Raw genomic sequence first — 72,089 nt, 5'->3', positions numbered from 1 at the left:
ACGCAGAAGTTTAATAACATATGTACCCCCTGTATACATGGAAGATACGCAGGAAAACTGAGTAACTCTCTCAAATGGTCCAAACCACCACCTTAAATACTTTCTCCAGCTAATGACAAAATAAATTGGGCAGGGGGAACCAATTATGAGATTATCAGGAAAAGCACAGTAAATAAGGGTATGGTTGTTATGCAGATTTAAGTCCATTTGTTCTCCAATGACAAATTTCTAGAGATCTAGTTACTCTTCCTGGTACAGAGGAAGACCACCTTACAAACGGAGAATTCCCTTACAAATGTCATGTTCTCTTAAAAAAAAGATAACTTCAGGCTTTTCAGAGCTTTTGCTATATCTGCTATTTCTTAAAATTAATCAACCTAAAATAATTTACATGCCAAAAAGGCTTATTTTTGGGTGACAAATTCTGCTTGCCACCAGTGGAATAAAAGCCTGTTTACAAAAATCAACTGATTTTGTAAATCTTATAAATATATGTCCCCACCTGTTCTGTTTTGGTCGGCAAAATTATGTTCAAGGACTAAGATTGTTTTGCCAATATTTTATTTAACACAAGTTCACTGTGGGAATTACAATGATTTCACAAGCCAATAGCATATAGTATAATGTCTCTTAATAAGCCAATAAAAATAGCATACTTCAAAGAATGAAGTGTAAATCACACTATTGTTCTAGGTAAGGGGAGATAAAAGGAATAAAACACAGATTGAATCGCGGTGTACCTTCATAGCAGTTGGTACTCAAGAGACACACCTTAGCCAACCAAGAGCTGATGTCCAGCTGCCAGAGCAGAAAGTAAAAGGCTGTTGTTGCTGTAAAGCTTCTTGCTAGGGGATAACGACACCAGTATTGATGGACATGCTGATCTTCTTTGCAGGGCCACTGCAAGGTGTTGACATAAGAAACTTCCAAACCTGTAGAGAATCTTTATGTTTCTTTTAGCCAAACTGACAATATTGCCATGAAGCAGAGTATGAGTGAATTAGGAAAATGCTCCAGGGAGTGGCAGTTTTGCAGTTTACTTTATACATTAGAATCAAAGGAGGAGATGTAAGAAGGGTTACATGAAACACATTTGTGGTAGATTAAGGTGTTGGGAGAAAGCAAAATGAGGAAAGCTCTGAGAGTAGATAAAAAGTAAAACAGGGGACACATACTTATGTTATATTGGTGAGTACAGGATAATTAATAATTAACAATTAGTTCACATATGTTACCGTGCTAAGGTCTGGATGCCTGCCACTTGAAAATGTTTAAAATTGAGAAACAAGGTTGGTTTAAAAAAAGCAAGTTTATTCAGAATGCTGGCATTCTGGGAGGGTGGCAGAGTCCTGTCCAAAGCCCATCTCCCAGTGCCTATAAGGCACAGAAGGATGTATAGGTACACTGGAACAAGTAGAACAAAGAAAAGGAGGAGTCGGTCAGGCAGGTCCTAGGGCTGATGTGGCTTCCTAGAGTCTGGTCTGTTTTAAGATAACGTTATCTCTGGACTCAGCCACAGTGACGTGAGGCTTTATGTGTTACTAGGAAAAACAGTAAGGGAGCAAAATGCAATCCTGTGCCCAGGTACTTGAGCATTAAGAAAATAGTCTTTTCTGGTTAGGATTCTGCTGATTAGATGTATTAACGAGGTACTGTCTTTCCCCCAAAATAAGATCTAGCTGGACAATCATCTCTAATGTGTATTTTGGAGAAAAACGTGATATTAGACCCAGTCTTATTTTACTATAAGACCGGGTCTTATATAATATAATATAAGACATGGTCTTCGTTATAATATAATATAATATAATATAATATAATATAATATAATATAATATAATATAATATAATATAATATAATATCGGGTCTTATTTTACTATAAGACTGAGTTTTGTATTAATTTTTGCTCCAAAAGACACATTAGAGCTTATTGTCCGGCTAGGTCTTATTTTTGGGGAAACACGGTATGTGTAGCTTTAAGAAAGGGAACAAAACAGAGTTCTTAAGTCAATCAGTGAAGGGAGAAACAAAGAAAACAGCTGAATATCAGGGTGGATCAAACTGCAAACTAGCTACCTTATTAGTTCCCTGAGTTTCACCCTTACACATGGAGATGATATTTGGGAAACCAGATAACAGTGAGGTGTTCTGTGGTCTCTGGTCTCCTGCTCTGGTGAGGTGGGTGGGTCCTTAGGGGTCCAGAAAAAGGGATTACTCTTACATTCCAAGGGTACGTTATCTTAGATACAAAAGACCACAGACAGACTCACTTAAAGATTGACCTTTGTCAAGGAAGCTACAGGCCTAGGATGTGAATACCTGCTATGACCCTCTTCTAGTTAGGAATTTTTATGTTCAGACCATCCTATGTGGTTACTTTTGTCTCTGAGTTTATTGGGCCCACCATACAGGCCTCCCCTGAGCTTGTCAGGTTTAGCATATGGCCCCTTTTCCATCCACAAAGGCTTTCACCACTGTAGGTAAAATAGTGACCTTACCATGGGCAGAAGCTAATTCCCCAAAAGTCTTCAGAGAGTTATTTATGTCAGCAAAGAGTCAACTTGCTCAAGCTGAAACTCTCCAATAGTTCCAACAAACTCTCAGTGTTTATAGTCTAAATGTCCTCTTGCTATCCTTGCTTCTTCAGTTGTTTTTTTAATTGATAAGTACCCAGCTATGCCCCTCAGCAGCTGAGCTGCTGAGGGCTTGTTAAGGATAACTGATAAAAGGATGACATCCTGACACATCTTACTTCACTTGTATATCAAAACAACTTTACTCTAAAAAACAACTTCATTTTTGTCTTAGTCAAATGGATTTGAACCATACCAAACCAATATACAAGACCACCTCTGTTTTTTTCTTTAGTAGAATTCGGATGCAATAAAACAAAAACAAAATCTATTTTTAAAAGTTAATTGTATAATTTGTATCTATATTTGATAAGGTAATACAAACTTCACTGTTTAGAATCCCAACTGGATGCCTTATTATTAATGATCATTGAGTGTTACTGTTGAATGCAATGAGAATCTAAAACTATTACCAGACATATGCCATTCTTAAAATAATGAAGTTTGGTGATAGATATGGGAAAGTGGATTGATTTCCATTTGAGAACCTTCTAACCTCACTTATATGCAAAGCAATTAATTGTCAAACAACAAGTGTGCCTTGCATAAATACTTTCTTTTTCAATCACGAATGAAGCCTTCCTTTTGAAAACACTTTAATAGGATAGCAGAACGGCAAGTGAATTTAAAATCATTGTCCATCTGTTTTACATGTATATCAAAGATAGCACCTTTGTTCTTTAACAGTTCGTGTGATTTCTTAAAGTTTACATTACAACTTTATATGCATTCATTTATTTTTAAGAATCTTTTGAGCGTACTATAATGTGAGAGTTCTTCATTAGGTAACCGTTTATAAAATGTGTGTATTATAAAACTGAACATGAACTCTCCCTTTAGTGACCTATTGAAACCCCAACGAGCATTACCTTATACCTCAATCCCTCTTTCTGTCTCTAAACCTCGCCTACATGTGGGGTCTCTGACTCTGTCATGCATGGGGGTGGGGTGTTCCACACATATGTATGTATTAAATTTGGTTATTTTCTCTGTCTCATATCAATTTGATTATTAAGCCAGCCAGAAGAACCTTGAGGAAAGTTTGTTCCTCCCTCACTGGCTATGCTGAATTGTAAGGATGTAACTGTGAAAATACACTAAAATCTTGATTTAAGACTTTGGTAGTGTTACCAGAGAGCAGGCCCTTCTTGGCGTGGTGTCCAAGTTCTTGGAATCTCTAGCAAAGAATTGAATGAGACACAGAAATACAGTGGTGAAAAAGCAGTTTATGAGAAGCGATAGTATACTCCAAAGATGTGGGATTGGGCCCGAGCAGAAGGTTGTGGCTCAAGGGCCCCAACTAATGAAGCCCTGGTGGTTTTTCTCCCTTTATTTTCTACAATCGGTTACTCCTCTCTAATTGTGGGGTATTTGATTGATACCTGTGATTGACCTCATCTTTTTAGATTGCACGGATGTGACTGACCGGTGTAATCTATGTAGTTAGGTATTTTGTATTCTTTAGCTTCCTTGTAATGGCTAATGGTTATGGTAAACAAGGGAAAGTTTGGAGAGGGGAGGTCTTTTGGGTGGTTATTTCTTGTAGGTAATGTTGGATGTGCAGGAATGTAACCTGATATATTGAGGCATCTCGGAGACCCAATGCCTGTCTCTAAATGCCTGTCTTATGTCCCCCTTGGGAGACATGATCCCCATAAAACTCTATGGGAAGTAGAGGTACAGGAGATCTCTTCTTCTTATCTGCTTCCTGCTAAATGTGCCCATTGTCCCTGCCTATTGGGGATTCACTAGACTGTCACCCTATCTGATCTTAGATGAGGGATAGGGGTCTTGAGATCCACTTGGAGGACCATGTAGATCTCTGTGGTCAGGATGTACTGAAAGTTTTGGTGGGGCATCACTTGTATCCTAATGGTCCCTAGATGAGGAGAGATAGATTTTAGTTAGTAGAATTAAAAGTGTTGGTCCAAGAAGCAGGACTCAAAGCCATTGACACAGGGTGACAGTATGATGAAAAATTTGTTCAGCTTCATGGAGCCTCTGACCTTTCTTTTGATTTAACAGGCCATTCAGTTATTGTTTACCTGGAAAGTAGGCCTGGAAAGAATGCTGTTCTACAATGACTATAATCAACAAGCATAAATTCCAAGCTTTAGGGTAATTATATAAAGCAAGGGGTAGGAGATTTCTATAATTCAGGTTAAAAACAATTTATTGTTTATGATTAAGAAATTGATTTGAAAAATGATTATAACTAAGTGCTAGGGAGCTAAGACACTATTGTGAGCAGCCCCTTTGTTTGGCCTGTATCAAGAGTGGGGATTGTGAGGGACGAAGAAACTTTCCTCTACCCTCCTAGGTTCTTTCAGCTGATCTAATAACTATATCTACATGAGACATTTTAATAAGAGGTAGTGCCCACATTTAATTCCATGTGTATATATGGGAATCTCACATATGTGAGAGTGTCAGAGACCCCACATTCATGAGAAGTTCAGAGACAAAAAGGGAAAATGAGATATATATGACATTCTGAGCTAAGGACGAGGTAAGGCACCTTGGGGCTTCAGAGGGAATAGGTTCATTTGCAGAATAAGTAGAGCAAATATTCAGTAAGTAGAACTTGGCTCTGTCCTATAGATAGGTCATAAAAAGTTACTTCTGGTAATAATTCTTATTATGGGCAAGGCCCCTAATTTAAATTCTTTAAGGACAGATAACTTTCTCATGAAGCTGCAAGGTCTCAATTGCCTTTAGCCCCAAATAATCCACATACCACTTATTAGGGTGACTTTTTCTGAACTCCTACAGGATAAATAATTGGATAGAATTTAAGAAACATATAGTTGGGTCATTTATCAATACTTGGTCATTGACTGATTGAGAGTAGAAAATAAAAGTAACATGAAGAAAAAGTCCAGATCTGTTGATATGATACATATCAATCAATCTCTTTCTGTCATCTAACTTTCTTATTTACTTTCATGGATTTTCAACTAGATAATGTTAGTTAAGAAGGAAACTATATATTTTTGATGATGTGTTCATTAAATACATTTTATGGAACATAAGCAAATACTCTATCAGCATTATATATTTACTATTTTGTAAAAAAAAAAAAGAAAAACAACCGAAAGAACCAAAAAAATCCGATTTTAAGAAAAAAGGCATCAGAATCATTATATACACATTTATTTATCACTTTCCTTGATTTTTACATATACTTATTTATATGAAAGTGGTTAATTTTAAAATTATAATCAGTCTAATTTATTCTCATCAACATATATTATAAACTTATATAGGTAAAAGAGTATTTTTAGCCAAAACTGTGTCACTATTTAATAGTTATGTATTCTTAAATAACATAGATTAAGACCACTTTTCCCTTACCATATTGAATAATGTAATTAAATAAGTCATGGCTGAATAAATTTGAGGTAATCAATATAGTAGTTATTAAATGCTCACATCTATAATATGTGGAGTGAAATTTTCTACAAAAGATAGTACTAGAGCTGAAAACAAATATTTCAGAGAAAAATATTTGTAAATAAACCAAATCTGATTTACAATTGAAAATGTAGGCAAGACAATGCCAGTTATTTCCAATTACTTAAAAAGGAGTTAAGAGGAAATTCTCCTAAGCCTTTGAAATGTGAGAAACAAATCATCATCTTGGTGAAATTTGCTGTTTCAGTAATTCAAGAAATATGAATAAACCACCTCTATAGGACAGGTAATACAATAAAAATATAGTGATATTACTCCCTTTGACATATAATATACATATGAGGAATTAAAATATAAAAATTTGTTTTTTCCTTAAAATGTCATGCAAAAGAACAGTAGGCTTTTAATCAGAGAACACAGCACTAAAAAATATTAGAGATGGAAGTTAGGGAGTCCCTTCCATCAAAATTTTAATAGCCTACTTCATGCAGAACATGATTGACTCCAAATTATAAATTAAAAGAACAAGTCAGTGTTATTATTAATGCTCAAAGAACTCATTTGTTTTAGAAACAAAAACAACGCTATGCAATCCAGCAGTAGTTTGGATGAGGGGCTTTTGAGATTCTCACAGAATGGAAAGATGCTTTTGATTACTCAGTCCCTAGGAGTGGAGGTGAGGACTCATCTGGCCAGTCTTTCTTGATGACATTTATTCATAGCCCATCCCTGCCTCATTCTCTCCTCAGGTCCCTTCACTTCTAACTAACAATTCTCTGCATTGTAGAGTAAGAAAGTCATTCAGTATTTATATAACAAACCTAGTGAATAACTGGTTAACATTGAGACTTTTATACACTGCTTGAACCAATTACTTTGTCCAGAGATTTAATATTCACATTTGTAGACAGGTCATTACCTTATTTCTATAATGGAAAGGTTGGTGGCAGGGAATGTGGCCACTGATTGAGAGGGAAATAGGACACAGTTGGGGGAGAAGCATCCCCCAAAACTTGAAGTATAAAGTGAGGATGAGAAGATAAAACAGTCAGGCTCTATATGATGCACTAAAAATATTTTATGTGAATAAATACCAGAAAACAACAGTAAAAATAACCACGATGAGTGCAGTAGTCAGGGTTAAGTTGCAAGGCACATGATACATGATATCATAGCTCAGTGAAACAGAGAGTGAATGTGTACTGGGTATTAAAATCACTCGCAGAATCAGTCAAAGGGGTGAGCAGATACATTCATAGTGAATTTACAGCAATCACTCCCTAAACCATATTTGCTTCTCCCTTCAGCCAATACAACTACAATTTCCAAAACCACCTTCCCTGCAGTAGTCCACACCCACAAGATGACCACACCCACAAGTCTGGCCTAATTACTACCAAGTGAATTCAAGTTTCACACTAACAGCAGAACTGAATTCACATCCAACACCCCAACTACAAAAGCTTTTGAAATGCAGTTTATATTTCCAAACTTGGCAGCATCATTGTCTTCTCTTAGCATACTTCTTTTTAGCAGGCATCTTTTGGAAGACATATAAACAGAGCTCGGACTGCATGCTAAAGGAGCCCATCCCTCAGATCTCCCATATTGGGCAACCTGATTCTCCCTTAACAAAACAGCTTAGCAACATAATTTATAGAACAACTTATATTTTCTTTAGAGAAGGCTGGTTGCCCTGATCTGGTTTTTTGTGGTTGTTGTTTTGGTATTTTTATTTGGACTTCAGAGATATTTATATGGCTTTCAGATTTTCTTTTGTACCATCTGTGTTTATGGCTAACATAATTTTTTCTGGCTTAAGCAGAATACCTATCATCATCAATCATTTCCATTCACAGTTAATACCATACAGAATAAAATGCTTATGAATATTGTTAATATTAATGATCTGTTGAAAGGATCACTTCAGAATAATTTATAGGATACAGCATAATAATCATTAGGGGGATTTTTGAAAACCAATTTAAGATACTATAAAACATACAGAGGATGTCAAAAAATGTACAAACACTTTAAGAAACAAACAAAATAAAACTATATTAAAATTGTAATACTCAATATATACCGATGACAAAAGATGAATACAAGTCATGTTTGACTTCTGCACTTACAAGAGGTGCTCAAGGTGGTTACCATCAGCATCCAGACACTTGTGATTATGGCAAATTACTGCTTGAGCAATGTTGACCAAAGTGTCCACTTGTATACATTTTTTGGCATTCTCTGTATTTATGAGTATATTCTTTATCCAAGGATAGGGTTCAGAATTTTCATGAGATTGTTTAAGAGTGTCTAAAACTACCACGGATATTTAAAAATCACTGATAAACAATGTATTTCCTATAGAAAATTATTCTATATTTATATACATCCTGAAGATTTATTAGGATGAAATGTAAAAGGAATTTTTCTTACTCACTTTCAGAAAGAAAATATGTAAAAAGGCCATGAACGTTTTAATTTGAAAAATAAATTTGAAAGCACATTTAGAATTATATAATTTTCATAGGAATTACACACAAGTTATAGTTGACCAAAGGTGGGAGGAGGAATCCTTACCATAAAGCTGATAATTTCATTTAACACATATTTTTGGAATACAAATTTCTAAATTTGAAATTCAAAAGGAAAAATATCATTGTATCATTATCAAGATAGTCATTATCTTTTTAATTAATAAACTGGTCATCCATATTGCTACTATTTTGCCAAGAAATTATGTAGATATTTGGTTGAGTTCTTGTTTCTTTTCACAAAGCATTGATGTATACACAGTCAATGTATACATTGAAAAAAAAGAAAAAGGATATTGTAATTACTGTTACTGATTGTAGCTATCCCTTTCTATATTAACATTTATATGACAATGACATATCAGACAAAATATACATGTGCATAAATAATACACGTCTAAAGAAACATGAAAAAATGTACATAAAAAACAAATATAACCTACTTTGAAATTACCAAATTAAATTTTTTTACCCCAAATTCTGAAATCTAACGGGAGCAAAACAGGTAAACTATTTTTTTTTCCTCCACAAATATATATGCCTTTTAACAATAACGTAATTTTCATTTTAACAGGTACAAAATTTTTCTCCTCTTTTAAAATATCACATGTAGTATTTCAAAATGCTGACATATCTAAGCAATACTTTATATGGTGTCAAATGGTGGTTCCATTTTGCTAGTCTAATTGACATCTCTTTTTCTTATTAGACTATCTTTAGTTCTAGGAATATCAGACAATGATGCTTTGATTTTACTTGGTATACGTGATAAAAATTGAAAAATCTGTCATTTAGTGGGGGCTGTAAGTTCAGAACTAACTCTGTAGTGACCAAGTGAAATGAAAAAAGCAACAGTTTTGGAAACTGAAATTGAAAAGTTAATAGGCACTTTGAACTTTAAATGTTTCTATATTTCTAGTTGATATATCTTATAACCTTGGTTTATCTGTGTTGCATTTCAAATAAACAGAAAAGAATGTAGTAGGACATGATAAATATTGCTAGTAAAATGCTTCTTATTTTTAGCTATTATAAAATCTATAATAATTTTACGTGGTATCAAGGCACTCAAGTACTTTGCCTTTTCTCTATATTTTTTAAATATCAAGATGATAATTTATTTTAAAAGTCTGAATTTAGGTATTATATGTTAATACCTTTAGATAATGCAGATTTTGTTGAATTCAAAGCTTTTGACATATGTAATGCTTAATAAAATTTAAAAGGTGAACATCTATCTTTGTGCTATGTGTTAACTCTGTATTATGGCACTGTGTTACTTACAAATATTTGAGAACGTTATTAATACATGCAAAGTGTATTGTATAGATTCTAGTTTATTAGAAATTCATGTTATTATCATTATATAAATGACAAAAATAATAATAGGACTGATAGATACATCAATATAATATGTAGTCTAATATTCAGACTGTTACATTCTTCAAAAAACAGTGACATATCAAAATTTTATAAGTAAAGCACATTTCTTTAGACCTAAATCACAACCTTTTCATATTTCTTACAAAATTATAAGAAAGACCATTACATTTTTTATTTTGAATATTACAACTAACTGAATATTTATGAAGCCCAAAGTATAATTTACAATTAATTTGTTTTCATCTTTATTGAAGTATTCTTTTTTTTTTCTTTCCATAAATGCACTGAGTACTAAAGGATCCTGATCTCTGAGTTGGAATAGGTACAACCCTTAGAAAAGTAAATCAGAAAATGGAAATGTAGAAGCTGAAGAATGTTTAGGGTGATTCTAAAGGTTAAATCAGAGAATATAACAAAGATTTAATGTCTATCATATTGCAAGCATCTTCATGTAGTTTATCTCATTCAGTCTTTAGTACATCCATTTGAAAGCTACGATGTACTATCTGTATCTCAGGAAACACAAAGTGAGAATAAGGAGATATTTACAGTTATTTAAATCTGTATAAAGATTATCTGAAGAAACTGACCAAACCTACCAAGCTAATTGTACAAGTCAATTACAGAGATTTGAAAAACTCTTTATGTAAACTTTTAGAATGGGAACCGTCCCAATCTGGTATCGTATGGAAAGAAAATAGAATACTAAGTGTAAGACAGAATAGTATTTAGATTTCTGTATTCCACGAGATTTTAGAATCTACTTAAATCTAAAATTGAAACACAAGACTTTATTGGTACATAGTCTATTTAACAGGATTTATCACTATCACAGCTGTCCCACATGGGTTAGTTTATATTTCTTTCAGTGACCATTAATGTAACCCATTATTACAATAATAATAATTATACATATTGTCACATTCTGTGGGTCAGGTGGCATGTAGAATGTTGTCATTCATTGTGTTTATTATTTTCAATGACTCTTCAGAAAGATTATTATCAATATTTCACCTGTGCATGCTGATGGTCAGAGAGGTTGCTTAAAATCTCATATCTATTTTTCTCCATTTACAGAGAAACTGGAGTTTAACTCTAGTATGTCTGGTCATAACATCTGTGTATCTTTTCCTATCCATTTCTAGAAGGGGTCTCTAAAAATTGTTTGAAAAAAAAATAGGATAAGAAGTGACAAAATGCATTTTACTGTACTGCTTTATTTAAGTTAAACCAGGGCAAAAAATTAAGTGCCAGAGAAATAAATCACAACCATTTTTTAAAAAATGTCATATGGTAAAATATTCATGAAAATATTGCATCTTGTATTTAAAGAGTGTTAACTCTATGTATTTTATTCCCTTAACATCCCATTTTTCTCTATAGGGAAAGATGAATATTAATAATGTTTCAATTTAAGATATTTAAACTCCCGGTAGGTGTAATTTTATAGGAAAAAGAGAATTTGCATGTAGACATGAGCAAAGTATTTAGCTTGTGTTAGATACCATTTCATAAGTAGTCATACTGTTCAATATATCTAATGGAATATTTATTTTAAAATAAAGTGATAATAATGTCACATTGTATTAGAAGGAAAACAAGAAAATAGAAACTGTATAAATTATTTTGATGCATTAAAATTTTCATGTGGATCAGAAACTACCTAAGTCCCTAGAAGGTAGCAACAGTTACTTCAGATTCTAAAATACAAACCACTTAATACAGGTGTATAAAATTATAATATCATGTCATTCATAATATTGATTGCAAAAATAAGAACACATTTAAAAATAGCTACTTTATGTACTGTTTTAATAATCATGGGCTCATTTATCTATACATTTAATTATTGTTAACAGATTAAGATATACAAAATATGCAGTGTTAGTCGTATATTTAATGTTTCCAATAAACATTTTTTTTTACTATGCTAACATAGCTGTTGTGCAACCATCACCATAATCAATTTTAGAATATTTTCTTCACCTACAAAAGAAATCCTGTATTCGTTAGCAGTAACTAGCCATCCCTTATCCCTCCATCCTTAGGCAATTATAAACCTGGTTGTGGCTCTATACATTTGCCTCTTCTGGAAATTTCCTATAAATGGAAACACACAAAAAGTGGTCTTTAGTGACTGGTGTTTCCTTTGGCATAATTTTTTCAAAGTTCATGTTTTAGCATATCAATACTTCATTTATTTTTATTATTGATTAATATTCCATTGTATGCCTTAACTACGTTTTATATCAATTCATCATTTATTGAGTATTTTGCATTGTTTTCATTCTTTGGTGAATAAGAATAATGGTGTTAACATTCATGTTCAAGTTTTTTGCGTGAACATATGGTTTTATTGCTTTGTGGTGTATACCTAAGAGTGGAAGTACTGGGTCATATGATAATTGTGCATTTAACATTATAACAAACTTCCAAGTCATTTTCCAAAACAGTAGTATCATTTAATATTTAAAGTATGAGAGTTCTACGTCCTTGTCAATACTTGTTATTACCTGTCTTTCGGGTATAATCATTGTATAAAGTAATATCACATTGTGGTTTTGATCTGCATTTCCATAATAGCAGATGACACTGAGTATCTTTTCACGTGCTTATTGGCCATTTGTATGTCTTTGTTTTAGAGACACGTCTTTTTAATCCCTTTCCTCATGCTTCAACTAGATCATTTGTCTTTTTGTTGAGTTAAAAGTATTTTTTTAAACATATATTCTGGATTCAAGTCATTTATTGTTATATCATTTGCAAATATCTTTCCCATTCTGTGAGTCTTCTTCACCCTTGTTTTTGATTACAATATTTTGATGACAATATTTGAGGAATGCAACTCGTAAATTTTGATAAAAATGTGTTGACTTTTATTTTTTTATATTCATCTGTTGTAAGTTGTGCTTTTGGTACAGTATCTAAGAAGACTTTGCTATGCCTGATCCAAGGTCCTGTATATATGTACGTCTCATTTTTCTAAGATCTTTATAGTACTAGCTTTTACATTTAGGTCTATCGTCCATTATGAGTTAATTTTTGTGTGTGATGTAAGAAAGTAGTTCAATTTTATTCTTTTGGATATGTATCCCATCATCAGTTATCCCATTATTATTTGTTCAAAACATTACTCTTTGCCCACTGAATTGCCTTTTTAACCTTGTTCAAAATAATTTATTATGTTACAAATACATATTAGAAAGTCCCCTGCAAAGATATGAAAACAATTTTTAGAATTTTATGATATTTTTACAAAACAGTAACTTTAAGCAGAAAAACATATAATTTGGTAACTTTAAACTGGAGAAAAAGAAACGTAGTATTGCATACCAAAAATAAAAATAAAAATAATAATAATAATAATAATAATAATAATAATAATAATAATGACAAATTCTAAAAACAGCTATGACAAAAAATACCACAAGCAAAAATAATAATGTGGGACAGAATGTATCATGTTCAAAAAGAAGAAAGTGCTATATGTTGCTGGAAGATAGATCTGTATTTCAGGAGGGTAAATTCTAAGAAAATGATAAATTAAACGGGAGGATTTTATATACTATTCTAATGTATTCAGTTTCATTCTGTAGAAAATAGGAAAGGAATATAAACACTAGCAGAAATGTGACATGATCTGCATGTCATAGAAATACCACTCTAAGGTTGGATTAGAAGATTGTGAGATTGAAGTAGAGGAAATATCAAGGTAGATTTTGTAACAACAGCTGCAAGACATGAAGAGTGCCAGTTAAAAGACAGCAGCAGATATGACAAAAATAAAGTGCAGTTAATAACGATATTAAAAATACAAAGCAAATTGAATTCAGTAATGGATTGAATATAGTATAGTCTTCCAATCACAGGAGAAATGAAATTATATGTTTGTGAAATTTTCTATTTTATGTGAACTGGTACATCATCTCAATGTAGAATATGATAAAACATTTTAATTTGAAAAATTAATTTGAAATTAATTTTTGAATTAAATTTGAAAATTTAATTTGAAAAATCTATCATACACATAACAAACACACATAGACACATACAAATAAAGGGTTAGAATGGAATATTAGAAACACTATCGGAAAAAAAAACCACCCTGTTTTATTTATTTTTTTTTAGTTTTTTCAGTCTCATTGATATCTCAGTATCTACCTTTGGTTATTACACTCTCCTCAGACTTCTTTCATACTAAATGCTAAAGGTTGTTGGATTTCCCCCTTTGTCTGACTAAACTCACCATCATGGTTGTCATCCAGTCTCATTGCTTTAAATACCATGTCATTCCTGATGACTCTCAAATGGCTGCCCCCCAACAAGATTTGCCTCTTGAAATCCTGTCTTCCATATTTAACTAGCCTCTCCACGTAGATGTCTAAAGACAACTCACATCTTCAAAAAATGTATATCCAATATGTGATCTTATTAACATGACTATTACAACCTTTTCCAATTCACATCATAATTACCCTGGAACATTGCCATAGCTTCCTGTTTAAAAACCTATATTCAAGTTTTTAATGCTATATAGCAAATCACCCAAAAATGTTGTGGTGCAAAGCAATAATTCCATTATGCTTGTGGATTCTGTGGGCCAGGAATTAAGGAATATCTCAATTGGGCATTTTGAATCCCTCCTCTCCTATTTACATGGTTCTTTTCTATACCTTATAGCACTGGCTGTGTATTTTAAATGTAATGTTGAACAAAAGTGGTGAGTTTGAATATCTTTGCTTTGTCTCATATTAAAGGAGAATCAGTATTTGACCATTAAATATGGTGTAAATTGTAAGTTTTTGTTACATTTCTTTATTCAGGTTAAGGAACTTCCAATATATTTTTAGTTTGCTGCGATAGTCTTATCATGAATAGATGCTGAAGTATCATATTTTTAGTAAGTTGATAAACTATGTTCACTGATATCTCAATGTTATATCAACCTTACATTCTTTCAGTAGAACAGAAAATGTTCCAAATGACAGACTGGATAACTAGTTCCAATTTCAGACAAAACTCACACAGGAAAACAGTGCAGAGGGGAACTCTACTTTTTTCCTAGTTCATCATTTCTATCATATGCAGATATAAATAAGATTATTTAGAGGATCAAAGAAACAAAATTATATAATTACATGATTTATTACAGAAGATAACTCATCTTAAGTCAATGACAGAAGCATCAAGTATAGAATATCATGGAAGATCTCAAACAATATGGCCTATATTTATATATTTATACACATCCTATACACGTCCTTTCTCTTACTTTAGCCAGAATTTCTCCTTTTATGCTAAGAAGGCAATGTGCTACTTACATTTGGACCCTATTAGCCTTGTATACCCACATCTTTTTACTAATGTATTATTAAAATATGGGAAATCAAAATACTTTGGTCTTCTTTATAACTGTAGTTTGCATCTGCTCAGTCCTTATAAATGACCACTCTACTCTGTAGTTTAATTCCACTTTGGTTTTTGTGATTAAACATATTTGCAGAACTAGACTTTCTAAGATTACATTTAACCAGTTGATCTGGTTTCCTCCCACACTTTATAAATTATTTAGTGCAAGATGTTTTTCGTTTTTTTGTTTTTGTTTTTTCAGAGTTTTACTTCTTTTTTTAAAAAGTATATTTGGACACGGAGACATATATGTTTGTTTTGTTTTTTTTTTAAATCAACCCCCTTCATTTTATTCCCTACTATTCCTTGATAATGTCCTGTATTTTGTATTTTTTTGTTCTCTCACTGAATATTATAATAGACCGATACTGCATTTCCTGGTTATCTAATTCTTTCTTTATCTGTCTTTTAGTTAGTGTTTTATTTCACATTGTGGTATATCTTTCACTTGATATTTCAACTCTTTAATTGATTTATGGCCGTTGATTTTTTATTTGTTTTTCCTATTAGAATTTCTGAATCATGACTTTAGTAAGGTCTTGGGAATTGATAAACACAAGTGGCAATAGCCCTATGTAATTAAAAGTCTACTGGAAAAAACAGAGTCCATAATTCTGATAGGCAAAAGGTGGATATTTATTATATATCGAACTGGAAAATGGCAACAGGAATTAACAGTCTTGAGATAATAGGCATATACATTACTGTATTTGAGTCTACAACAGATCATGTGAAGGACAATGATACGATATCTAAAATAATAACTCTTTTTAAAAAATTACATTTGTTTTGCCTCTCATGGAACTGGTTAGCAAATACAAAATATTGAAATACTTGGTACTTAGTGAGTGAATTAATTAACTTTTTTCATTATATTTATTTACTACTTCAAAAGCACCATTACATTGACTTGTTTTGGCATCTAGTTCATGAAAGTATGTCACATTGATCATATCAAGGTGTATAATAATATTTTAATAATGTATAATACTTTACACCACTTAAATATTTGACATGTTTATAAATAAAAGATACATAAAGTAAAACTAATAATTAATAATATTTTGTTGAGTCACCTTTATATAATGATGCATGTACCCAGCTTTGCTTGTATTTAAGTTATGAACATTTCCCAAAGTCAGTAAATTTGTTTGAACATATTATTTTTAATACCTGTAAACACTTCTGTCATCTATATCAACCTGACTTTTCCAATACGATTTTCACCTTTTAAATCACTTTTGTCATCTCTAAACTTTGCTATTATAAATAGAAATTAGAATCACACAAATTATAATAAAACATATTCTATTATATTCACAAATATCTTATGTAAAACTTTTCCATACATATTGATATATTTGCCACAGTGTGTATAGAACAAAAGAAACAAGTTATCTTGTGTTAAATTTCTTGGTTTATGCTCAAAGTGCTTGCTTATACAAATCTCATCAGAATTAAATTTAATTACATGTAATTGTATTTTTATAGGAAAATTACACATCATTTGAATTCACTTCATTGCATTTTATATGCATATTGATCTAAAATATACTTTAATAAAATCAGCTATTTTAAAATATAACTTTCAATTTTCACTTATTAATTTTTGAAAACAATTTCAGAGAAATATACAAAATATCCAACACATACTATTCAAAGAGAATTCTCATTAATTTCCTTACTTAAGTGATCATGCATTTACTTAGGAGTTCAATAAAGCTTATCATGATATGCTTCTGTATATGAGGCTTTTTGGAGTACCTCAGCATGAAGTTTCATGGTTTGTTTGCAAACATTTGTTTTAGAGATAGAAATTGTCATCATGAAAATAGAGTTCTACCAGACAGATAATGAAAAACAACATAACTCTTCCATCTCTGACCTCTCTAATTCCCATTTTCCATTTTACTAGCTAAGAACTAGTGACCCTCATTTTTTGCAATCAAATGACCAACCCTAAATTCATTTTTTGCCTCCTACATTTTCTCATTCCCTGGTGTTTTTATATTAATAAATAAAAACACAATATGTAATTAAGAAAATTCAGTAACATGGGAAAAAGAAGTCAATGTTTGAACACTATTGAGTACATGCATATTAGGTACGTGCAGGAAATATTATTTCGCCTTATTTGTGCATTAATGGAAGACCTAGCTATTTTCTAATGACCCACTTTTGTTAACTGATCAGCTCTACTGAGAATATTAAAATTCTGTGGTTTTAGTTTGAATGCTAATATTCTATTCAGACATTTGAAACACTGTTTAAATTATAATTTATATTTGTTTAGAATTATGACAAATAATCACCTCATTCTTGAGCATAAAAGAGCATTGATTTTTTTCCCTCTTAAGTAGGAAAAATTTCCACATTAAAAACAAAAACATCCTGAAATATCACTTTAAAATATGAAAAACTGAAATACAATGTGAGATTTTGTTATTGTTTACAACAATAAAGTGGGCAAAAATTGTGTGTCACCCAATAAGGAATGCAGATAGATAAAAACATAAAAATCTGTAACATCAAATTCTCCAAAGTTGATTTTATCCTAACCAGCCACGCCTTGCCTCAAAATCCCAGAGGACATTTATGAACAGGCAGTGAAGTATGACTACATCATATTTTAATTCTATTTTGATATTGAACTCCAAAAATAAATATAAAATGTGACTGGGCTATGATTTTGCATAGCAAAATCTCGTGTTATCCAGGAGATATTAACCTCAGTAGGAAGGGTTGCCTTCGTCTATCCCGGGCTCACAAGCTTAAAATGGGGATCAAATGACATCATTGAAAAGAAAACAAATCCTAAATACATTTTAAGATTTCCCAAAAAGGCTTAGGAAAATGTGAGTGCACACGACATGTATCCAAAAGTCAACCTCAATAAAAAATTTGCCACAGAAAGAATTACCTAGTCAAGGCAGAGGGAAATACACAGATCCTGATCCATTGTTGATGCTTAGGGATAAAACAGGAGAAAAATAAAATAGGAACCTTTGTAATGTAAGCCAAAACTTATCCTGCCTGACTGACAGATTGACTGACTAAATAGTGTAGGGTTTTTTTTTGTTTGTTTGTTTGTTTGTTTTCTCTTCTTCTTCTGTAACTCTAGGGGAATTAACAGCTGAGTCGTTGTATTTTAGGAGTGTGGCTAATTTCCAGGATCTGGATTAGAGTAATAAAAATCATGGACTGTCAGAGAAATCAAACACTTTTTGGAGTCACTTCCTTGTCAGAGTCACTGTTTCTATTTGACTCAGGACTTTTAAGCATTTGATGTTGTTCCTAAAAGCCTATGAGATGAATTAGAGCAAAGTTATGAATAAATTAATGTTAAAGTCAATTTTAGCCAAGACAAGCAGCTATGCTAAAGAATTATGTAGGGTAGGTAAGATAATAGCAGAGTCAAATTCATGTCTCCCCACAGAAACAAAAGTCCTGTAAAATGTGTCTTCTTTTCCTTGTATTGATACTTATACCCTAAAAGTCTCCATCCCTCAGTCTATTTTAATATTCTGCTTCAATAATAAATCTACTTGCCTCATCTCCAAAGTTGTATTACTTTAAAACTCTCTCCTTGTAGCTTAGTTTTTCAAAGTGCCTAGAATTAATGATACACAATTTCCTAGCCTGAACTCAAACTTTTTTAAAGAGCTGTTTTAATTATTTTCCTTTTTTTCCTACTCTCATTCTTTTCTCAAGTCACTGCACTTTGACTTTCATTTTCCCCTTGTCACCAACATTATTATGTTTTGATTACCGATAACTTCCATGTTAAGAAACGCCAGTGTCTTCCTTTGTGTTACAATATTGAACAACTTTCTACCATTATTTGATGCAGAAGATAGTTCATATGTTCTTGAAATATTTTAATATTTATTTTCAAGATACCAATATTGTGCTTTTCTTTGCTCTCCTTCTTAACGTTTTTTAAAAATTATTTATAAGCCTTTTGTTTAAGAAAATTTGATATATTTATATCAATATAGAAAAAAATATATATACAAATACTCATATTTATAAGCACATTAAATACTACTGTGTCATAACAGCAGATCATACTTTACAACCCTTAACACAACTTTATATGGAACACAAAATAAGCTCATCTGAATTACCATGTATTGAAAACACATTTAAGGATTTGAGAATACAAGGATTGTAAATAAGTAGGAAAGAAATTAAGATGGAAGTATCAACAATCAGCTTGGCGTTGCAGATGTTGTCTACATTTATTTTCTTTGTCCAACTAGAACCTGCTAATAATCTTTGTGTTTTAAATTTACTGGGGTGACAATTGTTAGTAAAGTTACATAGGTTTCAGATATACAATTCTGCAATACATCTATATATCACATTGTGTGTTCACCACCCAGAGTCAGTTCTCCTTCTATCACCATATATTTGATCCCTTATACCCTCATCTACCACCCCCTACCCCACACCCGCTGGTAACCATTAAACTATTGTCTATCTATGAGTTTTGTTTCTTCATTTGTTTGTCTTGTTCTTTTGTAGTTTTTAGTTTTATGTGCTACATATCAGTGAAATCATATGGTTCTCGACTTTTCTGTCTGAGTTATTTCACTTAGCATTGTAATCTCAAGATCCATCCACGTTGTTGCAAATGGTCCTATTTCATCTTTTCTTATGGCAGAATAGTATTCCATTGTGTATACCACAACTTCTTTATTCATCTATCGAAGGACACTTTGGTTGTTTTCATGTCTTGGCCACCATAAATAAAGCTGCAATGAACATCAGAGCACATATATCTTTACGGATAAATGTTTTTAGATTCTTTGGGTAGATACACAAGAGAGGGATTCCTGGGTCACATGGCAATTATTTTTAATTTTTGAGGAATCTCCATACTGCCTTCCATAGTGGCTGCATCAAACTGCATTCCCATCAACAGTGTCTGAGAGAATTGGAAAGCCACATGCAAAAGAATGAAACTAGACTATTATCAGTCACTGATAATATTAACTCAAAATTAACTCAAAATGGATCTAAGACCTAAACATAAGACCTGAAACAATAAACTGCACAGAAGAAAGCATAGGTACTAAACTTACGGACCTTAGGTTCAAAGAGGATTTTATGAATTTGACTTCAAAGGCAAGGGAAGTAAAAGCTGAAATAAGTGAGTGGAACTATATCAAACTCAAAAGCTTCTGCACAGCCAAAGAAACCATTGGCAAAATAAAGAGGCAACCAATCAAATGGGAGAAGATTTTTGCAAACAATGCCTCTGATCAGGGACTAATATCCAAAATATATAAGGAACTCATACAATGCAACAATAAAACAATCCAATTTCTCCAAAGAGAACATGCAAGTCGCCAACAGACATATTCAAAAATGCTCAACATCACTTATCATCAGAGAAATGATAATCTTAATTAAATTGTCAAAGTGATACAGTTTTTCTCTGATGCCAGTAGTAAAAATGCCATGAGATATGTAGTTGCTACTGTTAGCCTCACTTTGCCATTTGCAAGGAAACGCAGACATTAACTCCATTTTTCTACTTAGTTCATACGTTGTAGAGATCTAGAATTCTTATTCAAATTATTTGATATTTTTTGGAAAAGTACTTTGAGTTGTCTTTATATATGAATATGAAGATAATCCTAAAATAGTAAAAACAGACAACTTCCTTTTAAAACCTTAATCCTACTGCTTAGCGCATGTAATAAAAGTAAACGTTAACAGTTACTGTTCACAAACAACCTTTGAATGTTTTGTTATATTCCTTTCTTTTAACTTCCAAAATAAACTTTAAAGCCAAAATTATAAGTATCTTTAATTTCCTTGCTAGAAGCCTTTTTTCCCCCTCAAAAATGTCTTTTATGTTTATTTTAGCATTCAGGTCTCCAGCTGTAAATCTAATCGCTCATTTCCACATGCCTTTATGGAAATCATCCTTCTGATGATTTCACCAATAGTGGCGTTTGAATAAATTGGCCCAGAGTCCTAAGTTGTAGCCTACAGTTAATAAGCTCCTCATGAACGGCCTCCTTATCCAGTCCTTTATCCATCGGCAGACAGATAATACTTACAGCAGTTGTCTCATGTCTATACAGTCCTGCAGAAAAAAGCCCATTATGTGAGGATTTGAGTAGCGTGGTCAAATCATGTAGAGAATGAGGCATGATAGTGTTAAGGTCCGGAATTGTCCCCCTCAGACAGACAGAGAACCCGCACAATAATGCAAGTCACACAGCGAGGTTTATTACCAACGGGCTGGGGTCCCAGTCTCTGCCCGACGCAGCGGGTTTTTAACAAGGACCCCAAACACTTAAAGCCAAGGGGTTATATAGCATTTTCAAGGCCTTCCATAGCTTCTGAGAGTACAAGATAAACTTACAGGACTTACATAGTTTCAAAGAGTATAAGATTTACTACAGGACAAGGAGACCAGGAGTATAAGATAAGCTACAGGACTTGCATAGCTTCAAAGAGTATAAGATTTACTGCAGGACAAGGAGACCAGGAGTATAAGATAAGCTACAGGACTTCTAGTCGCCATGCTGCAACTGCCCACATCCTGGAATTTTATAATTATGTTGTTTCAGGCTAGGGGCTGTTAACCCTGACCTGAAGATAGCAGTTCACATGCTAACAGTCTCTTACAATAGGACCTGTAATTTCCAAACTAAATTGATTATCCAGGAAAAGCTTGTGTTTTAACATTTACACTTCATGTCTGATGCATCTGCATCATGGCACCTCATAAAACTAGCTGTAAGGGACATGGCGTTGGTGGAAGTCCTGCCTGTGTATCCAAGGTATCAATTAAATTCTTACAATCAATTTTTTTAAATAAGAGCAATGTAAAGGTTTTGATTCTTTTCACTAATACAACAGACTTAGGTCTGTGATCCACTTGTATTTCATGTTTCTCGTTACATAGATTGATAGAGAGTGTGTCTTTTTTTTGTTTGTTTGTTTGTTTGTTTTTAATTTTGCACACCCATTTATTTCTTTCATCCAGGAAAAAAAAACTGTCTTCTTTTTCTTCATCAATGATTACCCGCTCTTCCTCCTGTCCCAAGGTTGTTCCAGATGCTTTCTTTTCATAGCCATTTTCTTTTATTAAAGGCAGAGAAAATTTAATGCCTTCTTTTTTTCATAGGTTCTCTCAGACCTCTAGTTGCAAAAGATATGAGAGCTGTGATTATATCCTTTCCTGTTAATCCTGCTGCACTAAACAGAATATTAAACTGATAGATTCAAATGTAGAGATACGGGAAAATTATGTCTTCAGCAGATTATATATAGAAGTAAAGCTCCCAGACCAGTCAGTCATTAAAATGTGTTATAGGATTTCATCATTTCAACAAAGAATTGATTTTCTAGCCATTTTTTTTTGTCAGTTGCAATAGGAGGGAACAATGGTAGCCAAGGCCACATATGATGGAGCCAATAGGTAAGGCTCTACTGGAAAGTACAGTGGAAAGTATGCACGTTGAGGCGATGTAACTTCTGTTGCCCTCTAATGTTGGAGAGACCTTGAGCCTCTCCCTGTGCTTTCAAGTGATCTTCTAGGTAAAGGGTAGCGTAGGGTGAAAAGGAGTGGGATTTTAATATTTTAGTCTACAGGTTACTCAGTGATTTCTGTGGATGGAATATCGTGTTTGGACAATTCTTGCAGGATCTGCCCTAATTCAGTAATGGTTTACCTTTTGAAATCTCCGTATAAATATTGGGAAAAGCATGGGCTCAATTCTGTTTTTCCTTTTCTTTGCTATCTATTTTCTTTCTATAAATACTTTCCTGTGGCTCATGTTATATCCCAAGGACTCTCAAATTTGTATCTTTGATCTCATGAAACTTGTATATCCAATTGACTACTTGATATACTTAAATGAGAAAGTTTAATATTTCCCAGATCTGCGCCTTTTCCAGTTACCCATTTTGGTTAATTGTACCCACATTCAGCCAATTGTCAGAGATAAAATTTAAGCCACTATGGTATATTATTCCTTTTCCTTCACTGGCCCATATTGCTTTTAATTTCTGTTGATTCTAATTAGAAAATATGTCCTGATTGTGTATATTTATGTCTCTATACTGCTCTAGTACCTATGGCCAAGACTAACTCACGAATAGATTATCGCAATAGCCACCTACTATAGCTCTCTCCTTTTAGTCCTTAAGTTTTCGCAGTCAATGATCCACCCCATGGATAAAGAAATATTAAAAAAAATATACATAAGATCAATGTGACATTGAAAAACCAAAGAAAAATCTTCTGGTATAGAAAAAACAAATTTGCCTCACATGATGATGACGAGCTGATAAATATGTTGACAAACTAACTACCATGAAATTTGGCAGAAGGAAAGTTATTAGTGGTCTTGATAAAAGCAATTTGAGTAAAATATAGTCATGTGTCACTTAACAACAGGGGGACGTTCTGAGAAAGCATCATTAGGTGATTTCTGTTGTACAAGAATCATAAATTGTACATACACAAACCTAGATGGTATAGTCTACTGCACACCAGGCTATGTGGTACAGTCTATTGCTCCTAGGCTACAAGCCTATACAGCATGTTGCTGTATTGAATACTGTAGGCAACTATAACATAATGGTCAGTGTCTATGTATCTAAACGTAGAAATGATACAATAAAAACCATATAAAAGATAAACAATGGTATATCTCTATAGGGAATTTACCATAAATGGATTTTCATGGCAGTACTAGAAGTTGCTTGGCTGAGTCAGTGACTAAATGCTGAGTGAATTGAAGTCCTGGGACATTAAAACTGAATTGAAACCAACGTGAAATACTACTATATAAATACCAGATTGATTAAAACACAAAAGACAGAAAATTCCAAGTTTTGATGAAGGTGTGGAAAAACTTGTAGATGTGGAATAATCAAACTCATGTAATGTTGGTGGGATTGATATTATTGCAGTCATGTCAGAAAACACTTTAGCATTCAATATTGGCATCACTTATGACACAGAATTTCTCATAAGGGATTAGATTATCCTACAGATATGAGTGCACTACACATGTCCATCAAAAGACAAAGAGACACATACACTTTGAAGCTTTATTTACAGTACCACAAAACTAGACCTGATCGCAATGACTTTTATCAGCTGAATAGAGAAATAAGTGCTGTGGTATTTGCATAATTCAATACAAGAGAGCAATAAGTAGAAAAATAGCTACATGTAAAACATTGATGGATCTTACAGATACAATGTAGAATGAAAAACACTAAGAAATTCTAGATCAGACAAAACTAACCTATGGTGATAGAAATAAAAATAGTAATTATCTTCACTAGTGTGATTGATGGTGCCATAGAAGGAGAATGACATAGAACTCTGAATGCGGAAAATATTCTATCTTTTGATGAGAGGAGTATTACACAGGGATAGATCAAACATCAAACCATACCATTAGGATTTGTATACTCTGCATACATGCCACATGTCAACTGACAAAAAAAAACAACACACAGACACAAAACCTTGCAAATCGTATAATTCCCTTGGTTAGTTCAGACTACAATCATTATTTGAATTAAGTGTCGCTAGATTGGTTTATTCGTCTTTTCATAACATGCCAACAGTCACTAAACCCTGAGCCCCCAGAGAACAGGAAGTTCACTTTGTTCCTTGATGGATTCCAATTATTAGCAGTAATATTTAGCAAGTATTGTGAAATGGTGTATGTTTTCATGACTTTGTCTTTTGGGCAAATCAGTCGTTCTGTTAGCCCCCTGTGTCACTCTATATAGTGTAAACTTGAATAACCGTGAAGATATTGGGGGAAAAAAAAACAAAAAAACAAAAAACCTCGAGTTCACATCTATCCATTTAAGTCTGTGAATTTGGAGACACACAGAGAAATCTTAGCAGTTACCAAAATTCTGGGTAAGTAACTGTCATATTATCTACCCATTTGGTAAACTGCCTTCCAATATCAAAATTAGTACCTTCTCACAATTTTGGATAAATGGACTACTATAATAAAACTGAATATGTTTCCATGATATTTGAACATCTAGTGTCATACACTTTGTTCTTATGAAGTATATAATTTGCATAAAAATTAGGCCTGGCATTATTCAAGGTTTGGGGTATATAAAAGATGGACTATAAAGGCAAGATGGAATCCCCCAAATAAATCTCCCTAATCCAAAAGTCCCCCATAAAACAGGGGTTTCACAATGCACAGATGAGAATGGCTACAGACAAGTCCAAGGCTCTATCTTTTATACATCCCTTTAGTCTTCCCTGAACCACAGGGAAATTCCCCTGTAATGTGAACCCCAAATTGTCCAGCACTGTAACAGTTCCATATTTACTTCTCCCAGTAATGATCTAGAGAAAGAATATAATTGAAATTAACAGTCTATATGAGGGTGGGGCCAAATTACACCTGTCTAATAAATGGGAAAAAATAGTAATCTTCCCTCTGAGTAGTATGGGTGCTACCTTTCTTAGCTAAATCATATGGATTTAATTTTCTGCAATATGTTATCTAGCAAATTAGGCAAATCTCATGTTATTTCCAGTAGTTCATTTCCAACTCAGAAACTTTTGCACTTATGGCTAGATGTGTCTCTGAGCTGCTCTAATACAAAGCTATTTTACATCTTGCTTGAATGCGTTGCTCTCATCTTTTGACAGTAAATATACATAGACTTTCAAACTCACATTTAAAATTAATATACTTTTAGCCATAAAGGTATTGACTCTGGAACTTTAAATCTTCATGTTTCTTACCTTCCTCTGCGTTTCCTTACCTGCAGTGTCCAGTTGACAAATTTTATCTAGAACAAAAGGTATATCATGGATTTCTGTATTCTGAAGTGGGATTCAACTTAAAGGTCACCTAAGGCTTCCAAGAGTGTCAATTTGGCAAGTGATTGAGAATGTGGGAATCACAAATTATGCTTGAATTTGACCTATCCTGTCTCCTAGATTACCTCACGTAATCGTTTCCCTTTCACTACAGGTCACCCAAACCCCTTACCTAACCCCTTGTATTAACCATGTTGCCAAATCTACAGTTAAGGTAGCTCCTATTTCTATGATTCTTGTTCTTACTCATTCTGGAACAGGCGTATATTTAGCTATCTGTCCTAAACTTTATGCCTTTTTCCTCAGTGCCACTTTGTATGCCTTAAGAAGAATGTGACTGTGGGTTGTTCACGCTTCTTTAGAGAGTCTGAGGAACAGGAAGAATTTTCTCTCTCAGACATGCTCAATTAGTCTCATAAGGGTAACAATCTCTCCTGTACAACATTTTCACAACACTTTCTGAGTGTGCCATTCTGACTCCTCTGCCCTTCTGCCTCACTCACATAATTAAAAATGTTTTTCCCTTGCTTCCTACTTCTACAATGGTTTGTTCTAGTAGAATTCCTCTTGTATTTTGTTTTTAATATTTGCTTTAAAATTACTGTCTTATTTAGACTTTGAAGTTTTCTTTTTTTTTTAATAGTTGGACTATTTAACTTAAGTATAACTTAGTGTGGGCTTTAAACACTCAAAACAATAAGAACGTATTCCATGTTTAGTAAATGTTTCTTATTGTATTTATTATTTCCTATTTTCCATTGTTTTTGGTGTCTAAGAAAGGGAGGGAGAGGGTGAGATAGAGAGAGAATGAAAGAGAGAGAGAAGGAAGAAAGGAGAGAAGGGAGGAGGAAGAAGGAAAGGAGGGAAGAAAGGAATGAGGAAATGAAGGGAGGGAGGGAGCAAGGGAGGAAGGAAAGGAAGCAATTGAAGCAGGAAGATGTCTCTGCTACAGTCCATACCAATTGTCAGGGACATTGATGGTTGTCACAGACATGAGATCATGGGCTCTGACAGTATTGGTTTTAAAAGGAATTTGGGTAGTAATACTGTGTTTCCCCGAAAATAAGACTGGGTCTTATATTAATTTTTGCTCCAAAAAACGCATTCAGGTTTTGTTCAGGGGATGTCATCCTGAAAAATCGTGTTAGGGCTTATTTTCCAGTTAGGTCTTATTTTCGGGGAAACACAGTCGGTGTTCAGAGTTGTCGGCATCATGTAGTTTCAATGTACAATTTTTAAATAACTTGAATAGATACAATTTTAATTATGCCATTTCTACCTTTGCTATAATACAATTTAATGTTTGTCTGACCCTTGTACGGATTTCAACAGTAAAAATAAACACTACTAGTAAAAACTAACTATAAAATGGTTTTCCTTTCTTAATGTCAATTTTGGTTTATTTTATTAAAAGAAATCAATCACTGAGACTTTGGAAAGAATAAAACAAAAATCAGTAAATCAGTGTCTGCGTATAGAAATGACTTCAGTTGGAAGATATGTAGCCTATTTACAGCTGAGCAATTGCCCCATTAGTTTGATGAATATAGACAGTAATTTGTGATGATTTAAGCCTCAAAGTTCTATTTTTCTCTCAGATACATACGGTTTGTTTTACTTCAATTATTTGAGTCATTGCCTTAATTCCCCATTTAACATTAGTTGTAAAAAGGCCTTCCTATTTCTAAAATGTGAGCTTTTTAATGAAGTTCTTTCTACTGCTGACTTTAACCTTTAAGCTCACCGTGTTATGACACTGTATGTAAATAGTCACCTTAATAATGACATTTGGCAGTACTCCAAAAAGAAGAGTAGTGAACGAACTTTTGTTCCTTCAATTTTAAATGTGTATTGTACTATAACAGCATTTCTTCTGAAACTGAAAAAAATGTTCTTAGATGTTTTTTATTTTCATTGTTCTCTCTCTCTCTCTCTCTCTCTCTCTCTCTCTCTCTCTCTCTCTCTCTCTCTCTCTCCCTCTCTGCCTCCCTTCATCCCTTCCTCTCTCCTGTAATATTTCAGAATGCAGTTTAAACAAGACTCATTTATATGAAACATTTTGGACTTCTATTTGCTCTTAATATCATTTTCTGAGCACTGTTTTGATAATTGTATATACTTCATAAATTGGTGTTAATTTAACATTTACATTTATGTATTAAATATATTCAAAATGTGATGTTGAATGTTTTTTAACAAACTAAAACACCTGTATATTTGCATTGTCAAAACAGAAAAAATATAAAATGAAGTTTAGTAATTTGATGAAATATGAGGTTTGGTTCAAATTAATATTCTTCAAAATATAATATCTGGCTTTATATTAAACTGTTTTAGAGTGGCATACTTATGTGCCATTACTCTTTAATCCTGTTCAGTTTAAATTTTTCACCTTTTTACCTTTCTGATTGATAGATTGTTATACACTGAGAACAAGAGTAATTAATTTTTACATTTAGTTCTAATTACCAATGAGAAATTGATCAAAACGATTATGATGCCAAACATTAAGTTGAACTTTGGTTCTGATTTATCTAAATTTGGATTCTCTACCTTTATTGTATGAAAGCACAGCAGGGATATTTTCTTAAAGTCATTAAGCAAGATTTTGCAATATCTTGGGTGATATTTATGCATTAAGTCCAGTCGATCACTTTGTCTCTTTTTTATGAGAGGCACAGGAATCTTCTGGAAGGAAATTTACTCTAGGCAAAGTAGAAACAAATAAAACTACATTTGATAGAGTTACACAGATTGTGCATCTTTAAATCCTTGCATTTTTCTCCAGTCTATTCCATTATTATTCCATGGTGAAACCAGAGGTTTTGCCATTCCGGTAATAACACCTTCATTGTCCAGGTGTCCCACACTCCAGGCTGCACTCAGGACTTTCCAGTACATCCCCTCTAGACCTGTAGCATTTCCGTTTCAGACGTATTTACATATATATGGAGCCATATTAAAACATGCAAAGCTACCACAATCTGTAATGGTCTTCCTCCCGTCTTGACTGAATGATGAACCATCTCCTGTCCTGTGTAAGGCCAGATGTTCTTGTGCATTGGATCCAGTGCATGTTTCTTCACTTGATCACTTTACCTATTCAGTTGTTCCTGTTTACTTCTTCATGACTGACTGTTACAGCTTTATTGAATCAGCCATGTCATTTAATAAGCAAAACATGAAAAAAAAAAACACAAACACAAAAAGAAGCAAATTCCTCTACATCTCCTCTAATTCCTCTATCCAGTTTTACAGCTATGATATATCTATTCTCTTTTGAATGCACTCTAAACAGGCCTTTGTCCCCATCATTCCTCTAAAAGCAGCAATTAACCTCTAAATATTGAGTCCAGTTGTCCTTTTTTCAGAAGTCATCTTATCCTATGAGCAACATTTGGCACAATTGATTCTCCCAGTTAAGGGAACACAATCATTTATAACAAGAAAGCCTGTTCAAAGCCCCCTTATGGCACTGATTTTGACCAATTACCTGTTCATTGTGGCACAAGATACCTTTTCTAAATTCCCTTCGCAAGCCTTCTTATGGCATGAAATAGCCCTGTTAATTGTGTTCTATGACACAAGATACCACTGCCCACAGCTCATCTGAATAATAAAAAAAAAACCCTTCCCCACATAGTAAACAACAACCACATCTAACCACAATGAAGTGTAATCTTGTAAAGAGCTCCTTCATGAATTCCACATAACAGTGTGTCAGAGACTGCTGAGTATCACTTGCTGTTCATAATCAGATAGGATAAAAATTTTCCTCAGCTTTCCTTTGCAATTAGTTTAGTGCCAGATGACTGCATGCTGGTCAGTATTATGTGGGAAGAAATATATCAAACTCTTTAGGCCTAAGTATAATGACTCCCCCACGCTATTCTATGTTCTCTGTTTTCTATTACCTTTTATGATGGCTGTATAGACCATGTGTTTAAGATGATAACTAGAGTTTACAGGTGGGAATTCCTGCCCATTCTCAGAAATTCTTTTCGCTTTCCCATTCCCAAATTATGAGAAAAGTTGGTTGGAAAATCGGGAAAATCAGCTCCTTGAATCCAGGTGGTTGGTAGTATCAGCCGTCACTTTGTGGAAACAATCCATCGTGGAGAACAGAAAACAGTTTATATCTTGGGATTCGGGAATGGGAAAGCGAAAAAAATTCCTGAGAACAGGCAGGAATTCCCACCTGAAAATCCTAAGATAACATTACAAAATGACAGGAAAGAAGAATGCAATGCCATCTTTTGGAATATCATGCAACATGTACTGAACTCTTTGATTTAAGAAATAAATATTGTTGTGTTAAGACAGAGATCTGTGAGTGAAAAAAATATAACTATACATAAAATCTCCCATACCTTCCTCTGGGTGTTAACATTCACATATCTAACTGCCAGCTGAAATTCTGCTCTTGGAATTCTAATTAGCATCTGCAAATTGAAATAACCAAAACCTAATTCCTGATTTTCACTTTAGAAAAATAAAAACAAAAAAAGCACACACACACACAAAAAAAAACAGATCGTTCCCACAATCTTTCCTCCTTTTATGTATAGTTTAGACCAAAAACCTTGAATCAGATTTGACTCTTTTCCTGTGCTCTCTTCCTATATCCACTGTAATAAAATATTTTGGCTAAATTTTATTTATAATCTCTATCCAAACACTTTAGTTTTCCATTGTTATCACTTTAACCATAACCTCTCACTTAGAACATTGTCATGGCCTTCTGACTGATCTATTTGTTTTGAATGTATCATCTATCTTATGAAATCTCTACAGTGAATTTCTATCTCTTTCAAACCAGCGCCTATTCAATAGCTTAAAAATCTATACTGGATTTAGCTCTGATCTCATTAGGAAACATTTGTAAGAGTCATGGGAAAAGATTTTGACCTTAGAATCAAATACAGTATCTGTGTTATCAGATGGTGGAAGTTGGCTTAAGAGGGATGACTAGAAGCAGACAACATGGATTCTTTCACCTTGAAAGATTCTATATAAATGTGAGTTTCCCATTGCTTTGATATAGACAGTTTCTACGAACACATAATAAGTAACATTGAAGATGTTAGTGCAAGCCCCCAAATAACCCTATTTTTAACATGTTTGTGGCATTCAATGTATTGTCTATAATGACCAAAACCAAGGTTAATTAGGGCAGAGTTTACAAAATATCTATTATCATGAAGCAAGACTATTTTGGAGATATATAACTAAGAAGAAAACTAATGTAAATCCTTGATTATAATGCTATAGTTGTAAAAATTACATTAAAATTAGAAGATATATATTTTATGAAGATCATTTGCCAGCTGGTGAGACAAATTGAAAGATCCAAGACTAATGAAAAGAAAAAGAGTTAATCTATTGGAGGAATCCAGCTAAGAAATAATGAGGATTTGAATCTCTGTAGAGCCATGGTATTATAGAGAAGGTGATTGACATAAGAACTACTAAAGAAGGAAAATTATCAGAATTTGGGCTTTTCTTGGGGAAGTTGGGTGAGACATTGGACAGAAATGAAGGAAAGCAATACAACAACTAACAATATCAGCTTTTGGAAATTTGGTAGCTTGTGTAATCATTATCCGATATGAAGTCTATACAAGGTAGGGGATAGTTTTCTATTTATATATTACCAAGGATTATTTTAATTTAGATTGCAAAATCCACTTGGAAGTTTAATTGCTGTTCATAATCTAAGTTTCAGTAGTGGCAAATGGAAGTTGGTAATATATATTGTCTGAAAAACATTTTACCCATTACAACTAATTTTTCTTCTTATTGTTCTAACCACATGAATGAACAGCTTAATGTACCAAAAAAAGAAAAACACAGTAGCAAGAGAAACATCATCAGGTCCATGATTCTAATAAGAATTGGATAGTTGTTTTGACTATAGCTTTTAATTTAAAAATCTAATATGTTTTCATCTACAGTTAAGTACCATTGCTGGGTATAATTGACCATGGTGATATAATAACTCATTTGGGGCATTCACACACACTTACATGCACACACAAACATAGAGACTTATATTTTATTATTTAGCCTTACATCTCATAATCATTTTTGAAAGATGTAATTCAGGTCTCCATCACACAGCTGGAAACAATGTGAAATACATACAGATGCTCTAAATATAAGGTACAATCATGGGAAAAGTTTGACACTAACATTCTCATTTTGAAAAATGAAAGCAAGCTTAGTAAACTTGACTTTGTTAATTCATGTTAATAATTAGTATCTTCATTCATCAGTTAGCTCCTACTTAGTTCACTTAATTTGTTACGGGACCCCGTTGCTTTATCAGGCAATATCATCATCTTATTTAAAAACTTAAAAAAAAAAAATAAGAGTTGTCTTCCTGGATGAAAGAACCACCTGGTATTTATGAAATTTCATCAATTGTCCTAATGCTCACTGTGACTATTTGCACATCTGTTTATCAAATAAAAGTGTCAATTTTACTTTCAAACAATTCATAAAAATAAAGATACTGACACAAGATCAATTTAATGACTCTTGGTACATATACCTGTTGCGAGAATCAGAATTAAAAACAAAATAGATGGCGTGGCTGCAGATCTATTATATCACACTCTACCTTGACATTGAAAGGAAGATAATAAAGACAATAGAAATATCATTGCTAATACTAATAATAGGTATTAATATTAGTATTATAACTAACACATTGAAAACTGCCTACATGCCAAGTACTCTTCTAAGTACTTTATGCTTATTATATGGAAATTTCTAGAACATCTTTAGGAGACTATTTTTTATGCATGAGGAATGGAATTTCCAATTAACTTTTCAAGGACACACAGCTAGTCAGTGATGTAATTAGATTTCAAATCCAAATATAATATACTAGTTTTCTTTGTGTGTGATATTTCTAATATTTTATTGATATAAATCATTTCTGACTTTGGCCACCGTGACATTTGGTACCAATGATTTTAAGTTTTACTTACACAATATGCCTCAAAAAATTTGTGTCACTAATTATTCCTTCAAACAATAAAAGCAAGTGGGAATACTGCAGCTTATAACAGGATCTGACATAGTTTTGTTCTCCTATGGGCTTTGTTTCATCTAGTGCAGTGATGCCCAGACCCAGCTCTAGAGATTCTGATTCAATTAGCCTGGAGTGAGGCTTAGGCAGTGGTGTGTGTGTGTGTGTGTGTGTGTGTGTGTGTGTGTGTGTGTGTGGTGATATATGTTAAAGATATTTTTAAAAATCTAAATAGTTAATTATATAGTTAATCATATGTAGGTACGTATCATATATACACATGTTATATATTTCGTATATAGAGCTTAATTATATAGTAAAATATCCATATATTTATGCAGCCAAGATTGGGAACCTCTGAGAATTTTAATTAGAATATTTGTTACAGTGCTTTAATTCTGATAACAGAATAAAGACAATAAATAGGAAGATATAACACAAATGAGAGTAGCATTGGCGATATATATATATATATATATATATATATATATATATATATATATATATATATATATAAATAAAATCCCTATGTGTCTTCCCAAAATAGTTATGTACTTCTACGATTCCACCGGCAAAGTGTAAGGAAAAAAAATTCCATAGCCTTGCCAAAAATAGGTACTGTCAGTATTTTAAATATTATATATTCTGTTAGTTGAAGTGGAAACTTATAATTTAATTGGCATTTTCCTGATAATTAAAGATAGTGAGCATGTTTTTATGTGCTTATAAACTATTTCTATGTGTTTAGTGAAGTGTTTCTCTAAAACATTTTTCTGTGTTTTAAGTTGTTTGACTGCTTATGATTGAGTCATAGTGTTTTTTATATATTATAGCTATAAATTATTAGTAACATATGTGTACTTCAATTACTCTGTAGCAAAGAGCAGATATGTATGTTTCTTTTCTTGTAAAATAAATGCAATATATTCCTCAAGCAAAGGTAAGCATGTTTAGTGCCCATTATAAAACATCCAGACCTCCTAAGCTCCGAGTTTCTCTCCTATAATGCAATGTAGGTTCTGGTGTCATCTGACCCTCTTTACAGTACTCTATGGAAATTTGGGAAGTTAGTGAAAAACTAACCAATAGCAGGAGTTTATACTCCTGCTATTGGTGTTTCCATGAGGAGTAAACTCTTCATCTCTAACTCGGGAATCTCCTGTCAACTACTAGCATCCATGAAACCATGGCAGACTAATTTGTTAGCTTACAAGTAGTTTAAAAACTCAGATCTCTTAGAATTCTTGACATTGACTTCAATTGCTGAGCAGCGACTTATGACGTATTTAGAACTCTCCATCAAAACTATTCTGACCTTATAGTGATTTCCATGAAATTTGAGTAAAAACAAACAAAACACCGCTCTTGGCTTTTAGAAGATCCTAGTGTGAGTTGAAGAGGTCAAATGCTGCGTAATAACCCCATACTTATGTGGCTATGTAAGAAAATGATTACAGTGTCAAATTGTATCTTGCTGTTCTTCCTTTGTATAGAATATGATCAGAGGTAAAATATTCATTCATTTATAGACAGTAATTGTTTGATACATGATCGTGGACTTATTGATTTGGAAATTTTGGGCAATTTATATCAATTGTAACACAGAAATTTTGAGCATATTCTGTGTCTTATTTGAATGTACAGCAAAGTTCATCCACCATAGGCAAACATCTTGATAATTAAGAGGTACCAAATATCTAGTTCTATATGTATGATTGTCATCTTGTGTACTCAACAATACCATTCTTGTTTATTGTGATAACTAGCCATGACATCTATCACTGTTTTTGAGTACTACATCTGTCAATGTTAGAGACCAATGCTGAGCTACTCATATGCTGCCTTTCCATGAGAGAATAAGCTACCTGGTGACAGGTCAATTACATTGAGCCTTTTCCAAAATTGACAGAGCAATATTTTTTCTTTACTGGAACAGTAAGTTCATCTTAATATGGATTTACCTTACTTGCTTCTGATCCTTCTATAGACATTGTTATATGAGGTCGGAAAATAAAGTTTGAGAACTCATCCTAGAAAAAGTACTACATACATCATTGCTGAATATAACTACAGTCATCTTCAAAGTACTCCCCTTGGGAAGCTATGCACCAACACCAGTGCCTAACCCACCCTTCAAAGCAATTTTGGAACTTTTTTCCTGGAATGGCCATCAGAGCTGACGTCCTATTACCCTTGATACCCTGAGTGTCATCAAAATGTCTTCCTTTCAATATTTCCTTTATCTTTGGGTAAAAAAAGAAGTCATTGGGGGCCAGATCATGTGAGTAGAGAGGGTGTGCCAATACAGTTATTTGTTTACTGGCTAAAAACTCCCTCACAGACAGTGTCATATGAGCTGGTGCATTGTTGTGATGCAAGAGCCATGAGTTGTTGGTGAAAAGTTCAGGTCATCTAACTTTTTCACGCAGCCTTTTCACCACTTTCTAATAGTAAACTTGGTTAACTGTTTGTCCAGTTGGTACAAATTCATAATGAATAATCCCTCTGATAGCAGAAAAATGTTAGCAACATTGTTACAAGTTCACGAACTTAATTGTCAAACCTCGTATGTGGATTTGGTGATTATCCTATTCTCTGTCCTACTACTTAACACAACATTGCTTTTGGCAAGTCAATCAAAAGAGGCAAAGAATAGCACCTTGTGGCAGTTAGTGGTCTTACTATATTAGCTAGAAATATAGATACTGAAATACAGATTACTGAATTATCTAGAAAGAGTTGTAACAGAATATGGAAATATCATTTATGATGTTTATCAGATAATAGTAGCTTACATGTTTAGGTACTAATCTATAAAAGAATCCCAAGCACTTGGAAACGTCATCTAAAATATAGTACTTTTCTGAAACCAGAACACAGATATAAGAACCAAAAGATGCAAGCAGAATTCTCTCCCACTACTACCCTCAGTAATTATATTCTCAATATTCCTTCAGTCTTCCTCCCCCTAAGTTTGTCTTCTTTTAATTTAAAGGTAGTCTTTCCCCTGAGATAGTCATGCTTCCAACATAGAACACAGCAATGGTTTCACTAAACTAGAAATTGATACTATCTCTTATCCATTTTGATCTCGTTATGCCATCTGGCCAAATAGGGTTTCTTATGCCACTGAAACGTAACTAATGGCTGCAGGGATCGATCTTAATTATCATGAACATGAGACCGTTATGGGGTAAGGAGTTTGGAAAGCAGATTTCTCTGGGACACCCAGAGATGACACTAGCAATTGGTAGATTTTTTTCTTCCTTTCTTTTGGGAGAAAAGGGTGATCATACCTTCATTTGTACAATAATATTTGTATCATATAAAGTAGAAACATGATGCTTTTGGTTATTATTGTTTCTGGACTTTAATGTGTATAGAAGGATGTGTTTGAAAGCCGATCATTCAAAGGGTCAGGCTAATTGTGTGCAGTGTTTTCTTTTTGTATTAAAAACTACCACTGCCCTTCTAATATCTTCTGCACAACAAGGGCTATAAAACTAGAAACTACGTTTTCCACCCTCCTTTGACTATGGGATTCCAAATTAAAAGCCCATATGTGAAGTTTAGAAATTGCAAATAAAGCAAAAGCTATTATTCTCCCACACCTGCAGAAATGGCTAAGTGTTTAGGGAGATGGAAGAAATAATGTTTGCAGTGACTTCTAGGACATTTGCCGTGAATCACCTTCTTAAATGATGCAGGCAGCTGGACCACTTCAAGCAGCTTCCCATGACTTCCATACTTCCAGCTTAACTTTCATGGTTCCTCATGGTAGCTGTTCTCCATCCATTTGCAATAGTGTTGAAGGTAACACATTTTCTCTATAAATCCCATTTTAATAAAACATCTGGAGTATTTTCTGTTCTCATAACAAAACCTTGATTTACATATCAGTCATCAATCTATTTTAGTTAATTAACTATGTCCTTTTGATTTCTGTATTAATTATTGTTAGCTTACTTAGCAAGGACAAATATTCATAAACATGATGACCTATAAGTTAAGATAACATTTACATGAAAATAAACAAAAATCAAACAGCAAATAAATGATTCTTTCTAACTTGCAAAATTTGCTGAGTGGCAATGTGACCTCTATGCACAATAATCTCAATTTTACTCTGCATGACAGTGATTTTCAAACTCTTGAGTAGAACAGAATTACCTGTAAGACTCATTAAAGCAGATATCTGGGCCCCACCCTCAAATTCAATTTCCATAGATTTGGGATGAGGTGCAAGCATTTGAATTTCTAACAAGTTCCCAGGTAATGTTGATGCTGCTGGTTTTTGGACCACGCTTGAGAAACACTGATCTCTTCCGTATTTTAAGACTTCATCGCTTTCTCCTCTTTCTTCAAATAAGTATGTAATTGATTATTTTAAATTGTTTTAGAGGATCCTATATTTTCTTTTCTAATTCAGACTTACTACCTGTCACTAATTCCTCAAGTTCTCCTTAGCTAGCTCATTTGCCCAGTCCTAATGGAATCTGATATAAATCTTGTCATTTTCAGTTATTTAAAAAAAACTGCCTTGCAACCATTTAAAAATATAAAACTGTCATATAAAGTATGAATTTGAAAATGATTCATGATGAAAAAAAGTATAAAAGAACAAAACAGAAAACTCAGTTTGGGAATTGTGTGTGTGTATATATACTTCTGTGCATATATGTCAGTTTTCAAAACTGGCCCCAGTATATATACTTTGACACCTTTCCCCTTAAATCAGAAGTTCATGATTGTTCCTCAAAGATGTATTTCCTTGAAGCCTAATCAGCTAATTAGTCGATTCAATTCAACAGTCAATAAAGTTGATTAAAATGTCCTATGAGGAACCAATTCTTGTGAATGTATAATTTGTCCTATAGTAGTTCAATATCCTTTAAGGAACTTTTCTAATTGATATTTTCTCTCATAGATTCTATTTCATTTCAAGGTGGAACCAAACTGATTAAATTTGTTGATCAGAGGCAATATAGTCCAGTGTTTAAAACATAATATTTACCACTCTGACCCATCACTTGACCATTGTCACACAGAAAATAAAGTTAGTTAATGGATCAGTTTCAGCATTCTTGTCTAAATTACAATAATGATTTTATAATGTTAAATATTAAAACACATATGTTATGATGATTCTGTAAGTGAGTAGATATAAAAATCTTAGCGGATTCTATAAAATTAATTGCTAGATAAAAATCCAACTTGACCAGGTAAGACTTTAAATATAAAATATTATCTGGATTTTCCAATCTTTTTTTCTGATTATAAAAAATAAATACAGAAATTTATGAATACAGAAATTTAATAGTGAAGCCCGCATGCCAAATTAGCTTCTACATGTTTTATCTCAAATAATATTATACCTTTTTAAATAAAAGTGTTTGTCAAATTTAATCATCACATTTTTCACATGAATGAAATATTATCCGAATCTCTTGAAAAAGTAGATATCTGGGAAAATTGAGCCTAGATGCTGAATTCACACCTGGCTGCATTTTCCTGGAACTGCTGCCTCTCTAAAAGGGCCTCAATTCTCCAGGCCATTATCTGCAGTCAACTTCATTTATTTTCATGATTGTCTCAACTTTCTGTGTGCCTGTGTTTTGAAAACGTGCTGTGAGAATATTAAATGTTTTATGTCGGATTCCGTAAAAGCAGAGCCTGAGACAACTACTCAAGTGTGCAGGATTTGTTGGGAGATTATTTAGGAATCATCTACAAGGGAGAAAATGAGGCAGAACGGGAAAGTGGGAGAGATCTGAGCAAGGATTCGGTCTCAGGTAAAGTCTAGCCTTGGCTTTACCCACAGAGGGACCCTCTGGAGCATTAGCTGCACCACAAAGTTATCCCACTGAAGGTCTGGTCCCGCCTTTATAACTACATATCAGGCAGCCACTGACTGAGGACTGATGATGGTGGGAGTGGGACCTCCCTAGTGAGGCAGCTCCATTTAGCAGAAAACAATTCTCCAGAGAAGAGGCATCTAAGAGGTTTAGCAGACAATAAAATGAGGGAAAAATAAGCCACTGAGATTATGGTTTGTTTTCTTATTGCTTTTAATGCAATACCTTGTAGTGATGAGTGTTCAGCTGAGTGTTTAAGAGCATGAATACCGAAGCAAATGTCTGAATTAAAATTCAAACTCTGCCACTTAAGGCTTGTTAGGGCCAGATTAATTAACCTTTGGTGTCATACAGTTTTGAATCTGAGAAAATACAAATGATATTGGAATAATATCTTTATCACAGGGCACTTGTAAAGGTTAAATAAGATCATAAATGTTAAGAATTAAAAATTGTGTTTGACCTGAATTAAGCAGTACATGAATGTTATCCATTGTCTTTATTATTTTTAATTCTTTATAAAAATATACGGGAAGACAGAATAACTAGGATGTGAATAGGTACTCTACCCTCCAAACTGGAGAATACTGAATATGCTTTCTTACAAAATGCTTTTATAATTAAGAATAATTATGATATTAAGTAACTTTTCATATATTCATAAATATAATTTGGGACAGTTTTCCATTGATAGTAACTGATTATTTTATATTTTAGAAATTGTTGGCAATATTGCAATACAATTTTGCTTTTAATTATTCTGGAGATAGACATTTACTCTTCTTTTCATTAAATATCTAGAAGTATAATTTCTGTCGAAAGAAAAGCATATTTTAAAGTTTTAGTTGACTTTCGTCAGATATTCTTCTGGAATAGTAAATGATAGTTTACTATAAATAACTTTGTAGAGAATGCTTGTTTTTCATCAAAATATACACTTTCCCATCAGTTTACACACTGCAAATATTTTTATATTGTTCTGTATATTTTTAATAGAAGGTGAATATGATGATGTTGAGTCTATATCTCCATGATTTTCCATGTAATTTTTGCTTTAATTTTTTGAAACCATAGTATTAGGCATATCCAAATTTTGAATGTTAAAACTTATGTATTTTTACCAAATGATTTTGTTAGAAATTACAACATCCCTAATATAATGTATGAGACTTAACGTATCTTCATGTTAATTCATATTTTTACTGTATTCCCAAGCACGGCCTTAAACTTTGGACAGTTTACTCCATTATCCGTATCCTCACAAATATTATATTACTGTCTTATATTTTAATTAAATACATAATTCAAGTCCAACTTAAATTATAGTAGTCTTCTAATTATTTACACCATCATAGTGATTTACATATATATTTTACTAATATTACATATATTTTACTAATATTGTAATTATCAATATGATCATTAATATGCAATATTAATACAATAAACATTGTAATAGGATTAATATATAACATATATTGCAAATGTTATGTATATTAAACATAACTAATATTGTGTATGTATGTGTATATATATATATATAAATATATATATATATGCACATATGTATATGCACATAATAATAAAACCTTAATTAAATTGTAATACTGCCTAATTTCAGTGACAATTTCTTTGAGGTTTTATTTTTATGCATTTGGACTGAAAATTCCCTTTAAAAGTTATTTATTCCTTTTTATATGCTCCATTTGATATCTTAATTTTGTTGGTATCTTTTAATAATTTTGAAAAACTTTAAGCTATTATATCTCATTAAATTGCTTCCACCACATTCTCTATTTTGTTTCTTACTGGGGATCCAATTACATGTATATTAAGCCTTCTGTTACCCATTCTAACTGTCTCCTGCGTTCTGTCTCACCATTCAAGAATTATCTCAAATATCACCTTTGAAAAGTGTTCTGCATACTCTCATCTATATGAGCCCTTTTTCTTGATCTTCCTAACATGATATCTTGCTTATTTCTTTATTTACCAATTATTAGCTCCAACCCAACATCAATTATATGAGAACAAAGATTTAATATGTTTTGTCCGAGGGCCTAAGAAAGTAACAAACACCTAAAGTGAACTAAATAAATATAAGTTGGGGAAAAAAATAAATATGCAATTATTTTTAGAGGTTAAACTAATTTTAGATCAAACAAGCAATGAAGTACAGTATTTTTCAAGAGACCGTATCAAATCTTAGCTCTGCCATGTAATGAATTTTTACCTTTAGCAAATCACTTATTGTTTGAGCTTCAGTTTCTTTATCTGGAAAATGAAGTTTAATAATAACTATTTCATATATTATAGTAAATATTACAATAACTAATGCTCATATACTATTTAATATAATGCCTGCCCTGTAAGGAAGGTTTTCTTTAATTTTGGCCAACATTAGAATAATATTATACAAGCATACGCTGAGACAAAATTGTCTTTTAATAAATTTGAAGATATGATCAACATTTCATTTCCTAATCTTAGAGTGGCAGGTTATTTAAAAAAAATAGTTTTAACAGGTTCATTCAATTCTTATACCTGTTTTAGATGTTAAAGTGAAAGAAAGAAAGAAATACTTTTAAAATTTACTCACAGCAGTTTCATGAGATTTTACTTTTACAAGTATATGACTCCGTGATGGGCAGCTCAATGACATGTTCAATGCTTTCATTTACTTTTATGTCAAAAATATTATCATTTTTAAGCAGGCTTTTCTTCAATAGTGTTCCAGGAGCTACTTTTGAGGTTAAACTAATAGTATTCAGAACTTTGAAACAACATTTTAAACCAAAAGCCATGTTAATATTATCCATTTCTGTAGAGTGTAAATTCTGTAAAGAAAGATCCAAAGATGCTGTTAAAAATAGATTTCCCTTTAATGTTTTGTTGCTGTTGTTGTTTTCTGTCTTGTAAAGAATAGAAAGTTTAGCCCAATAAAGATATACGAAAGTATGGATTATTATCATGTAAGTTATTAAAAGTGTCAAAATAGCAGCCATAAAAAATATACCACAGGGGAAAATGTTAGTGATGGGATTTTTCAGCTCAGTAGGCATGTAAAGCCTATTTGTTTTAATAACATGTTTTAACACAGGCATGGAAGCATTTTGTAGCAACAGTCTTAATTTGTCTTTGGTCAAGCTATATTTCTAAATTTAAAAAGAACAATAATCAGAATACTTAAAACTAATTATGATAGTTCACATAATTGACTGTCCATTTTAAAATGCTAACCATCGTAATCACTGAATCTTTTCCATGCAACTACCTATAGCCTTACTAAGAATTGCCATTTATAACAATTTGGATAGCTTTATGCCATTCATTAAACATATTGTGCCCAGAACAGATATTTACTACTGTATATGTCATCTTGTACATTGATATATATTCATGTCAAAAACTAATATTTGAATCTAAGAGAAAATACTATGTTGATTAAATTGTTCCATGTCTATTAGCAATCAGTTGATCATCAAGGCCTATTAATGGAAAAAGTTCTCAATTTGGAAAATCATACAGTTCAGAAACTACACCAGAAAACAGAAAGTTAAAAGTATTTGTTATCAATTATTATAGGGATATAGTTCTCAGTGGAATAAATCTCTCAGGCAGTCTTTCAATAAAAGATAAAATGAAACCATTGCCCATACAATCACAGCCTTACTGGCCAAATAAAAACTCCAATCTGACACTAATTGAGACAAAATTTCATACTTATTTAATCTCCCATCGCCTGGAGCATTTCCACACTTACCTACCTGAATTTTAAATTCCCTAATGGTGAGTATTGTTTTCCCTTTTCCTTCTGATACCCTAATGTAGCCCCTTGCCTTGAAATGGAATTTTCTAAAGCATTTAGTTTGATTTTACTGTTTTAATAAGTCAATTCAAATTGTCTATGCTTATTCCCCTAAAGGTGTAAACAAGGTTATTAAATCACCAATTGAAAATCTTATCATTTTTATCATCTTATGATCTCAATGACTGATTTTTAAATGACAATCTCTGGCTTTTACGTTGAATTAATGGAAATTGTGATCTCTTAAAAAGGGAAACGTTTGAAAGGTCAATGAGCAGCCCCAATAGTGATACACAGACTTCCCTTCTGCTGTATTTTTCAAACACTTTGAACCCCTTGATCCTCAGTGACAGGGTGTGCAATCTTGTACAATGCCTTTTACATTGTTCCTTTCCATAATACCCCAAATCAGAAAGACAAAACCGAGAACAAGTAAGAATTTTACAGTGGCACCTTGGTTTTCGAACGTCTCCGTTGACCAATATTTCAGTTTACAAACGCCGTAAATTTTATGCATCTATTGTATTGTTAGATAGTAAAATTCATGCTAAATTTGCAGTTTTAGGGGCTGATTTTAAAGGAATGGAACAGATTAATCATTTTTCATTACTTTCTATGGGGAAACCGTGCCTTGATTTTTGAACGTTTCAGAACTCGAAAGGTCTTCCCAAACGGATTATTTTTGAAAACCGAGGTACCACTTTATTTCATGTAAACTTCCTCGAGGCATCTTTTTTCCACTTTCGCTCTCATAGATTGGGTTTTTCTCATAGGAGTGATTTTTGTCAAAAGGTTTTCTCTTCCATAAAGCATATTCACCTCTGCTCAGGCCTCCGATTTCTCAAGTATGGCTTCACTGATAATGCCTTTTGTCAAGCTCAGGTTCCCAGCTCTGTTTCTGTACCACTTTAAGATTTCATAGATAATGAAGCTGAGAGCTGAGGAATTTTCTTCACCATATACACAAAATAATGGTATGAGAGACTCACTAAGCTTTCTGGCTGAGTGTGTCTACTTTACAGCAGAATCAAAGAGCCCTCTGGCACTAACTGGCGAGAGCAAATTGTCAAATGTTAATGAATTTTGTGTTACCCAAAGTGGGAGTATTTACACCATGTGAATGTCCCCCTATTCTCTCAAAACTAGTTGTTGAATCACCACTGACACTGGCTATGGAAGTGTCCACTGTGTTTCTCTGAAAATAAGGCCTAACCAGACAATCAGCTCTAATGCAGCTTTTGGAGCAAAAATTAATATAAGACCCGGCCTTATAGAAGTCCAGGTCTTATATTATAGTAAAATAATACTGTGCCTTATGTTAATTTTTACTCCAAAAGACGCATTAGAACTGATTGTCCAGCAAGGCCTTATTTTTAGGGAAACACGTTATGTGGGGCAAGAATTTTAAGATTTCTAGAAGTCATTTTATCTAGCTGAGAGGATGTACTAGGCAACACCATAATTCTTTTTATTTATTTTTTAAATAAAGTTTATTGGGGTGACAATGGTTAATAAAGTTACATAGGTTTCAAGTGTACAATTCTCTAATACATCATCTATATATCACGTTGTGTGTTCATAATTCTCAGAGTTCTCAACAAGGAATCTTAGTCTGATTATTAATTTAATCACTACACTGAAGCCAATTCTTTGAAAAATTTTTTCTCATTGAGCAACTGTGGAAGACAAGCATTTTTATTTTTCAACCCAGCAGGTCCTGCTTGCAACTAAGAGGAGCTAGTTGGCACTTCCTTCATTCCACCTGGACAGTCATTAGCCAGACACATAGTCAATTAGGTAAATTTTCTATTTTTCTGAATTACCACAGGCAAACATGTTTGCCAATTTTTCTGCAACTAAGCAGCATGTGATGCTTTTTAAAAATCTAAACATGGATATTTTTTTTCTCACTGCTCTGCCAGCTTCTGCCTATGGTCTTCTCTCTGCCCCTTCTAGCTCAACCTGCCACGGAACCCCAAAGTGAGCACCACACATTGTATTCTTGCAACAGCACCAATTGCATTTATCCATTGCTATGTAACAAATCAACTCAAAACCTAAGTGGGTTAGAAAAACAATTACTTTGTTATTTCACAAGATTCTCTGAATTAGATGGGCGATTCTCAAACATGTGGCTGGAATGAAAGGTTTAAGATTGTTTGATGTACATCTTTAGCAGTGTCTTGGTTCTCTTCCATATAACCATCATTGTCTAGTAAAAGATTCAGCAAACTTTTTCTATGATGGGTCAGGTAGCAAACATGTTAGGCTTTGTGAGTTATATAGTCTCTGCTGGAGACTCTCCATTCTGTTATTGTAGTCTGAAAACAACTATGTATAACATGTAAATAAATTATGTTCCAATAAAACTTTATTTATAAAAACAGGTAGCAAGTCATGTGATATAGAGAGGCATGATTCTTTGTGGGCCATTAATTAAATAATCTACCAGAGATATTTATTTTTATAATTTTATTTAAATTATACTTTATGTAAATTATAGTTTTTAAGATCTCCACTGATATCTATTGCAACAGTTTTTATTCTGTATGTGTTTTAATGACAATTTTTACAAAATGGTAGTAGCTCATGTTAATATTCATTCATATATACAGAGGTTGCCGAAAAAAAGTGTACACATTTTAAGAAAGGAAAAATTGTAGTAAAATTGTAATACTCAATTATGTACCAATAACAAAAGATGAATACTAGTCATGTGTATACATTTCTTGGCACCCCAGTATTAAAAATTAATATGTACTTAATGTACTAATACATGTTTAATGTTAACTTTAAATTTATGTGGAAATTTATCATATTAAGGACTAAATTTAATTGATAACTTACTGTGAATCTTCATTGTCAAAATCCCAATATTATGTACAGTATAAAATTTAAATTTATGTTCATTAAATCTTTTAACTTTTTTTATTTTAAAGTGTCGACAGTATGATATTATGTTAATTATTACCTATAACAGGAGTTGGCAAGCTTGTTTGTGTGAGAAGGGCCGGAGAGTAAATATTTTAAAATTTGTGTAGTCTCTATTGAATGTTTTTTCTTTTTGTTTTGTTCTGTTTTATATTTTATAACCCTTTGCTAATATAAAAACAATTCTTAGATCTCAGGCCATACAAAACCAGGCTACAAAATAAATTTGCCTTGCAGTCTGTAGTTTACCCACCCATGTTAAAAAATAGTATGCTTCATCTTCATGTCTAGTGACCTCAATTTTAATCAATAAAGGAAGATCAATAGCCCCCTTACATTACAAATCATTTCTGTTTTATAAAAGAATACATACATATATCATCACTGTTTTACTTGAACTTTGGATGGATGTTTTTCTTGAAATGCTTATTTTACAGAATAATCCATTAAATAATGATTCATTTAAAGTGATATATTTTGCTCTAAATTGGAATCTGCAAAATGGTAACTTTAGATGAGTCTTTTTGAGTGTAAATTATTTACACTCTTTGTATGTCCTTACTACATTCCAGAGCCTTATCCCTGACACGTCACATAGTTGTGATAGTTACCTGTCCTGCATAGGCATTTGAATTTGCAATCCTGGTATAAATAGGGAATAATTCCTTGCTAAAAACAACTTAATGTCCTTCTATTTTTCTCTGAATAAAATCACACACCCAATTTACTTATTCCCCATCTGATCCCCTCCATGAGAAACTGTCTTAGGTTTCTGTTCATCCTCTCTGTTTTTGCCACATTGGAATTCCTTTAGTTTTTTTTTCTTTATTTTTTAATATATTTTAGTTTTTCTGATATGCAGCCTGCATTCCTCTTGTCTGTGAGAAGTCCTCTACACTTATTTTTTTCCTAGTTAAATTCTACTCTCCATATCTCTGCACAATCTCCACAATCTCTGAAATAGTTTCTAATAAGCCAGAGACTGTAAATAATAGTAATAGTTAATGATTAATAGCAATAATTAATGTTTGTATTGCCTAAGGATCAGACAGTGTTCTCAGCACTATAGTTGCATGAACTCATTTCATCCTAGTGAAATTCCTATATGGTTGAGAATATTATTATCCCTATTTTTCCTAAACTGAGGATAAAAAATTTTTAAAAAAAATGTAATAAATAGCTAAATTTATTTTCTCAATGTTGTAGGCTGTGATTCAAATTTTGAGCTAGAGGTCTGGTTGGGGGGCCCATGGACTTACCCCTACTGTTTCATCATCATCATCATCTTAGCAGCAGCAGCAGCAGCATTGTACTAAAAATACATACACACATACATACATACATAAATGACAACTAAAGAACTGTGGACCCTGAGAAAGAAGATACCTACTACCGTGTTTCCCCCAAAAATAAGACCTAGCCAGACCATCAGCTCTAATGCATCTTTTGGAGCAAAAATTAATATAAGACCAGGAATAATATAATATAATGTAATGTAACACAATGCAAAGCAACGCAACATAACATAACATAATATAATATAAATATCATGCCAGGTCTTATATTATATTAAAATAAGACCTGGTCTTATAATAATTTTTGCTCCAAAAGACGCATTAGAGCTGAAGGTCCGGCTAGGTCTTATTTTTGGGAAAACATGGTAAAAAGTGCTCGTAATGGCTAACTGGGCTGAAATTTTAAAAACAGATCCCAGTGTGCATTTCTACATGGGCATCTTACGCAAATCATACATAAGCAAGAAGACTGCACTGAAATGGCTATCTCCCACACTGTGAGCCAACCCTTATAAAGGAGTTCCTGGCATTATATTTCAACCAATAAGACTGAGGTTTTCCCTGTCCAGTCAGAGATGCAGAGCTATATACTGTCAGTACCTTCACTAACTAATCAGAGTAGCTCCATTTTGACCAATCAGGAGTGTGCCTTTTGGACCAATCAACCTGTGAGCATTTGGAGTCCTCATTTGAATGGACCAATCAGGGACCTAGGGGTGGGGACTTATGTCAATATAAGTCATCTCCCCTCTGGTTCAGAGAATGCACTCCCTTTCCACTGAAGGCTGAAAGCTATGTTTCTGGGGCTGGAGCTGAAATACTGAAATGAAATATCACCAGAGCAGAGTGGAGAAGTTCAATGCAGGCCAGAGTGGACTGGACTGAACCAGAGCAGGTAGAGCAGAGCAGAGCTGTTTAGCCAGAGAGGGCCTGACCCCAGGGCCGCATTGCCCCAGGCCCACTTCACAGCCATGCTGTTTCATAATTGTGCTATTATATAACACTGTTCACAGCTGTGCTGTTCTCACAATTGAGCTGTTTGTGCTAAATAAAGTTTCCCTCTTCACCATATCCCAAATTGGGGATTCTTATTGGCATTGAATTGGTGCCAACAATCATTAGTTGACAGAACTAACAATATTAAGAGATTACGATTTCATGGGCTCTATGTTAAATATACCAGGGGTGCTAAAAAATGTGTACATGTGACTTGTATTCATCTTTTGTTATCGGCATATATCAAGTATAACAATTTTAATGCATTTTTTTTTCCTTTCTTAAAATGTGTATACATTTTTTTGGCACCCTCTGTATTCATGTTTTCACTTCATGTTTACAAGCACACTCCAGAAACTGTGTTTTAGTAAAGGGGAAAAGTAATGATCCTTTGGGGTCTTAGTAGTTACTATTATTTTTTTTCTCAAAGACTTCAAATTTATATTGTTATAGGAAAACAAACAATTTGATCTTTGTTTTCTTTCTTACGTATAGTGATGTTTCGTTTCAATTCAAATAGCAACTAACACTAATATCCCATGTTAGATCTTACCCTCACCAATAACTGCACCATCTCTTAAATCTCAACTCCTTCACAGTAACCTAGAGAACCTTCAACTCCAGAAAAATATTTTCTTTACTTGCTCCATACATTTTCTTAACCAAATACTATTTGCTAAAGACAAGCCCATTTTAGAGCTGATAATTTCACCCAAATTTGTAGTCACAAATGCAACTTAACACTTGATACTTCTTATACTATATAGTATATCAAATAGTTCATCATTTGAAAATCGTTTTTTAGTTATGATGCATTGTAAACTCTAGAGCTGTTTGCTGGCCATGAATCACATCTATTTTACTTGATATTAGTTAAAACTAAATACTTTAACAATTAATTTTCTTTATTGTATTTGCCATATTACAAGTGTACAATTGCCTTATGTAACTAGTGGCTATCATATTAAACATTGAAGATTATAGAATATTCCTATCACTACAGAAAGTTTTACTGGATAGCACTGCTCTAGGATAAACACTATGTAACACTATGTAATAAATGTAGAAATTACAGTTAAAACCAGTAAAATATAATTTAGAAAGGAATACTTAGAAATTCTCAATTAAACCAAGGAATAAATATAATGAAAGTGAATGAGAACTCCATATTGAACACTACAAAACATTACTAAGATAATTTTCTTTAAAAAAATCTGAAGAATGAAAATAAATGCTGTGACATTTTCAGTGCAGAAGATTTAATGTAGCTTAGGAATCCATTTTTTATAAATTAAAATATAGATGTAATATCAATAAAGATACCATTATAGTTTGTTTTTTTGTTTGTTTGTTTTGTTTGTTTTTTGTTTTTGACAGCAAATAGAAAAGTGATGAGAACAAGCTTGCAAAGAAACAAACAATACCCAAGATCTTGGAAAAACGAAAAATGGAAAAGTTACACGTTTAATTAAAGTTACAAAAATCACAAAAGTGCAGTATTAGTGTAGGTATATATCAATGGATGAGAAGAGTTGAATAATCTAGAAATAAGAGGTACACATAAAGAATGCTTGATTTTTGGCACCCCTCATAACAAGATAACTACAGTGAGCTGTCAAACTCACCAATAATTTCCTATTGCTAAATCCTTATCTCATTTGACCCTTCATTCGTATTGTCCACAGTTGATCTACTGGTCTTTTTTGGTCATACTTCTACTTTAGCTAATCTGACCCCACACGCTCTCTTTTTCCCCACCTTTGGCTCTTCCTTCTCTCGTTACTTTTTGTTTTTCCTCACATCTACCTCTACTTTTCAAAATTTGCCCTCATCGTCAATACTGTGCTTCCTTTAATCTCTATATTCTATTTAGGTGATCTCTTCTATTTTTATGACTTTAAAATAATCCCTGTGAAAGTGACTATTGACTAGCATTTCCAGCCTAGATATTTAGAATCACAAGTATTATTGATTAATTGGCATATTTGGATGTCAGCCTGATATCTCAATATTTTAAAATACCTAAAAACGAACACTTGGGCCTCTCCTGAATAGACCTTCTCCCAAACTACATTATTACTCTAAATATATACACAGTTGCTCAATTGAGACAACCGGAAATCGTATTTGATTTCTCCATTTATTTCACTCGTTCAATTTATCCAGTACTCTTAGTTATAGATAGATAGATGATAAATAGATGATAGATAGAGAGATAGAGAGATAGATAGATAGATAGACAGATGATAGAATGATAGATATAAAGAGATAGGTAGATATTAGATAACATGTAGATCAATAGCTAGGTAAACGAATGAAGAAAGAGACATATTCATATTTTTGTATATAAAGTAATACATGTATCATAGTTTATCCAAAGTATTATTTATAGATAGTAAAGATATATTGTAGTAAAAACATTAAAATATTTTAGTAGCATTACATAGTTACTATATTTCATTGTCAATGAGGTTCAACTTAAAGATAATTAAATGTGATATATTTTAAATGTTAAGTTGAAATTATAAGCTATCATCAAGCACTAACCATAACCAATATAGTCAAAATGTAGTGTCACTGATTATGTATATTTTTAGAACAGGAAAAAATAATAAGGCATGCTTTAACATGGTTACATAAATATAGAGATACATCTCTAGCTTCATATTCTCAACACAGATTTATCTGTACATATATCTAATTCTGGATTAATGGAGTGATCTACTTGTTTTCTTAACAAATGCAATATGCCATGCAGTTAAGCATACTTGTAGCTCTTGATAACTAGAAACCATTTCAGATGAAAGACTTGAAAATAGTTTGGTGATATGAGAAGCAAGATAATTTCTGCTCAATAATGCAGAAAATAATGTCTATCATTACCATAAATTATTGACTAACACTTGAAGCACATTTCTTCACCCTCTAATTTATTAGTACGGTTTTCATGTTATGCCATGGTTAAATAGCATTAAGAAAATTGCTAGACTCCAGAACATAAAAATAGATTTAATTTATACCTGTGTTTGCTTTTGTTTAGTATGGTTGAGAATATGGAGCTATGCAATTATACTGTAGTACCAATTTCAATCGACTCAAATTATATAGGAAATAAAAGTTAACTTTTTCTGAAATTTAATTAAAGGTTTATAAAAAGTAGGGGAAATTCAAGGCCTGTTTTGTTTGATATATATTTTGGTCTCATTTGTCACGTAGAGAGTTACTCTTTCTCACATAAAAAGTAGAAAGAAAAAATAAATTATGAAACCAAAATGTATTGAAATTGCAAAAACATTTTATATGAAATAAAGTTAGACCATGTAGTAAAGGAAAGTTCCTTTATATCTTTGAAATACATAAGTTTGCAGGGAAAAGCATTAACAATTTCTGCTTTTATTTTTCAATTGTGCTACCATTAATTCATAGAAACATTTATCACATTAACAACTCATACTAATACTTTCATACTCATGTTTATATTTTCATGAACGATTTATAATAATCATTTGTAATTTCAATAATTCCTTCAAGAACTGTGATATTACCTGCAAATGTAATATGAATGAATGAATGAATGAATGAATGAATGATGTGTTTCCAAATCTGCCATGGATATGAAGTTTCCCAGTCTTAGTCTGGTACCAGCATTTCAGCTTCAATGCTCAAGCAGTAAACAGCTAAATGTCATGCGATAAATGCATATGGCAAATGAAATAGAGATATATGCTATGCAGATACTTCAAAGTCACAAAATTGGTAAGTGACAGTCAAGTTTTTAAATAAAACCATGACTGATTTAAACCCTTTGCCCTTTAAACACTATGGTATATTGTCTACATATTATATTGAAATTAATTTCAACACATTTTACCTAATAATCATACTTAAGACTAAACTAAGTTATTAAAATAAAAAATGGAGGATTTTTGATAGTTCTGGGACTTAAAATGAGATAGAATAGAGACAATGAATAAGTAGGTCTTATGAATTTATTAAGAAATTTACTCATATTTGTAAGCTTTTCAATTACTTGCACTAATTATGGGTGGTTGAATAAATAATCTATTATTTCTTTATCTTCATTTTGCTACCATGATATTGTCATGAAAACAGTATCTTCTGACCTTTATTTTGTATTGCTTTAAAAAGTCCTCTTGTCATAGTTGCACAATATTTCATCAGATTACTTTTGAAGAATTTTGAGAACAAGTTTTTCTACATGTCAAACTTACTTATGCATGTGCTACAAGAACCATTGCAAATTGGTCCATTGAAAGCCCTATGGAAGCTCAGCCAACAAACTAATTATGTTAAGACATGGAGAGGGTGCTTGGAATAAAAGGAATCATTTTTGTATCTGGATGGATCAGAAACTAGAGTGAAAGAATGGAGGAAGCATGGAACTGTGGGAAGCAACTGAAAGTGTTCAACTTTGAGTTTGATCTTGTATTCATATCCATCTTTAATCATTTCATCCACACAGCCTTGTTGATCCTGGAAGAATTGGGGCAGGAATGGGTTCTGACGCAAAGCTCATGACATCTAAATGAGCATCACTATGGAGCCTTGATTAGTGTCAACAGGGAGAAAATGGCTTTGAATCATGCTGAAGAACAAACGATTCTCTGGAAAATAAGCTACAATGTAACCTTGCAATCCATAGAGGACTCTCATCATTACTACCAGGAAATATACAATGGCCAGAGGTAAACAGTGCGCAGTGTACCTGTGGATCAGCTTAACAATCTGAAACCTTAAAAGATGTGCTTGAGAGACTCCTTCCTTTTTGGAATAAAAGGATTTCTACTGGAAGTGTTAATGGACAAAACCATTCTGATATCCGCTCGTGGAAATAGCTGTAGGGCACTTCTGAAACATCTTGAAGGTATCTCAGATGAAGACATTATCAACATTGCTCTTCTTACTGGAGTCCCCATTCTCTCGCACCTGGGTAAGAACCTGCCTCAACTGTTCTGGGTAACCAGGAAGCTATATAAGCAGTCACTAAGAAAGTAGAGGATCAAAGAAAAGTGAAAGGGGCTGAAAAGTTTATTTCCCGAGTACTGGATTGAAATAGCTGTAAATGGAGTAGCAAAACTAAACAAATGCTGAAAGTTAAAGTGTACCCTTGAGTATACACCTGAGTTACCTCTTTAAGAGTAGAGAATACAGCGCTACTATTTGTCACGTATAATGAATCAATTTATAAATCAACTTACTATTATAATCCATGTATATATATATATATACATGTATATATATATGTTATATATATATATATGTTTTATATATATATATGTACATTTGTTTTAAAATATGCCTTACTATTATAAATGTGCACCTGAAAATGTTACATTTTTCTAATGGCAACAGTTGTTTTTATAAATGTAATGAAGCTGCCGTAATATTCTTGAGGACAATGACAGAGAAAAGGAGACTGTGCTTTCAAGTTTAATAAATGCATCATTTGTTATGCTATTATCTTCATAGGTAGTATACAAAAGTTGGAACCTGGCTAGGGCAATCTGTGCATTTACACCAACTTGAAATGTTCCTCTGAAAGATGATTCCGATTCCTCTGAAAATCAGGTTACAGCTGCTGCTGTTGTTTTTGCATCTGCTGACCTGGAATTCCATCGCTGTAAGATCTACAGGGTTTGGTTATTATCATGCAAATGTTAACCCAGGGTAAAGGAGAATTATGCATACACAAAAACGTTTCATATATATATATATAGTATTCATATATATATAGTATTTTTAAAATTTATATATATACAAGTATATATTATAAAACATACAAATTATTAAATATACATATATATGTGTATATATATACACATTCATATGTATATAATTTTAAAGAGCTTTGTTTTAACCTCCCTGTGGGGGGGAAAAAAATATGAGAAGCAGCGTATTCAGCTTTCCTGGATTGTCTATTGTGAGCCCCAAATGCAGTACCTTTAGGCTGTCAGCCATAATTTTTGAATAAATCTTTAAGATGCCTTGATATGATTTTAAAAAGTTTTGAATGATGGTAAACATTATTGTAATATTTTCCAAAATATCCAATGAAGGATAAAGAGATCATACGTGGTCATTAGGTTTTCTGGATTTTGGCACTCATCTTCGCCATTGATCCTGTTTTCAAACAAGTTAAGTTCGGGAGGCGTTGTCAGATCCTTATCCAGAAGCAGGGAGAAGAGAGTGAGAATGATTGAGAGAATAACAAAAGGTAACATTTTCCAGAGGAGACACGTTATGGTAAAGGTGCCCTTATTTTTGAACTGCACTGCTGATTTTGAAGTCAGCATGAGTCATAAATGAAAGTATTTGGATATGTATTTCAAATGGAAATAAGTAATGTGGGAGGAAAAAAGGAATAGATACAAGGGAACTAGAAAATGTACTTGAAATAGCCTCATATCTCAGTTAGGCAAAAATCATATTGAAATGTAATCACTCTTAGTACTGAAAATATTTTACTGTACTTCATTGATCTATTGATATCCAAAGCAAATATACTTGTGTTATTTGCTACTTCCACTGTTATCAGCAGAATGGCAGCATTTTTATCACCATAGGGTTTGAAATGAAGACTCTGCCCCTTCTCCCCCTACATACTGAATCAGAATTTGCTTTTTACCAGGATCCCCTGCAGTGCACACACACATTAAAATTTGAGAAACACTTTCTGAAGTGCCTTGAGGGTCCTGTACTTGCATAAATGTAAAATTTCACTCTATGTGGTTATTTATACCATTGTTTTCATAACTTATGTGGATTAAGCTATACTTTGCACCTATAAAACCAAACAAAAATACAGCAGTGCCATGTTATTAGGGACATAGTTATCATTTGGTATGCTTATCAATTATAGATACAATTTAAATTATTTTCATGATATAAACCAAACATATACTTTCTATAAGCAGTTATAATCTTGGTATATGTCCCTGGCTTTAATTCATTTATGTATCAATTCATATGATACAATAAAATAATGCATATCATATAAAAGAAAAATAATCATGCCTAATGTATAATTAAAGAATTGATAGTAGAGAAGATTTAACACACATGTTTATGGAAGAGGTGAAAAATGCATGGTTATTGCTTAAAGATTTTTTTCGTCAAGTTATTCTGACTCATTTGCCCTTGGTGCCTGTACCTATATTGACCACAGGAATAAGTCAAACTTCACTCTGGCAGGGTGAATGATTTATAGTTTTCATCCTGAAATTTAATACCTGAAAGTGATTGCATTGTCACAATGAACCATTCTCAGACCATCCCTCTCATCGAATGCCATATACCGATTGTTTATTTTACAACAAAAGCCATTTAAAGTTTTGACTCAACTAATAACAGTTCTCTGAAACAGTGCATCTAGGAAGAACTATCTTCCGTGGAAACTATTAAGATCCGAGAGAAGGCCCTTATTTTAAAGCACTCTTTCTACTCTAGATACCAGATAGCTATTATTATTTCAGTGACTGCAATGCAAATGAACAAAATGTTAGTCCCATGTTCTCATCCCTTCCCCTCAGTAGAAAACAGTAAGTTCTCACAGTTGATATATTAGAGTGGATCAGTGATCACTTCCACACTAGAATATAATTTATCCAGGTACAGTCTCCCTAACTGAATATTCCTAGATAAATATGGTTTGCTTTGACATTGTGAAAAAAAAAAAGGAGTGAAGTTCAAAAATACAAACTTTATTATTCTTTTTCCAGCAAATACACTTCTGGGAGTACACGTCAAAAAGGTGTTTAAAAATGAAAACAGTCACTACCATCCATCCCAGTGGCTATCTTCCACTGCTTTGATTTTTATCAACTTCAACCATAGCAATAAACTTAAGCCACAGTTCAATTTAATTTTTTTTCCTAAAAGGTCTCCAATAAGCACTAAAAAACTCTTCTTAATGTCTTTTGGATTCACAGGATTTGAAAATAAAATTAACAATCATCAAACAACGCTTAAACAACATTAATTTGGCAAGAACCAATTAGCAGGTGGAGAGAATTGGAGGTAGGATGGGACTCTATAGAATTAGAACCCATTCTCATCCAGGGACACTGAGAACTGGGTGGTCCCTGCAAGCTGCAACCCATTAGTTTCAGGCTACAGAACATGCCTAGGTAAAGAAGTTACCTCATCTTCTTATCACCAAATCTACCCAACCCCTTAATCTGAATCCACTCTTGTCTGCCTCTTTTTGATGCTGTGGATGAAGTATCCCTGCTACTATAAAAGTCCACACTCTTGTGTTCTGTAATCACCATCCTCTAGTTGCATCTCAAAGACTACCTTTCATCACCAGTTTATTTCTCGACCTTTTCACCTTCATAAAAACATGTACCACATTCTCTTTAGCTACTGTCTCTATCTCTTTCCTTCTTTTTATAGCAATACTTCTTCAGGAAGGTCGATAATAAATGCTTATATTTCCCCCCTCCCTCACCTTTCAATATCATCAAGCCAGAATAAATTAGCCCTCCCTCCTCATTATTCCAATATATTTCTTGGTCATTGTCACCAATGACTTCCATATTGCAGTAGTCACTTCTGTGTTCTATTTACCTGACCCAAAAGTAGCATAGGATACCCCTCCTTTCTGAATAACTTGCTTGGATACCATAGCTCAATATTCCGTGTGTTAATTTCTATCCACACCACTAGTCACACATTCTAAACCATCTTTGCTACCTTCCACTCCATATTTTGATTGTAAAGTGCCTAAAGATTTGGACCTCAGCCTTAATGCATTTGATATTTACTCTACTCCTATTTAATTGTATGGAGATATGATTTTGCCTGCAATCTGTATGTCAGTGTGTCCCAAATGTATGTCTCCGGCCCTCACTGAACAGCACAGCCACGTGTCCTTCGCTCCATATTCAGTCGTACATCACACGGCTTCACATAAGCATGCCCACAATGAAGTTATTACTACCAATAAACTATTTCATCTCCCAAAATTCCTTATTTCAGAATTTGGCAGACATCTTCTCCGTGTTAAAGCACAGAAGTAGGGGTTAGCATTTATTGCTCTTTCTCTCATTTCCTTCATCTAATCCATCAGCAATACCTACAGCTCTCTCTTCCAAAATATATATTAATCATGTTCACTTTTTTTTCCCTCTCCCCTTACACTTGCTCTTGAATAAGCTATCGTCACTAATCTGGGCTATGCGGTAGCCTGCTAACCATCCTTCCAGCCTTCATATTATTCACATAGAAGTTAGAGGAACAATCAAACTATAAGATACATTTTATTATTTACCAAATCAAAACTCTATTACAATTCATTCAAATGCATTTATAATAAAATCAAAACTACTTTAGTCTATGCAGCCTAACATGTCCTGGCCCAAGACTTCATCTCTACAAATGTCTCACTGAGCTTCTTCTTTATAACTTTAAATCAGGGGTGTCCAAACTGCGGCCCACAGGCCAACTGCGGTCCGCAATCCATTGTTAATTGGCCCACAGCAAATTCAAAAAACATATTTAGTTTACTTAAATAAACCAGGTGAGACAATACGTACCTCACCTCAAGTGAGTGGCCCGGCTGTTTGTGTATTTTACCGCATAAGGCCCTAGGTGAAAAACATTGAAAAAAGTTTGGACACCCCTGCTCTAAATCATTCAGCTGCACTGCTTGTCCTTCTGTTTCTCAATTGTATTGACTTGGTTATCTCTTTAGGGTCATCGTCCTAGTATGTCTCCTTCCTCAGAAGTTATTCTGTTTCAGTAGCTACTTCCTTATGACAATTGTTTAAATGCTACCTTCTCCAGTTGTCCATCCCTGACCATCCAATATAGAATAGTTATCAGTTCTCTCTGCAGCCATTATTTGTTTCCATGTATCATAGTATTATAATAACTGGGGCAATTATAATAACCCAATCATTTAATTTGCACATTGTCTCTGTTAACTAGATGGTAATATCCAAGAGAAGACTAATTTTCTTTTGTTTTGTATGTGGTTGTATCCCAAGTGCTTAAAAAAAAAAAATAAAACCTCAGCACGTACTTAGTGAACTATGGATATTAACTGAATAATTCAACAGGATACGCTCAGTATTCAAGCCACATATGCTATTATTTTGAGTACACACTAGCCTATAGATGAAGGATTTAAATTTATCCAGCTATGAGCAGCTATGGAGTTCAGAAGTAACGAAAATCAGATAAATAACTCTCCAGTTGGTATAAATTTTCTACGTAGCATGCATATTCAAGTAATATGACGAGTCATCTTTTCTTTGGATGCAAATGTTACTAGGCTCAAGTTCTACTCCCCTGGTAGTGAGGAATCCAATCTCAGTCGAGTTTTCTGAGTCCTTTCCTACAGCTGTAGAAAAAAGAAATAGCTAGAGAATTTGAGTTCCCTGGGACTTTATAATGGTCAACTTCATTCCGGTCTTATTGCAGCTTCTTGACAAATATTGGGCACTGGAAGCTTAGGTACATAGGAGCTGTCCATCACAATTGTCTTCTCCATCAAGTGTAGGTTCAAAAACAAAACTAGGTGGTGGGCATATTTTCCCATTTTGTAGAATTTTCAATTTTAAGCTATGCAACACGAAAGCTATTAGTAACTCCTAAATCTATGTCCTGGTACCCCAACACCTTGGCTTAGCCACTGTTTCTAGGTAACAGAGAAGAAAAGAATCAACATGTACCTCATTATTTTATATTCCTAGAGCAGAAAGATACACACAGTGACATCTATATAAATTACCTTGTTTTAATTATGTATTTTAAATGTCTGGATGCAACATCCAATACAATTTGGGTTAAAAAGCATGAAATTCCTAGTGTTGCCTGTTCATAATCATCTTCTTCTCATTCTTCATTGTCAAAATGTTAATGCCCTGTTCTTTGATATGTATGTTTACCAGTTTTATTTTTACAATTAGTACAGTACTGATTCATTCTTAAGTGGTGAAAACTGTCATCTCGAACTTTCTCTCCAAGTGCTTATTTATTGTGTATGAACATGGACTAGAAAATCGCCAGGCTTTATTCAGGCTGCTGCTAGTACATCTCCTGCAGGGGCCAGTGACCTGTGAAAAGCAGTTAACCAATGAATAGCGATGGTCTAGGATATTAGGGACCATTTCAAGTTATCACTCAAACTAGGAACTATGTTCTCTTCTAGCCAAAAGCCAAAGAGGCTCAGCAAAGACTTCCAGTTCCTACCCAAAACCCTTGCCGAAGAAAAAGATGATCCCTCTAAGCATCTGGGGCAGACATTAGTAGAAGTTTACATGAATGCAGGCATCACATGTGCCTAGAAGGATATCTGGTACATGGCAGACATGTAAATAACATACATTCAGTAAATGAGTGTGTGGATCAGCAAATGAATAAGGAGAACCATCTCCAGCATTTATAGAAATCGGTACAATAGGAAAAAATTGAGCAGAAAATATGAAGTACAAATAAACAGCTTAAGATCATTGTAGGTGTGTGCGTGTGTGTGTGTGTGTGTGTGTATGTATGTTTTGTATGTGGCTTTGCTTACTAGTCCACTAGTAACTACTCCATGTTCTTCTTATCTTCCATAAGACTCCCCTGTTTAGGAAACCCCCATATGCTGTCCATTTATCTTATTTGTTTCTATTCGTTTTCATATAAAGTTATTTTTTTTTAGTTTTATTTTTTATATAATTATATAATTTCTTTCAGAGGGTTACTGATAAAATTTATTTAAACAAAGATTGTGCGTGCAATAGTCCTGAAAACCTCAGAAAAATAAGTTTAAGTGTTTTAAATACCCTTAAAATTGGACCTAAAATACAATAAACTCCATGAATGATTTATATCTCTTGTCAACTTTAAATATATATACTACCCCAGATACCTTGTGGACTTACTTATGTAATGATATAATTGTTAAATATATCTATATATGCATACCTAAGTAATATGTTTCACCCTTCAGTATTAAAGTTTAGCGACTTTTCCTTAGTAATTTTATGGAAATAATGATTGTTGTATTAATCACTTGGAAGGAAGATGCCATATAATCAGTGAAATGAAAATAGTTGCATTATAAATATAAAGCTTTTAGAAAGTAAAACAAATACTATGGTTTAAACTATGTTCAGAGCCAAAACTAATGTAGACTTTTATTTACTTTTTAGTAATTTCCTTTTCATCTATTCAAAGAGACATGCATTATTTGTTATCTTAATGGCATCTTTGGAACACTGTGAATCACTGTCTATCCTTATTAAATCTATTTTCACTTAGTGTTTTATCTAACTCTTAGAGAAATTGATGGGTATGATTAACAACTTAATAATAGCATTTTGTGGATATATTAGATATAGTAAAGAGAGGTCAAGACTGTTTAGTAAGCAATAGAAACAAAGAGAAAAACCATCACAATTCAAGATGAAGGGAAACTGTGAGGAAACAAGATTTGCTTTATTAAATGCTGAAATGACAGAGATAAGTTACTGAAAAAATAAGCTCATGTTTTTATACATAAAATATTGATTCATATCATTCTATTCTTAATAAAAATAGTTAAATTATATATTCATAATGAATTTTAGAACATTTATGGATTTACAGAATGACAGCCAAAGTAGTATAGAGAGATCCTCTGTATCCCACACCCAGCTTCTATCATCTTATATTATCATGGTGTATTTGTCAAAATTAACAAATTGGTATTGATGTATTATTTTTAAATAAGGATTATATTCAGATTTCCCTATTTTTCCCTGAGGTTTTTTTTTTTTTTTTTTTCTTTTGGTAAACAAGTCTCCTTGGGCTTCCTATGGCTGTGACCGTCTCAGACATTCTTTTTTCTTTTAATGACATTCACAGTTTTGAGTGCTGTTGTGGTATTTTGCAGAATGTCTCTCATTCAAAATTCGTCTGATGTATTTCTCATGATTAGACTGCAGTAGTGTTCCTTTGGGGAGGAATTCCACAGAGATAAAGTGTAATTCTTATCATATTGAGTGCATATTATAAACAGTCTGATAATTCCAACATCCCTGCCATGTCTGGTTCTGATGCTTGCTTTATCTCTGCAAATTATGTTGTTTGCCTTTTGGTATGCCATGTGATTTTCTTTTTTTTTTTTCCTTGATAGTTGAACATGGTGTACTAGGTAAAAGGAACTGCTGTAAGTCGTTTTTGGTAATGTGATGCTGAAGTGGACAGGAAGGGGAAGCATTCTACAGTCCCATGGCAGGTCTTTGTCATAGTGAGCCTGTATCTCTGGACTGTGAACTTCACAAGTGTTTCTCATTTTTTATCCCCCACCCCTTGCTCCACCCTTAGCTAAGACCAGATGACTAGAGTGCATTGAAGTTGGGTGTTTCCATTTCAAAGTCAGTTAGATTTTCTAATACCCCAGGACATTAGGCTCTGGTTAATTAGTTTCTGAGAGTAGTCCTGCTTAAGAACATAGTGCTCTGGGGTAATTGAAAAGGGTTCCTTTTCTCCTCTCCTGCAGGAAAAGGAGAGGATGTCTCTTAGATATTTATTATGGGAATCTGGTTCCTGGAGGAACATCTGAAGCTCCTAGATGAAAATCTCATAATATTGTGAGGGCTCCCCTGTAACGGGGTCCCCCTGGAATTTTTAACTCTCAGACTTGTTCACAACAAGGCTCCAGAGATACAACTCCAGTTTTGTTTTTCCTGTCCCACCATTGATTCCCCAGGTAATTTCCCTTTGTGAGTCTCTTTACTGGTAAGCTGTGACTTCCTGTGGTTGCCTATTTGTCTCTCCAGTCTTGGGAGCAGAGGTTTGCCCTATCCTCTCGTCTCTTAATGATCCAAGAAAAGTTTTATTTTTTAAGTCTGTTCAGCATTTTTCTCATTGTTAGGGTGGAGTGGTGACTTCCAAACTCCTTACCTGAGGAGCTGGAAATGGAAATCTCTTAAATTATTTTATACATTGGGTTTGCTGACCTAAAAATAAAAGGCCAAAGTGAGAAGAAATAAGCATTTATTTGAGATCAGAAAGAATTGCAATTCTGGGAAGCACTGATACAGACAGAAATCCAAATAGTGTTCCAATTAGGTAATGAAGGCAAGGGATATTTATGAGAAAGGGAAGGGAAATCATAAGTCAAGGGAGGGATTTCTATAGGGACAAAATAACTGTTTGCTTTATTTTTACAGGTGATGCTAATTCTAAAGAATGTCTTTAATTTTCAGTCCTGTGCTCAGGATGTCTTCTTTCTTGTTAGCTTTGCAAACAGTTGTTTGGAATAAAATGTTGCTTTGGCCCAGTCCGAAGGTTATTTTGCCTATACATTTGTTCAAATGTCCCAAAGGTTTGAAGAGTAAGACACGCAAGGCAATTCCTCTAGGATGGCAGCTCCCACTCGTATTTGAAGTGGTTCTGTTTATATTATTTTTCAAAGATTATAATCTAATAAACTTTATTTTGTTCTAATTTTACCAGCTTTCGGGAGATCTTTCAGTTTAGTTCTTGGATCCTTTTGACATATTCTATTTCCATTTTTTTTTCTTTCTTTTTAACCTTTTATTACTTTCTGGCACTACAAGGACATTTTCTAGATCATCCTGCAGATCAAGTTATCCAAAACCTAGACTCAATAGTTGTTCCAAGGATCTTTAGTTCCTTTCATTGGAGAATAGTATTAGAAACCAAGATCTGGGTGCCAGCTGCGCTCATTGCTACAAGAGCACTTTCTATGTCTACACCACCTGTGGCACCATCTAGGTCGACATTACGCTAAAAGGAGTTCAATATAATTTGGCGTTTCCAACTTTAATCCATTAACACATATTAGGTTGGTGCAACAGTAACTATGGTTTAAAAGGTTAAAAAATAATTGCAAAAACCACAGTTACTTTTGCATCAACCTAATAGATCCTTTTAGCCTCTTATTCTTGTTTTCTGTAAACTCCCACTCCAACAGCGAGAATCCTGGTCTCACCATCTACCATCCATTTACTGAATTATTGAATCCCAATATATATGTACAGTACATTCAGAATAGTTACCCTGTACCCCATGGAGGACAACACTATTTGGTACTTATGTGCCATTTGATTGCCTTTAGTCTTATAGACTCCATTCATTTCCTAGTTGGTTATATCATCACTTTATGGCCCTACTGAAGTTGTAAAATCATTTTCTTGTAAAATCTTTAGATTTTTATTTTTACATTCTTCATTCCATTTTCAGATCCCTGAACTCTACATAATTTTTGTAAAATCTGCATTCATTAAGGTTCCTCTTTGGAATGTAGGTTTTTAGGTAGTCACAAATACTTATTGTGTTGCATTCAGGATGATAATATCATACTGAATAGTTTTGTCGCCTTAAATATCCTCCTATGCTTCAACTATTCATTTCATTCTCCCTGAATCTGAAGAAACCATTGATCTGTTTAATATTTTGATAGATTTTGTTTTTTGTTTTTTTTCTCCCAGAAATGCATATAATTCAAATCACATACTATAAACCTTTTTCAGACTGGCTTTTCTTACTTAACAATATGTATTTAAGTTTAATGCATCTATTTTTATGGTTTGATATATTTTTTAATCACTAAATAATATTCTGCATAGATTTACTGCAGTTTGTTATCCATTAACATATTAAGGTATATTTTGGTTCCTTCTAGTTTTTGGTAATTATGAATTAGCTGCTATCTGTGAGCAGGTATTTGTGGACACAAGTATTCACTTCACTTGTGTAAATACCTCTGAGCTTGATTGCTGGATTATATGGTAAAACTATATTTAGTCTTGTAAGAAACTGCCTAAATGTGTTGCAGTGTGCTTTACCCTTTTGTATTACCTCCAGTTATTAATGAGAGTTCATTGTCTGCATTATAGTCAGTCTTTGGGTTTTAGTCCTTTTAATAGGTATGTAATGGTATGTCATTGTGGTTTAAATTTGTATTTTTCTAGTAATGTGATATTGAGCATCTTTTTATATACTGCTTTGTGATCAGCATGTTTTCTTGGATGGTGTTTGTTCAGAACTTTAGCCCATTTTTATTTTTTTTTTACTTATTGTTTTTTTTTACTTATTGTTTGTTTTCCTAATGTTTAGTTTAATTTTTCTTTATAGTTTGAATACAAAGTTATTTTTTTTCAGATATGCATTGGCAAATAATTTCTCTCAGTCTGTTGGTTGTTTTCTAAAATCCTTTTAATAGTGTCTTTTGCCGATATATTTTAAATTTTAGTAAAGTCAAATACCAGATTTTTTTGACAAATTGTGCTATTGATGTTGTATTTAAAAACTCATTACTAAACTAGAGGTCACATACATTTTCTGTATGTTTATTGAATAAATTTTATAATTAGTTCTATAAGCTGTTTTGAGTTATTTTTTTGTGAAAGTTGTAAGGTCTGTAAGTTTTTTGTTGTTGCTGTTTTTTGTTTGTTTGTTTGTTTGTTTGTTTGTTTTTTTATGTGGATGTCCAGTTATACTCGTGCTTACTATTTACAATACTATTATTTGTCATTGACTCATCATTGTTCCTGTTCAAAATCAGTTGGCTATTATAATGTAGGTCAATTGCTCACCTCTTTATATCATTTCATTGATCTAGGTGTTTATTCTTTTGCCTATACAATCCTTTATTGATTTCTATAGCATTAAAATCTTGAAATCAGGTAATATGAGCCCTCTAAATTTGTTTTTGTTCTGTAGTATCATGTTATCTCTTCTAGGTCTTTGCTTTTTCACATGAATTTAGAATCAGTTTTTTAACATCCACAAAATAGCTTATTAGGATTTTGACTGGGATTACATTTAATCTATAGATCAAATTGGAAGGAATTGACACCTTGTTAATATTTTTAAAATGGGAAAAAGATTAGAACAGATCTGAATAGGTCTGAACTATGGATATAATAAATGAACACAGTAAGAAAAATGAAACATTAATGTGCAAAGGTTAAGTAACTTCTTATATACTGGAAATGAAGTATTAGGATTTGAAAATAAGGAAAACACACTACCATTTGTAAAAACACAAGTTCAAAGTGAAATATTTTGGCCTACATTTAACAAATAGCTACAGTAACTATATGTAGAAAATTATAAAGCGAAAAATTTGAAGATGATTTATATAAATGGGAAGATATTTTGTGTTTATGGATTGGAAAATATAATATTTAATTATCATTTGGTTACATTGATTATCCTTGTTATATTGATTGTTATCCTGTTTTCAATTTCACTGATTCTGTCTTAATTTTGTTTTTGCTTGCTTTAGACTTCAATCACTCATTTTCTTCAGTTTCCTATTTATGTACTCTGCCACGATTTAGTGGATATGTTATGTACATGTAAATTAGATCAAGTTGACAGCACACTTCAGCCTCACAATTCAGGCCAACCATACCCTTAATGACTTTCTATGTCCTTGATTTATCAATTATTAACAGAGGACTATTGATGTCATCACCTAAAGTAGTGAATTTTATATGTCTAACTTCAGTTCTATCATTTTGCTCCATATATCTGAATATCTAGTTGCTGAAATAAACAAGTTTAGCATTGCTACAAATTCTTAGATAATTAACATATATCATTTTGAAGTGCCCTTCTGTATCACTGTTAATTTTCCTTGTTTGGAAATCTGATTTTTTGAAATTAATAAAGCTAATCCATATTCCATTTGATCATTGTTAGCATGGTATGTCTTTCTCTATCCCTTTACTGTTCACCTATCTGAATCTAAATGTCATATATATGTAAAAAATGTTAGGCTTCCTTATTTTATGTACTTTGACAGTCTTTGTTCATGTAAAAATGTTTATTTTTACATTTGAACTAATATTGACCGATTTGTAACTATATTCTGTTTGTTGCCAAAGACTTATTTTCCTGCCTTCTCAGGTTTTAATTTTGCTTTCAGGTTTTATTTTGCTTCCTGTTTAGTTCAAGAAATGTATGACAGAAATAGTCTAATTCCTTCCTCCCACCCCTTATTATATTGTTGCAATTCATTTTGCTTATCCATACGCTGTAGTCAATTTATACATTGTTGTTATTATTACTTTAAGTAAAGTTATTCTTTGGATAAATGAAAAACAAGACAAACAAGGTATTTTCCCCTTTATTCCTCTCCAATACTCTTTCTTTATTTATATATAAATTTCTCACTTCTAGTTGTTCTTGTACTTAAAGAAAATAATTAACTAGACTTACAAGTTAGGTCTACTGGCAATTAATTCCATCAGTTTTTGTTTCCTGAGAATGTCTTTAATTTTCCTTCATTTTTGAAGGACAGTTTATCTGCATGTAGAATTGTAGATTGGTAGATTTTTCTTTCAACACAAAATACTCCAGTTCTTTCTCCTTTTGCTTGTACAACTTAAAGTCTATGGTGACTTTTATACTTGTTCCTGTTTTCTATAGGTAATTTCGATTATTTGTTTTTAATATTTCTTTGTTTTTTTCAATGTTCCCTCTTTGTTTGAATTTCCACACTTTGAATAATATATGCTTAGATGTAGGATTTATTATTTTTTTCGGGGGTGGGGTATGGGATAGTTAGTATATATTTTCAACTAATCCGCTTGGTCTTCTCTGAGCTTTCAGATTGGTTTGGTATCTCTCAGTGTTTTCAAATAGCCCGTATCCATTATTACTTCAAATATTTTTTTCTGCCACATTTTCTTTCTGCTGCTTCTTTTTCACTATCTCAAGTATATACAACTTTTGATATTCCTCTTTTCTTCAAAGTTCTGTTCTCTTTCTTCCATTATTTTTCTCTTTGCACTTTTGTTTAAAAAGTTTCTCTTGGCCTGTCTTCATGCTTGCTAATTATTTTCTTAGCTGTGTCCAGCCTACTGATGAGCCCATTAAAAACCTTCTTCATATCTGTTATATTGCTTTTGATTCCTAGCATTTCTTTTTGATTCTGTCTTAGAATTTTTATCTATTTATATTGCCCATCTGTTTTTGTATGCTGTTCTTAACATTTTAATTACAGTTATTTTAAAATCCCAGTCTGATAACTCAAATATTGTGTCAACCGGAGTCTGGTTTTGCTTGTCTCTTCAGAAAATTTTTTCTTCCCTTTTGGTGTACCTTGTATTTTTGTTGCTGTTGTTATTAAAAACCAAACCTGATTTATCCAGTATTAGAAACTAAGGTAAATAGGCCTCTATTGTGAGGATTTATATCAATTTGTGTAACAGTAATAATTGTTTATTATTTGCTTTATAAATAGATTTGTCACCATTATTCATTAAAAGAAGTACAAATGAAAAATGGTGACAAACCTATTTTATGCATGTATTTGCCATTCATATATCTTCTTTTGTGAAGTAACTATTCGAATATTTTCTCATTATCTTATTTATATTATTATTATTGATATATAAATTCATTTTCAGATATGTGTTTTTAAAATATTTTTCTATTATTTGACTCTTTTTGACTTTTAAACACTGCTATTAAAAAAAAGAATTTTTATGATTTTTGTGAAGTTCAACTTAAAATTTGTTTTAGGACTTGTGGATTTTGTGTCTTATCTAAAAATATATATATTTGCTAAACTAAAGTTGAAAAGGATTTTCTTCCATGTTTTCATCCATGTGTTCTCATTCTCTCTCTCTCTCTCTCTCTCTCTCTCTCTCTCTCTCTCTCTCTCTCTCTCTCTCTTTCTCTGTCTCTCTTTTATTGAGATTTATTTATATTTGACATCTTAGTTTCAGGTGTACATATAATGATTCAATGTTTGCGTATTTCATCCATATGTTTTCCATTTTTAGTTATTTCTTTTAGATCTATGACTCATTTTGACTTCTTTTTTTTTTTTTTACTTAATGTGAGTTATGGGTTGAGATTATTTTTGTTTCTCTCTGAATACAAAATTATTTCAGAAATAAAAACACTATTTAAAAGAAAAATGAATTGTCATGACCTTAGTTGTAAATCAATGGGCTACTTATGAATGGCTTCATTTCTATCTAGTCTATTCCATTTCTTGAATCCATGTGTCTGTGCTTTTACCATATAACACAGTAGTAATAATTACATAGTATCTCTTAATATATTAAAAATCAAATTTTTTTAACTATTCGAGTTTCCATTTTTCATTTTACATTTTCAAAGCTTCTTGATTTTTACCAAAAAAAAGATGACAGATATATTTTCTTATTTCCTAGTGTTTGTTTTTAACCTTTGTTTTTACAATAATATTCACATATTTTTTAAATGTAGCTTGATGAGTTTTAGCATATGTAGTTAGTGAACATATACATTAGTACTAGAAGATTTCTTGTGACTCAACCTCTTTACAATCCATCCCTCTCTTCCATATTTAGACTCCAGGAAAGCACATATCTGTTTTCTGATACTATAGATTCAATGTTATTTTGAAGGATATTATGTAAATTTAATTGTACAGTACATGCCTTTTTTAGCTTTATAAAATCTCAACATAACTACTTTGAGATTTATCCTTGTTGTATGTATCACTAGTTGATTCTCTTTAGTTGCTGAGTAGTAGTTCATTGTAAGATAAACCATAATTAGTTTGGCTATTTTCAGGTGTTTGCTTTTACAAAAAAAGCTGCAATAAACCATGCATTCATTTATCTTGCATAAACATCTAGAATGTAATAACTAAGTGATCTGGTAGATGGATATTTAAATTTCTAAGTAACTGTAAAATTGTCTTCTGAAGTATTTGGAAGAACCATCCACACAGTAAATGACTATAGAATTGCTCCACATCCTTGTTGACAGTTGCTACAGACAGTCATTTTACATTTTTTTTTTCATTCTGAAGGTTTTAAGTGGTATGCTATTGTGATTTTATTTTGCACTATCCTAAAGACTTATTCTGTTGAACAGTTTTTCACTGGATGAATTGCCATCCATATATCTTCTTTGGTAAAGTGTTAAATTTTTTTCCACTTTTTAATTGGGGTTTTATAACTTCTTATTGAGTTGAAAGATATTTAAATATATATTATAGATACAAGACTTACATCACATATATATTTTGCAAATAGTCTCTACCATTCTGTGAAAATTCTATGCACAATGAAAATACTTTTCTCCTTAAATGAACGAGATATATGTTTATTTTATAGAAACAAAACCTGAGATGATTTGTTACCAGCAGATAGGAATTGGGAGCACATGATTTAAAGTTCTCACATTATAATTGAAAAAATTATCTAAGGTTAGTTGAAGATAAAGTTTGATTAATAACGTACTTATCTCCCAAGTATCTCTACAATGCATTTTTTAAATGCATAATGTCTTCTAATTCTTTCAGTGGAAGTATTAGCCTGCTGTGACTACTACAGCCTCCCTTGAACTAGATATTTCCACACTTATTTTGGATTTTGTGACATAAAAATGTGCAAAAAGTGTGTAAAAATACATATTACCTATAGCACTAGCAAAAACATGCTATTACTTAGATTATTAGGAAAACATCAAAAACATCCTGTGGAGTAACGTCTTGTCTTGCTAAACTTTGAGTGTGTGCTCTAGTTAATCTATTAGATGGGTTTTAAAAATAAACTAAATTATTTCAAATGCTTTTTCATGGTAATTTTCTTTATAGTAGTAATCCATTTATAGATTCCCAAATAGGAAGTAAATAGCATTCAGCTTTTATTCTCTTGTCTCAATTTTTTTAAATAGACTTTGAACTTGTTTTCAAGTACATTTTAAATGGCATTGGTAATATTTCAAAGTTAGGAACTCTGAATTGAGAAATATGAAATGATTAGAAGTTGAAGACCCCGTCTAAATAACTGGTAATTCTGAACGTAAAAAGTTATGTAAAGAGTGGCAAATATACCCACCCTAGGCACCATTCCTGATAAGGTGATTTCGGTGGGCTGAAACTTGTAAAAGAACTGATATAATGGAGTTAGAGAATATTGTAGTTTTCCATGAAGTTTGATGATATTATTATAGCTGTACTGATACATGCAGGGGCTTTCTGGTATTTATTGAAATGGAGAGTGTTTCACAGAAATCACTATTTAGAATGAAAACAATATTATTCTCTGAATCTGGGTAATGTTATATCCCTATTCATTATATATTGTGATAGATTGAGTCAAATGATAGAGAGGACAATAAATATTCTTATCTGAATTTTTTTTGAGGGTCTGAGGTTTCTAAAGGATTGAAAACAAAATCTTTGGATAAAATATTTTCCCCTAAAACTCCAGCAAAATAGTAGAGAACACGTATACTTACGAGTATCCTAATCACATCAGCAAGTTTCCTTTGAAACTATTCCCTGTCAAAGATGAATTATTTTCTTAAACTAAATAAATAAATAATATGGTTTAACTTAACATACAATTTTTATGTCAATGGTTCTCTAGTATATTTACAGAATGTCAAAATACTTTCAAAAGTAGCTGAAGCTGTGTGAGACTTAATGACCATAATTTCCTTGTCTATACTTTTAATAGTTATACTCTTTAAAACTTTTGAGTGTATTCACAGTGCTGTTCTCAGTAAAATTGAGTATGTTGTTGATTCAATGTCCAGAGGAGCCAATTAAAGGTGGGATATTAATATTAACAGAAATGTTTCATAAATGAGGGAATTATTTATTACCTTTTTTTTTTCATAATACAAGAGAGAGGACTTTCCTTCTAGAGATAAAAGCTTTGTAATTTATATATTAAAATATGGGCCTTCTTGAAAAGTGAGCATGATATAACTCTGCATGTAATCATCCTAGTTGGAAGTAGAAGAAAATGAACCCTTTATAAAGTCACATTTAATCTACCCATCTCTTAGAATCATGCAGAGAAGTGATGCCAATAGAAATTCAAAGAGAGTTGTGTACTGATGTCAAGCTCCACTTCATAACTAACATTTCCTGAATATGCATTTCAGATTACATTTTAAGGAAGAAATTATGTAAGTGAGATTATTCTACCGAAGTTTCTTGTCTAGGTTTCCTATTTGAAATGTCTGATATTCGTTGGTTTTCAAATGATGGGACGATACAATACCTAGTATAAATATAAATTTATATTTACATAGTTTTAAAGAAAAAATAGTTTTTTTTATATCTAGATAGTCCTAGTTCAAAATAAGTCTAAAAATATGTATAAAAGTGAGGCAAGTAATACTAGGAAGATGGTAACAAAAATTCTCATTTCAAAAGAGCTAAATCTAAACAGTATATTTTTTAAAGTAACATGAATTAAAACAAAATGATCATTCAAGAACACATAGAACATAAGTAAAATGGTACTGATGAAGTGATAAGTTAATATATATTTTTTTCTTGAATAAACTTTGCTAATATGACTCAAGGCTCTTAAATATACTGTTACCATATGACACAGAGGTCATGCTCATTGGTATTTACCCAAAGAAATTAGAAACTCATGACCACCCAAAACCTGCACACAAATGTTTATCGCAGCTTTATTCATAATTGCCAAAACTTGGAAGCAACCACAATGCCAGTCAGTAGATGGACAGATAAATAAACTGTTGTATATCCAGACAAAAGAATATTGTTTAGCACTAAAAAGAAATGAGCTACCAAACTATGAAAAGACATGAAGGAATCTTAAATGCATATTGCTAAGTGAAAGAGACAATCTGAAAAGGCTACATCCTATAGGATCCCAACTGTGTGACATTCTGGAAAAGGCAAAACTATAGATACAGTAAAAAGATCAGTGGTTGCCAGAGTTTGGGGGTGGGGGAGGGATGTATATGCAGAGCACATAGAATATTTAGGGCAGTTAAAATATTCTGTATGATACTGTAATGATGGATACAGTGTCATCACATGTTCAAATCCATAGAATGTACACCACCAAGAGTGAACCCTAATATAGATTATAAGCATTGAGTGATTATGGTATGTTAATGTAGATTCATCAGTTACAGCAAATGCCGCACTCTGGCTTTGCATGTGTAGGGTAGGTGGTATATGAGAAAGCTCT

The 72,089-nt window shown here is 32.7% G+C and overlaps 2 pseudogenes; one reads left to right on the top strand and one right to left on the bottom strand.

Annotated features, from left to right (window-relative positions):
* Window positions 1-21,307: 21,307 nt before the first annotated feature.
* On the bottom strand, window positions 21,308-41,918 carry LOC117032954 (protein downstream neighbor of Son-like; annotated as a pseudogene).
* A 153-nt stretch (window positions 41,919-42,071) lies between these two features.
* On the top strand, window positions 42,072-53,216 carry LOC117032950 (bisphosphoglycerate mutase-like; annotated as a pseudogene).
* Window positions 53,217-72,089: the final 18,873 nt, after the last annotated feature.

The sequence above is a fragment of the Rhinolophus ferrumequinum genome, chromosome 2, assembly GCF_004115265.2.
Source record: "Rhinolophus ferrumequinum isolate MPI-CBG mRhiFer1 chromosome 2, mRhiFer1_v1.p, whole genome shotgun sequence".
NCBI lineage: Eukaryota > Metazoa > Chordata > Mammalia > Chiroptera > Rhinolophidae > Rhinolophus > Rhinolophus ferrumequinum.
The sequence above is the reverse complement of the archived record's forward strand: the minus strand, read 5'-3'. Positions and strand labels throughout refer to the sequence as shown.